Source organism: Hyla sarda, chromosome 8 (assembly GCF_029499605.1).
Source record: "Hyla sarda isolate aHylSar1 chromosome 8, aHylSar1.hap1, whole genome shotgun sequence".
Lineage (NCBI taxonomy): Eukaryota > Metazoa > Chordata > Amphibia > Anura > Hylidae > Hyla > Hyla sarda.
Window position 1 is genome coordinate 102856412 of NC_079196.1, and position 72089 is coordinate 102928500.

The following is a 72089-nucleotide window of genomic DNA, read 5'->3' on the forward strand; positions in this document are numbered from 1 at the left end:
AACCACATGCTTACAGTCAGCAAATAAGTTCACATGAACCTAGAAGGAAAAATATTACAAATATATTTATCATAAATAAAGGCAAAGAAACTATACTTTAATTTCAAAAATAACATTTTAATCAGTATAGTTGAGGGAAGCGTATTTTTCTACTGAGGCACACACTATTGTTGAATCATTCAAAAATGTTACTGTGAAACATGTAAAAATGGCAAATTAATAGAAATTCTAATGAAGACACTATTAAAGAGAACCTGTCACGGTAAAATGCAGTCGAAAATGCAGGCATCATGCTACAGAAAAGGAGAAACATTTCAGGTTTTTGTTTTGTCTAATGTGTATACAGCTGGAGTTTATTGTGCATGATAAATACCTCAGTAGAAGGCTGAAATGTCGCTATCACTTAATGGGTGAATGAATTCACAAACATTTATTAACCCCTTAAGGACGCAGCCCTTTTTCACCTTAAGGACTGAGCCCTTTTTCGCAATTCTGACCACCGTCACTTTAAAAATTAATAACGCGAAAACGCTTTTACCGAATATTCTGATTCTGAGATTGTTTTTTCGTGACATATTCTACTTTATTTTGGTGGTAAATTTTTGGCGTTACTTGCATCCTTTTTTGGTGAAAAATCCCAAAATTTCATGGAAATTTTGAAAATTTTGCATTTTTCTAACTTTGAAGCTCTCTGCTTGTAAGGAAAATGGATATTCCAAATAAATGTTATTTTTCTTCACAAACACAATATGTCCACTTTATGTTGGCATCATAAAATGGACATATTTTTGCTTTTTGAAAAAATTAGAGGGCTTCAAAGTAGAGCAGCAATTTTCAAAAATGTCATGAAAATTGCTAAATCTGAAGGGACAGATGTTACAGAACTACAACTCCCAGCATGCCTGGGCAGTCGAGGCATGCTGAGAGTTGTAGTTTGGCAACATCTGGAGGGCTACTGTTTGGGCACCACTGTAACAGTGGTCTCCAAACTGTGACCCTCCAGATGTTGCAAAACTACAACGCCCAGCATGCCCAGACAGCCTTTGGCTCTCTGGGCATGCTGGGAGTTGCAGTTTAGCCCCCCTAGTGGTTGCCACAGTAAAGATCGATTTACTTTCACTTTCAATTCCACCCCCCCCCCCCCCCCCCCACTGTCGATTCTCTACCTGATCAGGATCCTGCAGGCTCCAGCGAAGATCCCAGGTCCCCGGGCATCTTCTCCTGCAGGTACGGCCTCCATCTTCTTCCCAGAGCCCCTTGACATCCAGGGGCTGGCAGAACGGGGGGTTGCCATGGCAACCCCCTGTCCTGCGCTGCCATTGGTCAGAACTCCGTTCTGAGTAATGGCAGGGGATAGGAGTAGATCGCAGCTTTGCGATCTCACTCCAATCCTTTAGGCTGATCGGGGGTGTTGCTGACAACTCCGATCAGCCCTATTTTCCGGGTGATTGGGTCACCAGAGACCCGATCAGCCCGGAATTGGAGAAAATCGCATGTCTGAATTGACATGCGATTTTCTCCGATCGCCGACATGGGGGGGTCTCAGGACCCCCCTGGGCGATGTGCCAGGGTGCCTGCTGAATGATTTCAGCATGCATCCGGCTCCGGTCCCCAACCGGCTAGCGGCGGGGACCGGAATTCCCACGGGCGTATGGATACGCCCTGCGTCCTTAAGGACTCGGAATGCAGGGCGTATCCATACGCCCTGCGTCCTTAAGAGGTTAAATTCTATAATCAATTTGGAGCAATTTGTTTAATTGTAGTATTCAAGAACATTATCTGGTCTTGAAAAGCTGAGTACCCTCAGATTCAACTATTAATTCTAATGCAGTGCCTTTTCTGATTCTTGTTTGTGAACTTAATGGGGGGGGGGGGGATTACATACCTACTGGGTGCATCTACTTAATGGGAGGGGGAATTACCTACCCACCTACTGGGTCAGAGGGATTACCTTCCTATCAGAGGCTTTTACTTAATTGTTACCTACTGGGATAATCTCCTTTATTTGAGCAATGATCTTCCAACTCAATTACAACACTCATTTGGTGGATGCCTCCAATATATAGGTTATTTCCCTTAAAGGGGTACTTCCTTTTTTTTTTTTTATCATTTGGTGCCAGAAAGTTAATCAGATTTGTAAATTACTTCTATTAAAAAATCTTAATCCTTTCAATAAACTTTATGGGCTGTATATTAGAGAGGAAATGCTTTTCTTTTTGGTTTTCTCTGATGTCATGACCACAGTGCTCTCTGCTGACCTCTGCTGTCCATTTTAGGAACTGTACAGAGCAGCATATGTTTGCTATGGGTATTTTCTCCTGCTCTGGACAGTTCCAAAAAAGGACAGAAGAGGTCAGCAGAGAGCGCTGTGGTCGTGACATCAGAGAAATCCAAAAATAAAAGCATTTCTTCTGTAGTATTTAGCCCCTAAAAAGTACTGGAAGGATTAAGATTTTTTAATAGAAGTAATGTACAAATGTGCTTAACTTTCTGGCACCAGTTGATTAAAAAAAAAAAAAAAAAAAAAGTTTTCCACAGGAGTACCCCCTTTAACCCCTTCATGACCCAGCCCATTTTCACCTTCATGACCTGGGCATTTTTTGAAAATCTGACCACTGTCACTTTAAACATTAATAACTTTGGAATGCTTTTACTTATCATTCTGATTCCGAGATTGTTTTTTCGTGACATATTCTACTTTATTTTATCGGTAAAATTTCACTGATATTTGTATCCTTTCTTGGTAAAAAATCTAAAAATTTCATGAAAATTTTGAAAATTTTGCATTTTTCTAACTTTGAAAGTCTCTGCTTGAAAGGAAAATGGATATTCCAAATAAATTACATATTGATTCACATATAAAATATGTCTACTTTGTGTTTGCATTAAAAAATTGACAAGTTTTTACTTTTGGAAGACATCAGAGGGCTTCAAAGTTCCGCAGCAATTTTCCAATTTTTCTCAAGATTTTCAAAATCTTAATTTTTCAGGGCCCAGTTCAGGTTGGAAGTGGATTTTAAGGATCTTCATATTAGAAATACCCCATAAATGACCCCATTATAAAAACTGCACCCCCCAAAGTATTCAAAATGACATTCAGTAAGTGTTTTAACCCTTTAGGTGTTTCACAGGAATAGCAGCAAAGTGAAGGAGAAAATTCTAAATCTTCATTTTTTACACTCGCATTTTCTTGTAGACCCAATTTTTTTATTTTTACAAGGGGTAAAAGGAGAGAAATCACCCTAAAATTTGTAACCCAATTTCTCTCGAGTAAGGAAATACCTCATATGCGTATGTAAAGTGTTCGGCGGGCGCAGTAGAGGGCTCAGAAGGGAAGGAGCGACAATGGGATTTTGGAGAGTGAGTTTTTCTGAAAGGGTTTTTGGGGGGCATGTCCCATTTAGGAAGCCCCTATGGTGCCAGAACAGTGGACCCCCCCACATGTGACCCCATTTTGGAAACTATACCCCTCATGGAATGTAATAAGGGGTGCAGTGAGCATTTACACCCCACTGGCGTTTGACAGATATTTGAAACGGTGGACTGTGCAAATCAAAAATTTTATTTTTCATTTTCACAGACCACTGTTCCAAAAATCTGTCATACGCCAGTGGGGTGTAAATGCTCACTGCACCCCTTATTACATTCCGTGAGGGGTGTAGTTTCCAAAATGGGGTCACATATGGATATTTATTGTTTTGCGTTTGTCAGAACTGCTGTAACAATCAGCCACCCCTGTGCAAATCGCCTCAAATGTACATGGTGCACTCTCCCTTCTGGGCCTTGTTGTGCGCCCCCAGAGCACTTTGCGCCCACATATGGGGTATCTCCGTAGTCGGGAGAAATTGCGTTACAAATTTAGAGGGTCTTTTTTCCCTTTTACCTCTTGTGAAAATGAAAAGTATAGGGCAACACCAGCATGTCAGTGTAAAAAATTTATTTTTTTACACTAACATGCTGGTGTAGACCCCAACTTCACCTTTTCATAAGGGGTTAAAGAAGAAAATACCCCCCAAAATTTGTAAGGCAATTTCTCCCGAGTACGGCGATACCCCATTTGTGTCCCAAAACTGTTGCCCTGAAATACGACAGGGCTCCAAAGTGAGAGAGCGCCATGCGCATTTGAGGCCTGAATTAGGGATTTGCATAGGGGTGGACATAGGGGTATTCTACGCCAGTGATTCCCAAACAGGGTGCCTCCAGCTGTTGCAAAACTCCCAGCATGCCTGGACAGTCAATGGCTGTCCGGCAATACTGGGAGTTATTATTTTGCAACAGCTGGAGGCTCCGTTTTGGAAACAGTAGCGTACCAGACGTTTTTCATTTTTTGGGGGGAGGGGGGCTGTGTAGGGGTATGTGTATATGTAGTGTTTTTTACTTTTTATTTTAGGTTAGTGTCAGTGTAGTGTAGTGTTTTTAGGGTACAGTCACATGGGCAGAGGTTCACAGCAAGTTTGCCGCTGGAAGTTTGAGCTGCAGCGCAAAATTTGCGCCATCTCAAACTTGCAGCACTCACTGTAAACCTCCGCCCATGTGAGTGTACCCTGTACATTCACATTGGGGGGAGGGGGCAAACATCCAGCTGTTGCAAACTCCGAGCATGCCCTTTGGCTGTCCGTGCATGCTGGGAGTTGTAGTTTTGCAACAGCTGGAGGAACACTGGTTTGGAAACACTAAGTTAAGTAATAAACTTTCAAGTGTTTTGCAACCAAACTTAGTGTTTCCAAACCAGTGTGCCTCCAGCTGTTGCAAAACTACAACTCCCAGCATGCATGGTCTGTCAGTGCATGCTGGGAGTTATAGTTTTGCAACAATTGCAACAGCTGGAGGCACTGAGGTAGGAAACGGACAATGTTTCCCAACTAGTGTGCCTCCAGTTGTTGCAAAACTACAACTCCCAGCATGCCCAGACTGCCAAGGCATGCTGGAAGTTGTAGTTCGGCAATATCTGAAGGATCAGATGTTGCCGAACTACAACTTCCAGCATGCCTGGGCAGTCTGGGCATGCTGGGAGTTGTAGTTTTGCAACATCTGGAGGTCCACAGTTTGGAGACCACTGTATAATGGTCTCCAATCTGTGCTCTTCCAGATGTTAGAGAACTACAACTCCCAGCATGCCTGGACAGACTGAGCATGCTGAGATTTGTAGTTTTGCAACATCTGGAAGAGCACAGATTGGAGACCATTATACAGTGGTCTCCAAACTGTGGACCTCCAGATGTTGCAAAACTATAACTCCCAGCATGCCCAGAAAGCCAAAGGCTGTCTGGGCATGCTGGGAGTTGCAGTTTTGAAACTCTCAGAGGCAGCAGTGAGATCGCTTTACGGCGATCTCACTGCTGCCAATGAAGATGCTGCACTGCTGCCGGAAACTCACCTCCGGGACGCAGCGCAGCCGGGACCGCACGGAGGACGTCGGGACCGCACGGAGGACGCCGGGACCGCTCGGGACACCGCTCCGACGGGTAAGTGACGCCGGGGGACGGGACAGGGACACTTAGCAGAGCGGTGTGTGTCCCGATCCCCGTGATCGGGACTCACACACCGCGCTGCTAAGTATTCTGATAGCGGAACGCTGCTATCAGCTAGTCAGATTTGACCAGCTGATAGCAGCGATCGCTGGGGGGGGGTGGGGGACGAAACCCCCCGTGGTCGCACGGTAAGATGGCTGGCTATCAGTGATAGCCACCATCTTTCCGGGCGCTGCGGGATGCCGCGAGTAGCGGCAGTAATGTCCATGACGTACCTGTATGTCATGGGTCGGGAACACCTTGCCACCCATGACGTACAGGTATGTCATAGGTCGGGAAGGGGTTAAATTAGGTAGATTCACCCAGTAGGTAGATAACAACTAAACAAATGCCCTCAGGCACATGGAAAGGTCAACAGAATTACAACTCAGAACTCCAGGGGGTTCACCAATTCCTTCTCATCATGTGTCTAGATTAAAATACACTGCTCAAAAAAACAATAAGGGGAACACTTAAACAACACAATGTACCTCCAAGTCAATCACACTTCTGTGAAATCACACTGTCCACTCAGGAAGCAACACTGATTGAAAATCAATTTCACATGCTGTTGTGCAAATGGAACAGACAACAGATGGAAATTATGGGCAACTAGCAAGACACCCCAATAAAGGAGTGGTTCTTCAGGTGGTGACCACAGACCACTTCTCAGTTTCTATGCTTCCTGGCTGATGTTTTGGTCACTTTTGAATGCTGGCGGTGCTTTCACTCTAGTGGTAGCATGAGACGGAGTCTACAACCCACACAAGTGGCTCAGGTAGTGCAGCTCATCCAGGATGACACATCAATGCGAGCTGTAGCAAGAAGGTTTGCTGTGTCTGTCAATGTAGTGTCCAGAGAATAGAGGCGCTACCAGGAGACAGGCCAGTACATCAGGAGATGTGGAGGAGGCTGTAGGAGGACAACAACCCAGCAGCAGGATCGCTACCTCCACCTATGTGCAAGAAGCAGGAGGAGCACTGCCAGTGCCCTGCAACATGACCTCCAGCAGGCCACAAATGTGCATGTGTCCACTCAAACGGTCAGAAATAGACTCTATGAGGGTGGTATGAGGGCCTGATGTCCACAGGTGGGGGTTGTGCTTACAGCCCAACACTGTGCAGGACGTTTGCCATTTGCCAGAGAACACCAAGATTGGCAAATTCACCACTGTCGCCCTGTGCTCTTCACAGATGAAAGCAGGTTCACACTGAGCACATGTGAATGAGGTGACAGAGCCTGGAGACGTCGAGGAGAACATTCTGCTGCCTGCAACATTCTCCAGCATGGCCGGTTTGGTGGTGGGTCAGTAATGGTGTGGAGTGGCATTTCTTTGCGGGGCCACACAGCCCTCCATGTGCTTGCCAGTGGTAGCCTGATTGCCATTATATACGAGATGAGATCCTCAGACCATATGCTGGGGCGGTTGGCCCTTGGTTCCTCCTACGGCAATGCAATGCTAGGGCTCAAGTGTCTGCAATGTGTCAGCAGGTCCTGCAAGAGGAAGGCATTTATGCTTATGGAGTGGCCCGCCCGTTCCCCAGACCTGAATCCGATTGAGCACATCTGGGACATCATGTCTCGCTCCATCCACCAACGCCATGTTGCACCACAGACTGTCCAGGTTGGCGGATGCTTTAGTCCAGGTCTGGGAGGACATCCCTAAGGAGATCATCCGCCACCTCATCAGGAGCATGCCCAGGCATTGTAGGGAGTAGTGTTGCTCGCGAATATTCGCAATTCGAATATTATTCGCGAATATCGCATATTCGCGAATTCGCGAATTTCGCGAATATAGCGCTATATATTCGTAATTACGAATATTCGTTTTTTTTTTTTTTTTTTTCTTCACAGTACACATCACAGTGATCATCCCTCTCTGCTTCCAGCTTGTGTGGTGTAAAGAAGGCTCTAATACTACTGTGTGAGACTGGCGTGCGAAAATTCGCATATGCGAATTTTCATATATGCGAATTTTACCTTATGCTAATTTTGTATATGCTAATTTTCACAGCTGTAAATTTTCGCATGCGCGAATTTTCGCATATGCAAAAATAAAACGAGGATATAACGAATATGCGAATATTCGCGAATATATGACGAATATTCGTCCATATATTCGCGAATATTCGCGAATTCGAATATGGCCTATGCCGCTCAACACTAGTAGGGAGGTCATACGGGCATGTGGAGGCCACACACCACTGAGCCTCATTTTGACTTGTTTTAAGGACATTTCATCAAAGTTGGATCAGCCTGTAGTGTGGTTTTCCATTTTGATTTTGAGTGTGACTCCATATCCAGACCTCCATGGGTTGATAAATTTGATTTCCATTGATAATTTTGTGTGATTTTGTTGTCAGCACATTTAACTATGTAAAGAAGAAAGTATTTCATACGATTAGTTCATTCATTCAGATCTAGGATGTGTTACCTTAGTGTTCCCTTTATTTTTTTGAGCAGTGTACCTTATTAAATTCAATTAAATTGTATGAAGTGATTGCAAAAGGATTAAAACTACAATCTCTGTTGTCTTGTTTCATTATTATCAGCGTATAAGACTAGAAATATCTCCTTTATTTATAGGGTGATATGATTGGCATACAATGTTAAGAGTTTAGCATTCTTCAATCACTCAGACAGTATATCCCACCAGCCTGTTGTGCACCACAGGCTGTGGGCCTAGCGTGGCCTTAGCCACCAAACATTAAAGTTATTTGCACTCACTTCATACATTTTAATTGAATTTAATAAAGTAAATAATTAAAAATTAAAAATAATTTAATATAGACACAAGATAAGATGGAATTGGTGAACCCCCTAAGGTTCTGTGTTGTAATTCTGTTGACCTTCCCATGTGCCTAAGAGCATTTGTTGTGTTGTTACCTACCGACTGGGCGCATCTACCTAATTTGGGGGAATTGCCTATGTATTGAGGGCATCTACCTAATGAGGAGATTTATCTACTTACTGGGACATCTAGCTAAAGGTGGGGAATTATCTACTTTTAATCATGGTTGGAAAAAGTTTTCATGGTGATCTGAGCCAGATAGAGAAGAAAAATAAATAGAAAGAGAGCTAAGAAGATATTCTGCACTGTACTCTGCTGGGATCACCACTATACTGTCACTGTCTAAGGGATATTGGTCTGTGTATAGTGATTTTTATCTTGTTTCATTATGGTAATCTTACTCAGTCATGTGGGAGTAATGCACAGTCATGGTGTAGAACCATTATTTGGTCTTCGTATACTTGCATTATTAGTAATATTGGGCTGAGTACCATTTCTGAGAAAACACTGCATCTGCCCTCGTGGGCAGCGATGTATGCACTATATGCATCACTACTATTTTACATTCATAGGCCTGGTTAGGGGCACAATACTTTGCCTTGCCCATGGTGCTGGCAACCAGCACTGCCTCACTGGGTTGGTAGGCACCCCATTAAGTAGGTATATCCATCACGGTAGGCAGGTAGTTCTTCCATTGGGTAGGTATGTCCCTAAGTGAGCAGATAATTCACCCACTAAGTAGGTATGTCCCAGAGTAGGCATGTAGTTCCGTTCCTTATTATTTAGGTATGTTGTATGTTTCCCATAGTAGTTAGATAGCTTCCCCCCACATGTCCCCAGGTATGCAAGTGGGCCGGTATGCCTCACCGACTGTAGTTAGGTATTTCTCTTATTAGGTAGTCCTCCCCCAGTAGGCACGTATGTCAATAGGTATGTAGTTTCCACCCAGTAGGCAGTTATGTCCTCAGGTAAGTAGTTCCCCCAATAGGTATATACATACTTAGGTAAGAAGTCCCCCAGTAGGCTGTAGGTTCAACAATGCCTGCCGCCTGCACAAAAGCAGAATAAAAGGGGGGCTGTAGTCAAGACTGCCCACATTGTAATCCGCCCCTGCTCATAATGTCCACATTCCAATGCTAGGTCACTAAACTCGTTTCATGGCAGAAATGCCCCTACCTGCTGTCATTAACCCCTTCCCGACCCATGGCATACATGTATGTCATGGGTCGGCTCCCATTCTGTAACGTGGGGCCACGGCGTGGCCCCTCGTCATAGCGGGTGGGGCCCGGCACCTAGCAACGGTCGGGACCCGTGGCTAATAGTGCGCGGCAGTGATCACGGTGCCAAGCGCAAATTTGTCTCCGCCGGCGGTCAAATAGCTTGGACCGTCCCACCGCGATAAGGTGGCCTCAATGGGACGTAAGATATAAGGTGTCTTGGATGTTCCAGACCCTGCCATGCTTACTGAACTGTTCACACAGAGGCATATTCACAGTGTAGGGTCCGTCCCAATGAGGCCACATTATCGCGGTGGGACGGTCCAAGCTATTTGACCGCCGGCAGAGACAAATTTGCGAGCTAAGTGCCTCACTATCTCATAGTTTCACATTTGCATCTATTACACCATAGCTGTATAGCTCTCCATGTTTTAACTGCATTTTCATGTTTCACCTATATCCTTGTGCTGGCAGTGTGCTGCTGCACTCTTCTGTTGCTGTATATCTAGCCTAGTAGCGTGCATCTGTAGGCCAGGTCCATATAATAGTTTGGTATCAACTAAAGTGCTGGCTGACTTATTCTTTGTCTGTATTGCACATACGGGGGAGTGGCTACCTCCATGTTTGCCTTGCACCCCACCCACCTCTATCAGGTGTGTATATAAGGTGTCTTGGATGTTCCAGACCCTGCCATGCTTACTGAACTGTTCACACAGAGGCATATTCACAGTGTAGGGTCTGTCCCAATGAGGCCACCTTATCGCGGTGGGACGGTCCAAGCTAAGTGCCTCACTATCTCATAGTTTCACATTTGCATCTATTACACCATAGCTGTATAGCTCTCCATGTTTTAACTGCATTTTCATGTTTCACCTATATCCTTGTGCTGGCAGTGTGCTGCTGCATTCTTCTGTTGCTGTATATCTAGCCTAGTAGTGTGCACCTGTAGGCCAGGTGCTGGCTGACTTATTCTTTGTCTGTATATATATACATATATATATATATATATATATATATATATGTATATATATGTATTAAGGCTAATTCATTAGCCTGTATTTGTGGGAGGGGCGGGGATTCCCTATAAGAACCCGCGGCCTTACCTGTTCCTGACGCCGCCGGTTCGTCACATGATCGTAGGTCAGCTGACGCTACGGGTCAGCTGTCCGCAAGCAGCTTCGGGCAGCGTCGCGTGGGTAAGTGGTCGGGGCTGGCCGGGGTTGCGGCGCTCATCGCCACTCTCACTCCAGAGGTAAGCTGGAGTTCGGAGGGTACCCTGGCCAGCCCGGCCCCGGTTGCATGTAGTGTAGGGACATGCGTCCCATGTTGTGCTTTTTCAGGCGCTCCCGTTTTCGGTGTGCGCTCCCATGCTCTGCGAACTAGCTCCGGCAGGGCATAGTGAGTCAGCTCTGGCAGTCAGACCCATGACAGGGACACGCCGGCAGTCACATGGGGATGTCTGCTGTGAGACTTCTCTCCCCCACGAGCCGGTGGTGTCTGGGGGCGCGGGGGTTAATTTCCACGTCAGCACTCACTTGCTTGCCCCCCCCACCCCAGTGTCACGCTTTCTGACTGCTAGGTCACCCTTACTGGCCTGTCTGCAGCCCACCACAATATTTGGGCATATGGCAGTGTTATACTGGGCGAGCATTAACCCCAGGCGATATGATATGTAAACTGCGTGGGGCCAGTATTAAACTGTATTTAACTATATGTGGCCATCAGTATTTCACAGGCTTGCCGTGCCTCATGCTAGGTAAATAAAATAAATAAAATTTTAAAAAGTCAGTATAATCCAAAACATGTGGATTCAGATGATCTTGCTATGTTCATGTTATTTTCAGTTATCTATGCCGTAGCATCAATACTGTTCACACGCTCGCAGCGTGTGCCCGCGCTTGTAGCGTCTGTGCTGTGCACACGGTCGCAGCGTGTGTGCGTGCTCGTAGTGTGTGTGGTACACGCGCTTGTAGCGTTTATACTGTACACGCTCACAGCATGTACACACACTCACTGTGGCATTTATACTGTATGCACGCAGTATGTACATACACTTGTAGCATTTACACTGTACACGCTCGCAGCATGTACACATACTTATAGTATCCGTATTGTACACATGTTTGTAGCATTTATACTGTGCACACGAAGTATGTGCACACGCTTGTGGCGTTTATACTGTACATACACCAGTGGTGTTAGTTCCGTGCATGCGCCCGTGGCTATTGTACCGCGCATACGCTCGTAGCATTATTTCTGTTCATGTGCCCATAGCATTGATACTGTTTATACGCCCATAAAAAAAAATTATATGCCAGCTCGCTCTCTGACTGCTCCGCTCTGCATATTACTGTAAGGGGTTAATTATATGCCAGCTCGCTCTCTGACTGCTCCCCTCTGCACATTACTAAAGGGGTTAATTATATGCCAGCTCGCTCTCTGACTGCTCCGACTGCACATTACTGTAAGGGGTTAATTATATGCCAGCTCACTCTCTGACTGCTCCGCTCTGCACATTAATGTAAGGGGTCAATTAGATGCCAGCACGCTCTCTGACTGCTTCGCTCTGCACATTACAGTAGGGGTTAATTATATGCTAACACGCTCTCTGACTGCTCCGCTCTGCACATTACTGTAAGGGATTAATTAGATGCCAGCACGCTCTCTGACTGCTTCACTCTGCACTTCACAGTAGGGGTTAATTATATGCCATGCTCTCTGATTGCTCCGCTCTGTACATCACAGTAACGGGTCAATTATATGCTAGCACGCTCTGACTGCTCCGCTCTGTACATTACAGTAAGGGGTTCATTATATGCCAGCACGCTCTCTGACTGCTCCGCTATGTACATTACAGTTAGGGGTTATTTATATGCCAGCACGCTCTCTGACTGCTCCGCTCTGTACATTGCTGTAAGGGGTTATTTATATGCCAGCACGCTGTCTGACTGCTACGCTCTGTACATTACAGTAGGGGTTAATTATATGCCAACACGCTTTGACTGCTCTGCCCTGCGTATCACTGTAAGGGGTTAATTATATGTCAGCACGTTCTCAGACCGCTCCACTCCGCATATTACAGTGGGAGTTAATTATGCCAGCACGCTCTGACTGCTCCACTCTGCATATTCAGTAGGGGTTAATCATGTGCCAGCACGCTCTCTGACTGCTCCACTCTGCTTTTACAGTAGGGGCTATTTATATGCCAGCACGCTCTCTGACTTCTCCGCTCTGCATATTACAGTAGGGGTTAATTATATGCCAGCACGCTCTCTGACTGCTCCGCACATTGCTGTAAGGGGTTAATTATATGCCAGCACGCTGTCTGACTGCTCCGCTCTGTACATGACAGTAGGGGTTAATTATATGCCAGCCCGCTTTGACTGCTCCGCCCTGCGTATTACTGTAAGGGGTTAATTATATGTCAGCACGTTCTCAGACCGCTCCACTCCGCATATTACAGTGTGAGTTATTTATGCCAGCACACTCTGACTGCTCCACTCTGCATATTCAGTAGGGGTTAATCATATGCCAGCACGCTCTCTGACTGCTCCACTCTGCTTTTACAGTAGGGGTTATTTATATGCCAGCATGCTCTCTGACTGCTCCGCTATGCATATTACAGAAGGGGTTAATTATATGCCAGCACGCTCTCTGACTGCTGGACTCTGCTTTTTACAGTAGGAGTGAATTATATGCATGCTCTCTGGCCGTTCCGCTCTGCACGTTACACTAAGGGGTTAATTATATACTGGCACGCTCTCTGGCTGTTCCGCCCTGCACTTTACACTGAGGGTTAATCATATGCCAGCGCGTTTTTCTGGCTGCTCCGTTCTGCATATTACAAGTAAGGGTTTATTATATGCCAGCGCGCTTTCTGGTTGCTCCGCTCTGCACATTACTGTAAGAGGTTAATTATATGCTGGCACACTTCCTGGCTGCTCCGCACTGCTCATACTTATTGCAGGGGCATTGTTACATACATGCAGCGCATGCATGGCTACGTTATGAAAGTTTTGTTATATGTGTTTATATAAATATAAATAAGAATTAAAGATAAAGAGGAGGGTTTTCTTCTAGGTATCAGATAATCAAGCTTATATATATATAAAAAAATGGTGTCATGTAGATAAGTGTATTGTAGATAAATTATTTTCTTTAGGTGTTACAGTCCCCATTTTGGCTTTTAACTGATCCTCCGTGACAAACACTTCGTCAGCGAGGTTGGTACATGGTAGTTGAAGGATCACTCAAGGGTATGTATATATTGTCCGCACGCTCGCAGGATATATACTGTACACACGCTCGCAGGGTTTATACTGTACTCACGCTCGTGGGATTTGTACTGTTCTCTCGCTCGCAAGATTTATACGGCACATACGTTCATAGGTTTACAGCATACATGCTCGTAGGATTTATATTGTACATATGCTCAGAGGGTTTATACTGTACACTCGCTAGTAGTATTTATACTGTACACATGCTCGTAGGGTTTATACAGTATACACACTCATAGGAGTCATACAGTATACTCGCTCGTAAGGATTATGCGCTACACACGCTCGCAGGTTTATACTGTACATACGCTCAGAGGGTTTATACTGTACACTCGCTGGTAGTATTTATACTGCACACTCGCTTGTAGGTTTCATATCGTACATACGCCCGAAGGAATTATACTGTACATAACACACACATACATACGCTCATAGATTCATGTTGTACTTATGCTTGTAATTATTCATGCTGGTATTAATTACAGTATACCGTTCTTACGCTTGTGTTATACGTTACATCGGCTTGTTACTTTGATACTGTGGATAAGTGTTTATTGCCATGGTAGTATTTTCAGTGGGCGTTCATTCATATAGTTCGTTTGTATATACGCACACATAGTTCATTTGGTCTATACACTCATGGTTTTTTATGCTAATGTCAGTTTATTTAGTTCTCACACTTTATAGTGTTTACAGTGCACTTTTGTAAATTCATTGTAGCGTCCACAGTGCATATAGTTGCATAGCATTTGGGCTCATGCGTTCCTCACTTTAGTATTTAAACAGCTGTTGCGGTCGGGGCATCATACCTACCATGTCAGCAGGGGGTGGTACTCAGTAGTTTTCTGACACGTATTCAGAGTTACAGCCTTACGACCCATAGGTGGTTTATACCTTTATACCTGTCACGCCTGCAGGGAGATACATGGTGTAGTTGCTGTTATTGATGCGTTTTCAGAACAATATCACAACACATAGGCGGTGTATACCTATTATGCCTGCCACATCTGCAGGGGGGTACATTGAATAATTGTTGTTACTGACACACATTCAGAACAACAATATCACGAAACATAGGCGGTGTATACCCATTATTCCTGCCATATCCACAAAAAAAAAAATAGGAAAAATTTGCTTCAGATCAGTGCTTTCTAGTTATTGTACAGTAGGACAGACATCGTATGTATAAATTCATGTGTTGTATCATACATCAGTGCTTTATGCAATTATATAGTTGTGCTGGGCTTATGTGTGGAAAAGTTGCTCTGTGCATCTGCTCATATAGTTTGTTCAGTGCATATGCTCGCTCATACAGTTTACTCTAGCCATACGTCCAGTTTGTTTGATTCACGCGTTTAATGTTTTGTACATATGCCTATATAGTTTGTCTGTATATACGGTCGTGGGTTGTTTGTGCATGCGGTCGTGGTGTTAGTGAGATACGTATGGCCTTGATGGTCGTGCCGGGCACTCGTTCTTACTGTCATGGTCTGCATATGGGTCAAGGAGTCATGCTAGATATACATTTAGATTGTTCATTTTTGGTACACATTCATAGGTTCATTAGGCAAACACGCTTCATGATTTCTTACTGTGCTATTTTATGGTGTTTAGACCATACACCCATGTCTTTGACACTGCGCAGGTTTTTATGGCATTGGGCAAATTTGTGCACGGATAATCCAGTGGGTCACCATTTTTTGTAAATATTGAGTTGTGCATACGTGAATAGCTGGGGTTCGGTCTATTACGTGCCAAGTTGCCAGGTCTAGCATGGTTATGACTTGTTTCAGCTTTAAGTTCGGCTAGACCAGTCACGTTTACAGGTCAGCCCGGATACAACCTGACACGACTTCAGGTTGGCGACAATGTCATCATATACGTTGTGTTATTCAGCTGTTGGGCTATGCACAGGGATTAAGCTTTACTTTTCCATTGTGAATTGACACGTCTATAGGCCAATCTTGGTTGCAACCTGTCTCGACTTAGGTTTACGTCAATACTAGTAGTCATACATGTTGGTCGAAGCTTTTAATTTGGCTAGACCAGTCATGTCTACAGGTCAGTCTGGATGCAAGCTGACACGACTTCAGGTTGGCAATAACGTCTTTGTATACGTTGTGTTCAGCAGTTGGGTTAGGCCTCAGGGATAGTTTATATATTCATTGTTAATAGGTCTGTCATGGTTACAACCTGTTTTGGTTCAAGTTGACGGTCATACTATTAGTTACAGATTTGGTCGAACCTTTCATCTATTTCGGCCTGTACAGTTTACAGGTTGGTTCAGTTACAACCTGACACGACTTCAGGTTGGCGTCATGTTCTGGGTGGTTGGGTTTGTTCGTCTCGGCTTAGATTGACGATGATAGTAATCACATGTTGGTTGAGTTTCATTGTCACGTTTGCTGCATAAATGGTTTCTTTGCCGGACACATCCACCTGTTGGTTATAGTGATAACCTCACACAGGTTTAGGTTGGCGATTAGGTAGTCATTTATATACACATTGTTGGCACTTTAAGGTGTGCATACAGGCATAGGGTTGTTCACCGAGTCTTTCCACGTCTACAACTCACAGTGAGCTTCCGACACGCAGCCTGGAATGCTTACACAATATTTTGCATTAGAGACCCAGGGGATGTCTCACACGCCATTTTATTCCTATTTGCATTCATCGGGTTTTGCCACTCTTCTTTACATCTGGCATAATACTGTCAAAGTGTATCTGTCAGGTATCCAGCTTAATATCACATTGTCTTGCTTTGACAAGGCGTCATTGTTTGCGTCCCATGCCATCAAATCTGCTCTGAAGTGTGCGCAAAAAAGGGGGTTCGCAAGCCCTCTAGCCATCAGCCCTGGCAGCTGGCTTAGTAAGTCGGTCAGCTGGCACTTTAGATGATTCCCCATTAGGACATCAGGACAGCTTAACATTAGTAGCCACGCTGTTCTTGAGTTGTCAAGGTTTCCTAAGGTTCAGGGGAATTACATGTAGGTGCATGGCCGTAGTTACATTAATTTCGTTAGGATGCAGGTTTTATGCATGGAAATTGTATAGCAGAAGAATGTCATTGTCCGGTCAGGTTGTCATCATACGGCATTTCCCAAGTCCCATGAGAAATACTCAGCTCGAGTTGGCTATCTTTGCTTCCGCATGTTTAGGATCCATAGGGATCAGCCGCTGCTATTCTTTAGGGGGCGGTACTCACTACTACGTTGTTTGTCAAACACGTACGTATTCTTGTCAAATCCTTTTGTAGTGATTTGTCCATTATATCCAGTCATTCTCTAAGCATTAGGGCTGCTGCACCGACGCCACATCATGGTGGCCAGCATGCGTGGTTAAGAAATCGGGGTGCTGGGAGTTCAGTGCTACGTGCACTATACCCCTATTCCATAGTCAGTGTTGCGCGAAGCATTTTAGTCTTTGGTCACGTGGTCATTTTGCATATTGATAGCGCTTTGTTCTCATTATGAGTTTTGCCCTCTATTTTTCAGGTGTACTCCTAGGTGGCAGTATATGGCATAACTCTAACTGCCTAGATAGGTTACAGAATTTAGTAGGGAATAGGAGTTTAGTAAGAGGTTCAGTTAGGTAGGCTCGCTATACGATTGAGCACCGACCACAAATATATATATATATATATATATATATATATGCAAATCAAAAAATGTTGCAGTATCTTGTAATACCTTCTTTATTGGACAAACAGAATTTTGTAGAGACAAGCTTTCGGGATTCCTCCCTTTATCAAGTCTAAAGTTTTAGACTTGATAAAGGGAGGAATCCCGAAAGCTTGTCTCTACAAAATTCTGTTAGTCCAATAAAAAACGTATTACAAGATACTGCAACATTTTTTGATTTGCATCTGCATCACTGGACTAATACGGCTACTCAAATTTACTATATATATATATATATATATCAGGAACCTTTAAAACATTACTTTTATAATTTACTTATAAAAAATTATTGCACACGTGGTATTCAATTTTTGACATCGGCCGCCACCAGTGGTTATGACCACAGTTAATTGGATAGTGCCAAGCTGTACCATTCCACAATCCATTTCACAATATAAAGATGCAGTTTATCACTCAGCATATAGGAAGAGTGCCTCTAGGTCCACCGTTTTTGATGTATACCTGCTGTCGGCACTCTGTGTAAACTAAAGTGCTGTGAAGGTGCTATAATGTTACGGAGATTATGTTCCATAAGTGATGTATCACATAAGTGATGGTGCACTTGTTATTATAAATTGCACTCTATCCCATACATAGCACTATATAATCTGTGGACCTGAATACACGTAGTCCCAGTCTTGCATATAGAATGAAAGGTATACAGTCCCAAAATTGCACTTAAACCTCACTGCACAATGTCCTGATATTGCACATTGACCTTAACATACACAGACCCAGTATTGCACATTTGTTTGCAGGTATATTGGCACTTATTCCCATTCAATATTTATCTGTTCCATAGCATATCCATATTTTGGCATATTGCACTTAGCTGCATCTTGGAGTTAGCTGCCTTTTGACGTCAGTGCAGGTGGCCCTGTAAGTCCTTAGTGTCGCAGAACCATACTTACCTGTGCCCATTCCGTGGTCCTGTTTTTTCCATCTATCTTCCTCCATATCTTCCGTTGACATCACTGATGACAACCATACTTACCTGTCCCCATTTCATGGTCCCGTTGTCCTGCTATCTTCCTCCATATCTTCCTTTCCAGAGCTGGCTTGGGGCATGGGCAAAGCTTCCTGATGTCACCGCTGCTGTTTCCCTAGGCCTGCTTGTAGTGGGGACCAGCAGAGAAGCAGTAGTGGTGATGTCAGGTAACTCCGCCCATATTCCAAGCCAGATCTGGAAAGGAAGATATGGAGGAAGATAGCAGGACAATGGGACCATGAAATGGGGACAGGTAAGTATGGTTGTCATCAGTGTCACCCGCACTACACACCTGTTCCAACAGGTTAGTGTGGGCAACACTGATGACAGTTTTTCTTTAACTTCTTTTCAGTGCACTATTTGGTGCGACTGATCTTGGTTAAAGTGTAAGTTCAGCATTTGACTCCAGCCTGATTTGCAAAGATCGGTGCAGAGAAACAGAGCCATGCTGGGTGGTCCTTTTTTTGATATACGGGACTTGTCCACAGAACTTGCCAGGCATCATACAGTTCCCTTGGACCTGTCCATAATGTTGATACCCCCTAATTTGTGATTTTCACAAATTATGTTATACTGGAAATATTTGATAGTTCTTTGGGGTTTCTTGACTATGCAAATGTTTGTATCACTCTCATTTATGATCCAATTTCTTAGTTATATAAGCACTAATTGCAGTCTGTTAAAATTAGAAGTATTACATTAGGAAAAAGAATGAAACATTTATAATTAATTAAGAACTATTCTGTTGCATGGACATTTTATGAAATGTAGAAATGTATGAATTGAATTATTCTATATGCTAAATATAAGAACCAAATGTGAGATTCTTATCTACAGTGTGCCCTTTATTATTCATGGGACTTTCCTTTACCATATATATATATATATATATATATATATATATATATATATATATATATATATATATATAGTAAATTTGTGTAGCCGTATTAGTCCAGTAATGCAGATGCAAATCAAAAAATGTTGCAGTATCTTGTAATACCTTTTTTATTGGACTAACAGAATTTTGTTGAGACAAGCTTTCGGGATTCCTCCCTTTATCAAGTCTAAAGCAAATCTAAGCTCACAAGCAGAAGACACAGGTTACATCTTACAAATATGCAGGTGTTAAGACAATAGATGTGGAGAATTCTGACTAAGATGGGTCATAAATTGTCCTGCTATAGGAACAAGACTAAATAGATAAGGATGAGAAAAAGGGGGAGGGAGGGGGGAGCAGGGGAGAGACTGATAATTAAAGCGTACCTGTCATCAACTAAACTTTCCCTGATCCCCCTCCCCATCTGTCCCTTACTCTAACTATGCCTATCCCTGTGTTTATTGAGGTTTAAAACGCTGTGGAAATACCTTTTTTTTATCCCTCTTCATTAGCTCAGGAGCACTGTCTTTCTGAGGGGTGGAAGGAGGCGGGTCCCGGCAGGTATGATGTCACATGAAGCCTGGCCAGGACTCTGTTTCTGCCAGTCTTCCTGTATGCTGCTCTCCCTCTGCAGCAGTGTTTCCCAACCAGGGTACCTCCAGCTGTTGCAAAACTACAACTCCCAGCATGCCCAGACAGCCAACAGCTGTCCGAGCATGCTGGGAGTTGTAGTTTTGCAACAGCTGGAGTGTGCATACAGAATAAGTACAGGGGAGGGATGGCAGCCTCTGTCTCTCTCCTGTGTCTCTCTGCACTAAAAAGTCAATGCTGAGAACCAGGGGCGGTGGGAGCAATTACAGAGGCAGTAATTAAGATGAATGTCGGGGGGGGGGGGGGGGGGGGCACAGAGCAGGGAGTGCAGTGAGATAATAAAATGTATAAGATAATGTGTGAAGAGGGGCAGGGAGAACACAGAGCAGGGGGAGGGGGATGACTGGCCTCTGTTATATGAGAGGCATGTGCAGGCTTGTAGCTCACAGTGCTGCTCCAGGCTGAGAGCGAGTCCTGAGCTGAGAGTACTGAACTTTCTGTGGAAGGACCAGTGCCCTTTCAGCATTAGTCCTAAAAGCTGTACACTTACTATGAAAAGCATAGGAAGCTGCCTGCAGACCAGGCATAGAAGAGAGACCCCTAGTGGCCAAAAGTATAAAATGAAAAAACTGGTACAAATATTAATATTTTTTAATGAAGATATATTACAATACGTCTTCATTAATGATTATGAACAACATATTAAAAGTTTTTGTTGATGACAGGTACTCTTTGAGCAGGACAAAGTGAGATGCAAAAGAGAATCAAGTACAGGTTATAAGAGAATACAGTACAGTACAGGTTATAAGAAATTTTGTTAATGAGATAAGAAGCTCAAATCCACATTGAATCCCCTGTTTTTCGAGTCAAAAAACAGTATCATTTTGGCTTCAAATGTCTTTCTCTCTTGTGTGTTTTTGAAATTCCCTCTCAGTATCCTGATTGTAAGGTCATGTATGGAGTGGCCTGTCTGTGTAGATTCATCCTTTCGTTGAGTTTCCGGTTGGCTTCACCAATGTAGCATCCCATGTCACACTTGGTGCATTGTATCATGTAGACCACATTTGGGGATGTGCCAGAGTGTAGTCCCCTAATGTTATATGTCTTGTTGTGGGTGGCTTCCATCTTGGTGCAGATATGTTGGCAGAGTTTACAGCGAGGATTGGTGCAGGGTTTGGTCCCATTGTCTGTGTCTGTTCCTTCTGTAGGTAATTTTTGGCTGACCAGCTTTTTATGTAAATTGTGTGGTTGTCTGAAGGCCAAGATGGGAGGTTCTGGGAAGATTTCTTTTAGCATCTCATCTTCCGCCAATATTGGCTGCAGGTCCTTGATAATTTTGCTTATTTCTTCAAGGGCCGGATTGTATGTGGCTACCAGTGGTATGCGTCGTGATGGTTGTATCTCTCTGTATTGTAGCAGGTCTTCCCGTGGTGTTTGAAGGGTGGAGTGTATTTTCCTATTGATGGTCCTTGGTTTGTATCCTTTTTGTTTGAATTTCTCGGACAGTGTTTGTAGGTGCTTCTCTCTGTCATCAGGGTTGGAGCAGATGCGATGGTACCTGGTAGCTTGGCTGTATATGATGCCTTTCTTTGTGTGTGAAGGATGAAAACTGGATTTATGTAGATAGCTGGAACGGTCTGTGGGTTTTCTGTACACAGACATTTGTAGTGTGTTCCTGTTTATTGTGACAGTAGTGTCCAGGAAATTCACACTTTCTGTAGAGAAGTCCATTTTGAGTTTGATAGATGGATTAAATGTGTTAAAGGCATCATGAAACTTTCTGAGTTTTTCTTTTCCTTCTCTCCAAATGATGAAAATATAATCAAAGTAACGGTAGTATCTGTAGGGTTTGTGAAGTTGTGTGTCTAGAAATTGTTGTTCAAGGTCAGCCATGAATAGGTTGGCATATTGTGGTGTCATCCTTGTCCCCATTGCAGTGCCTATCATTTGTAGATATAGGTCACTGTTGAAATTGAAGTAGTTGTGTGTTAGGATGAATTCTATTAGTTTAGTGATGACTCCAGGGCTGTATTTCTGGTTGTGGGTTTGGGATGAGAGGAACAGGGAGCAGGCATCAATTACATCTTTGTGTGGGATGTTGCTTTACAAGGATTCTACATCCATTGTTACTAATATGGAGTTGGCAGGCAAGTTTGTAATCTGATTGAGTTTGTTAAGTGGTGTCCTGTATGAAGCTGCTGGTGTTTTTGACAAAGGGCTTTAATAGGTTTTCTACTAGGCCAGAGATCTGTTCCGTTAGTGTGTCCATACCTGTTATTATTGGTCTGCCTGGGTTCCCAGTTTTGTGGATTTTTGGAAGCATGTAGAATGTCCCTGTTATGGGATTAGTGGGTATGAGTGTCTCTAATCCTTTCTGTGACTCTTTTGGGAAGGATTCAATCAATTTCTTCAATCCAGAGTGTATTCTTTGGTGGGGTCTTCTGTCAGTTTCTTGTAGTATGTAGTGTCTGACAATTGTCTGTTTCCCTCTTTGATATAATCCTCAGTGTTCATTATCACCACTGCTCCTTCCTTGTCTGCTGGTTTTATTGTTATGGTTTGAATATTCCTTACGTTTTTGATGGCGTCTGTTTCTAGTTTTGAGAGATTGTAGTTGGTTTTATAATGGTGTTTTTTGACCAAGGATGCTGTTCTTAATCTGAATTTGTCCTGCTTAATTATCAGTCTCTCCCCTGCTCCCCCTCTCTCCCCCTTTTTCTTATCCTTATCTATTTAGTCTTGTTCCTATAGCAGGACAATTTATGGCCCATCTTAGTGTGAATTCTCCATATATATATATATATATATATATATATATATATTTTTTTTTTATTGTTGGAAGTTTCTGTTGGTTCTTCTTTATCTTAAATAGATCATGTAGCCAACATGAAAAAAAGAAATGTTACTATTATTAAATAGCTTATTAAAAAACTTTTTAACATTTCTAGATATTCTCTTCTGTTCATCATATGTGGATTTATAGTTTTCCCAGGCAATTCAGAGAATTGTCAGATGGGTGTGAAATTAATAGGAACCTGTCACCAGATTTTACCTTATATACCCTATGGGGTAAAATAAGATTTATTTTTTACTAGGTCCTAATGTTCTCCAGCCCATCCTCTATAGTGTAGAAAAATTGATTTAAAATGGTCTTGCACCATGTGTTTATACCCCATAAGTAGTCATTGGGGTGTGCAGCATCCTGAGGTAGTCAAAGCGCTCCAGGCTCTGTGACTACTTCAGGATGTCACACACTGTGATGACTATTTACGGAGGAGCAGTAGCATATGACACAGGACAGTTTTAAAACGTATTTTCTACACTATAGAGAAAGGGCTGAAGGACATTCAGACCTGTTAGGAAACCTACTTTTAACCTATATAACATGTTGCAGGTTCCAGGGGAACAGATTCCTGTTAATGTTAGTAATAGGAGAGAATATAAGGTGATTATACAATCAGATGATCCATATAAAATCCATTTAAAACATTCATACCCCATGACTGTAGAATTCAGCCCATAGTCCAATTTTAACTTCTAATTTTTTAATTATAGGGTTACTGTGGCCCTATGACATCTGATCCCTTATCCAAAGGATAGGGGATAAGATGTCTGATCGTGGGGGTCCAGCTGCTGGGGATCCCCACAATCTGTCATGCAGACACCCACCTGTGTCAGCTGCACAGAGCGATGATCGCTCCACGTCTGAAGGGTCACGACTACGGGGCCGGAGTATCATGACATCATGACTCCGTCCCCTTGTGACATCAAGCCCCGCCCCCTCAATGCAAGTCTATGGGAGGGGGTGTGGTGGCCATCACGCCCCCTCCCATAGGCTTGAATTGAGGGGGCGGGGCATGATGTCACAAGGGGCGGAATAGTGACAACACGATACTCCAGCCCCGTAGTCGTGACTCTTCAGACACGGAGTGATCATCGCTCTATGCAGCTGAAACAGGTGGGTGTCTGCATGAGAGATTGCAGGGTCCCCAGCGGCTAGGGCCAGAGTACCCCTTTAAGTTCATGCCCATCTGACCATTCTCTGAATTGTCAGACAAACTATAAACCTACATATTTCGGGAACAGGAGGACATATCAAGAAACTGTAAAATGGTGTGAAAGCAAAGCATACTAAGCTATTCAGCGATAGTAAAACCTTACATCTTTGGGTTGGCTACAGGTCATCTTTAATTAAGTGTGAATATTATTTCTGAGAGGTGTCAAATAAAATGCTATTCTTTTGTTCACCTTATCTTTCTGCAGAAAAAGCAGAAGAGAGGTGAAAGCAGGTGAATGCCATAGAAACGGCAATCAACTAGAGGCTTGGGATGACTTGTTAATTGTAAACTTGAGGCTTGAAGACATGCTGTGACTGAGGAAGGTGTTAAAGAAAAGACGGTGCTAAAAGAGTTACCCTTAGTAAAATGGGTCTGGGAGAGTTTAGCTATGGAAGAGAAGCAGTATAGTTTGAGTATATTGCCAGACTTGAAGTGGTTATAATTGGGAAGTCTGCTGGGGCTGTTGAGATAAAGTCAGCCTTGTAAGGGAAACCCATGAAGTGTGGGTAGTTTGTTTGGGGGCTAAGAAATATCTGTGTCCTAGTAAGCTTGCAGTTAGCTGCAGTGGGGTTTGGTTGCCCTGGCTTATTAGGCACAAAGGGTGACCTAGTTGGGTCAGTTCTGACTGCACTGTGCTGAACCCAAGGACAGTAGGAGGGATTTTGTAGGGGGGGGGGGGGTTGAGAATGGGGCCTGAGAATTTGGGATAATCACTATCCCTATGGTACCATCTACTTCTTTCATACAGGACTGGTGCTACCATAAGGCAGCCAAGGCAGCTGCCTTAGGGTGCAGGTGGGGTGTGTGTGTTGGGGGGGCTTTGCTGTCAGAAAAATCTAAATCCCCAGCCACTGACAGGGGATTTGGATCAGAAACAGCACCCCTCCCCCCAGAGAAGGTGAAATGACTGGTTATGCATACTATGGGCATATCGCCATTGCTGCCATAGACGGTGTCTATTTTTTCTGTACTGACAGTACTGTACCTGGGAGGAGCTATGCTTACACTACACACAGAGTTTGATGAGATGTCATCATGGCGTGCAGAGTAAGCAGAGTGCTATGTAGCGGGGATGAGAAGTCCTGTACTGCTCGAGAAGCCCTGTGCCATTCAGACAACAGGAGGAAGAGGAGGCCTGAAAAGTGAGTGGAGCTTTTAAAGCATATCTGTCATCACAGAAAACAGCATGCTTGACAAAGGGGGCGTTGGCTACAGAAATTTTGCAGAACACTTAGTCTGCAGTCATTTGACGGCTGAATCTATGAGGCTTTATGATTGGAATTTATTGTTCATGATGAAAATTGGATAAACTTTAAGTCATCATAAGCCTATGTATTTTGTGTTCAGCTCACACAACGTTATCCTACACCCATGGTGAGAGACTTCCTTCTCCCGTCTTACAAATTGTTTTGGTTCTGGGCTTCCTTGCCCCTGCCAACAGAAATTCATGTAATAGAATTTGCATCCGAAGGACTTAATTGAATTGACTGGAACTGGGTCGGGATCCCACTTCTCCCTGGTTTTAATAATTTCTTCTGGAAAAAAAACTCAGATCTCACCCCAGACTATAACATTGCATGTCCTCATATATGGTACTAAAAACCTTTCACATTTTAGACACTGTTGAATCATAGTTTAAAACTATGGTTAGTAATAGTGAGCATAAAATGTATAAAACACACATACATGGTTTCTTTCATATAGCAGTATCTTCGTCAGTGTTTTGTATCTAGGAATGAGTCTAAAACAAGTAACAGATGCAAATATTTCCATTACTTTTTTTCTGGTCTTATTCTCTGTTTTGGCTTCAGATAATGACGCACCATACTGCCTAAAATACTCCTGAGCCAAAGTGGCCTTTATGATATCCTCTGTTTTTTTTAAAACACAAATAATCTTTAACTATTCAAAGAGTGTGGACCCGCTTGTATACTTACCAGTTTAGCTTTGGGACAAACTTGGGAACAGAGTTTAAAGCGTACCTGTCAGATCCCACAAAATACAAAAACAAACAAAAAAAAAACTATTATATGTTACTCAGTACCTTATCCTGATCACGTACATATGATTTTAGAAAAGGCCTCTGAAAAATAAAAGAAGCAATCTGGTTGCTATGGGCAACTCAGCAACTTTTCCTCTAGGCAGGTACTGATAAATCTCACCCACTGTCTTTTCTGTTCTTTCGGTGGGAGGGGTGTGTCCCTCTCATTCCCTTACTGTGATGACTTCTCCCCCTCCCTCAGTCTACTCTGACTCACTGATCTCTGGAGTGAGAGCCAACTGAAAGCTACAACTCCAAGCATGCCCAAAATCTTTTGGTTGACCAGGCATGCTTGGAGTTATGGTCTTGCAACAGCTGTAGGCAGTTTGGAAAACACTGGAGAGAACATCTAGATAAATGTAAGTAGAGTGGTTGAACCATTACCTCCCCCCCTCCCCTCCCCATTTGGTTGTTTTTTTTAGCAGACCTGAGAAGCCCGGAAGCAGCCAGGTGGCGTTAGCTAGCTCAGAATACAAAGGCATGGTTGACAGTCCAGATCATATACAGTAGGGCAGCAAGTTACAGGATGGGATCAGGAAACACTCTTAGGTCAGGAACATTGGAACACAGGAGCAATGCAGACAAACAACTTTGCTGTATTATACTCCAATCAGCTTATGAAACAGGGAATAGTTGGTGCAGTGTTATATAAGCAGTGCCTGGCAGGGATTGGAAAAAGACTGGAATCAGAGATTTGCATGAACATTAAAAAAAAAAAAAAAAGGCAGGGCCCTTATTGGGTGCACCAGAAGCTGTCATCACCAGTGTCAGTACAGCAGTGGAAGTCCAGAGCCTGCAGCAAGGAGGGAAAGCAGAGAAAGCAACTAGGCAAAGGTAAGCAGCTGGACACATTGCACACCAGTGTCTGCCAACCGCCAGCATTACAGAATCATTGACTAACATTTAATTAAACAGTTTTATAATCTAATTCTGTTATTTAAAATGAATGTTCTTTCTGGATGTCAATGCATACAGCACACCCTAAACCATTATGAGGACTACATTTTAAAAGCATTACACCTTGACATTTTGTCATAACTGGAAACTGTAACCTCACAAAGTATAAAACAAAACATTAATTGTTTTGAAGGGTTATTATCAAGAATATGACAGTCATACAGAAAAAGAGGGAGTGGAAGGGTGGAATAGGAAGTGAAATGCTATATACCATCAGTACACTTTGATGACTGTACCCCAACATTTTTGTAAGTCCTAACCACAAAACTTCAATCAATATTAAGCAGAAAGGGGGTGTCCCACATCCTTATCTATGTAAATGCATGATATTTTAAAAATTTCCCATTACGTTTAATGCTTTAAAATGAAAGAAAAAATAATCTTTAGACTATAATGTTCACATACAATACTAATCTAGAAACCAAGGTTTTATTTGGAAGTTTGCAATCTGATGTGTGGGCTAAAGGGAAGAACATGCATTTGATAGAAAAGTAGACTACTATCCTTCGAAAGTAGAATGAAACAAAAGTATGTACAAATGTTACATTTGAAATGTTTTTCACTGTTCTTCAAAGGATTTGTATTTGCTCAAGGAATAATTAACCTTTTGCCAACCACCACCATAATAGTTAGGGCTGTAGTGGAGCAAGGAAACATCAGTTCACCATCCTAGCACTTTCTTTTGGCTGCTTGGGCATGAAAGAATGCTCTGTAAGGCTGGGTTCACATATATCAGTTGTCCGGCATAGTTTCCCTCCAGCGTACACCGGAGGGAAACTGATGCTAGAACTGATCCCATTCATTTGAATGGGACAATTCTAAAGCATCCAGTGTCCCAATTTTGACACCGGATGGTTGGACACGCCGGACAGCACCAGACAGGGGAACACAGCTTGCTTACCCTGTCTGGTGCCAGAAACAATGGATGCCGGATGCCATACAACTGATGCACATTGTCATCAGTTTTGGCATCAGTTGCGTTGAGATTGAGTTCACTGGACATATGTGAAAACAGCCTAAAGAGGTTTTTTTGCATAACCATGGTCTTCTGCTGAAAGTTGGTGCAAAATCTCGGCAAAGTCAAAACTAGAAGAGGTGCGGTCATAAAAAACATGGGGACATTATATATACCCAGAATTAAAAACAGAAAGGTCATCCAGCTCTCCACCGCCGCCCCAGTGCACGGACTCGTGCGGACACCACGAAGACGAACAATGGAAAAGTAGAGGAATGTCCAGCACAAAGCATGATGCAAGATGGAAATTTATTGAAGATACACACAGCAAACAGCAACATGGATCATAGAGTAAAGTGACGCGTTTCAGCAACCTTGGTCGCCTTAGTCATATCTTCAATAAATTTCCATCTTGCATCGTGCTTTGTGCTGGACATTCCTCTACTTTTCCAGAATTAAAAACAGTTGCAAACATGTAATGTGATGAAAAATAAGCAACTAAAATAAATGTTAGTATACATATATTATAAGGGATTAAGTGTCAGATTCTAAGATAGACAGTCCTTTGCACCAGGCATACAACAAAGCTACAGTCCAGATTTTATTTTTGTAACTGATTTAAAAAACATTTTAATTCACAGGTTACAAAGACAGAAATAAAAATAAAGCAAGAAAATTAGCTTTCTACCTGATCCTTATAAAATGTAACCTTAGATCAAGCTATCTGGACAGTAAGGGATTCTTTTTTTTTTGTTCTAGACAAAAATGAATGGCCCAGATTTATTATTCTGCTAGAAACTAAAACACGTAAACACACACAAGTTAACACACATTTTATTAGATTTTTTCCTGCGCTTTTGTGCAATTTCTGTAAAATAGTGCCAAAATCAAGGAAAAAGGCAACACAAATAGGGAAAACTGCACCATGAACACAAAGACATGCCAAAAGTTATGATCAGTTGATGTCTGTGTGTTCAGACCCCCATTGTTTGCTTGGCTTATTTATTTAGTTTTAAACATATTGGACCAAACTTTTGTTGTGCTTTCAGGTAAGCACCTCTTACCCCTTGTCGTTCAGGCATAAAGGGCTTTAGCGTTTAGTATGCACTGCCTTACTGTGCAAGTGGAAAACTCCTACTGCCACCAAGTATGTCAGTTTTCCTTTAACTTCAAACTTACAAGTTATGCTTCCAACAAGCTTGGTTCCTACTTTACTAATGTAACATCTGCACTCCGGTCAGACACGCTGGCCGTGAATGCTCTCTTGTCATGTCCCTGCTGCTGGCGGGGCTGGGATTCACATCGCAGGATGCGCCCGCATGCGAATCTCAGCCCATCACTCACCTCCCTGATCTTCCTGTTCTCGCAGCCCCAGCGCTTCCTAGGGCGGAGCTCTTACATTTAAAGAGCCAGTACTCATTTAATTAAGTGTCTACACCTGTACCGTCTTTAAGTACTTGCTCCTGATATGCGTGTTCCTGATTCTTATTCCATTACCTGACCCTGCACCTGTGCCACCTGCCCTGACCTACTGCTACCTTGACCTCGTCTTGCCAGTTTCCTTTTGTTCCACGCCACATCCCAGAAACCTGTGACGAAGAGTCGTACCAGGGGTAGCGACCTGGGTGCCCATTGCCACAGCAAGACCATCACGCTTTGTGGCGGGCTCTGGTGAAAACCAACGGCACCTTAGACTCTGCTCCCTGGCATGGCTCACATCATCATCCACACAGGCCGAGAGGATCCACCACCTGCCGTGACCCTTACAAAAAAAAAAACCCTTGCAAACAGGAGTTTATTTGTTGATTAAAAAGTCACCAAATACAGTGACAGTACCTGTCACCAAATAAACTGTTCTAAACTAACTCAGGCTATGTTCCCTAACTACTCCTAACACTCCTCCAACCCTTAAATTTTTTTGAGCTTTAAAAAGCTCTGTATCATACCTTTCTTCTGGCTCACAATTCCCCAGCAGGAGAAAGTTGGCATTGCTGGGAAACCACTTCTGCCCTCACATGGTTTCAGAGCTGTGATGAATAGAAGACCTCAGGCTCTGTGCATGTTTCAGTCTGTGCAGTATTCAGTGAGGCTCTCCTGCAGGTTTCAGTATGTGCAGCTTTCTGTGAGAATCTGTGGAACTTTCATTTTCTGTGCAGCTGTCAATGAAGCACAGTGCAGAAAAACACTTCCTGAGTTTGGTCTCCTGCCAGGCTAGGAGGAGACCAAACTCTTTGTATTAATTGTGTCAGAGAACAGAACAGAGCCACCTAGTGGCTGTTTTTTATATTAAATTTTGAACATATTTTTGATGATAATTTTAAAAGCAAGTGAATGTGAAATTGTCCACTAATCACACAAGGAACACTATAATAAAAGTTTTATTTGGTGACAGGTACTCTTTAACCCCTTAAGAACACTTAAGGACTCACCAATTTTATTTTTGCATTTTAGTTTCTTCCTCCTCGCCTTCTAAAAATCATAACTCTTTTATATTTTTATCCACAGACTAGTATGAGGGCTTGTTTTTTGCTCGACCAGTTGTCCTTTGTAATGACATCCCTCATTTTACCATAAAATGTATGGCGCAACCAAAAAATACTATTTGTGTGGGGAAATTGAACAGAAAACCACAATTTTGGAAGGTTTTGTTTTCACACTGTACAATTTATGGTGAAATTACATGTTTGCTTTATTTTGTGGGTCAATACAATTAAAATGATACCCATGAATACTTTTCTATTACTGTAAACAAGAATTTCCAGCATGGCAGCTTCTCTTATGAACTTCCAGCTTTACTGCAATATAAATAATCCAATACACAGGACAGGAGAATGGTGACGTGTTTTGGTCTGATCACAAGACCTTAGTACTTTTCTATTATTGTACCGCTTTAAAAAAAATCTCAAACTTTTTAACCAAATTAGTTTAAAATTCCTCTATTTTGACGACCTATAACTTTTTCATGTTTCCATATAAGCGGCGGTATGTGGGATCATTTTTTGTGTTGTGATCTGTACTTTTTATTGATATCACATTTGCATATATAAAAAATGTTATAAATTTTTTATAATTTTTTTTTAATATGATGTGACAGAAAAGCAGCAATTTTTTTCTTCTCTATGTTTAAGCCGTTCACCATACGGGATCATTAACATTATATTTTGATAGTTCGGACATTTATGCACACGGCGATACCAAAGATGTTTATTAATGTATTTCGTTTTATACACTTTTTGGGGGTAAAATGGTAAAAGATACAATTGACATTTTTATTGGGGGAGGGGATTTTTCACATATTTTTCCTTTTAATTTTTCCTTTTTTTCATATGCTCTTTATGTCCCCATAGGGGACTATTTATAGCAATCACTTGATTGCTAATACTGTTCAGTGCTATGTATAGGGCATAGCACTGATTAGTGTTATCGGCAATCTTCTGCTCTGGTCTGCAGAAGACCCCTGGAGATGGACAGAGGCAGGTGAGGGGACCTCTGTCCGCCATTATGGATGATTGGATCCCCACGGCAGCACTGCGATCATCCATTTTTTTGACCGCATTGCCGCAGATGCTGTCATCTGTATTGATCGTTCATGTCCGCTAATACCAGTGGGTCCCTGGCTGCTGATAACAGCCGGGACCTGCTCACGGTCATGTACAGGATGTAAATGTACGTACTGGTGCGTTAAGTACCACTGCACCAGGACGTACATTTACGTCCTGCATCGTTAAGGGGTTAAACTTGGAAGTTTTTTTTGTTTTTTTTAATCAATTGTTTCTTATTCTTTTTCAAACAACACAACATAGAAAGATAATTACAGTTTGTAACAATACACAATTCAAGTAGTGCATTGACAAGGTCATATGTCAAGAGCATTTAGCTGCTGACTGCGGGCCATAGAGAAACCATGTTCCTGTGGCATAAGCAAACATCTTTAACCCCTTAAGGACGCAGGACGTAAATGTACGTCCTGGTGCGGTGGTACTTAACGCACCAGGACGTACATTTACGTCCTAAGCATAACCGCGGTCATCGGAGCGATGCCCGTGTCATGCGCGGCTGATCCCGGCTGCTGATCGCAGCCAGGGACCCGCCGGCAATGGCCGACGCTCGCAATCTCGCGGGCGTCCGCCATTAACCCCTCAGGTGCCGGGATCAATACAGATCCCGGCATCTGCGGCAGTTCGCGATTTAAATGAACGATCGGATCGCCCGCAGCGCTGCTGCAGGGATCCGATCATTCATAACGCCGCACGGAGGTCCCCTCTCCTTCCTCGTCTGACTCGAGCAGACCAGAGCAGAAGATGACCGAAAACACTGATCTGTTCTATGTCCTATACATAGAACAGATCAGTATTAGCAATCATGGTATTGCTATGAATAGTCCCCTATGGGGACTATTCAAGTGTAAAAAAAAATGTAAAAAAAATGTAAAAGTAAAAGTAAAAAAAAAGGGAAAAATCCCCTCCCCCAATAAAAAAGTAAAACGTCCGTTTTTTCCAATTTTACCCCCAAAAAGCGTAAAAAATTTTTTATAGACATATTTGGTATTGCCGCGTGCGTAAATGTCCGAACTATTAAAATAAAATGTTAATGATCCCGTACGAATAACGGCGTGAACGAAAAAAAAAAGTCCAAAATTCCTACTTTTTTAATACATTTTATTTTTTTAAAAATTATAAAAAATGTATTAAAAGTTTTTTATATGCAAATGTGGTATCAAAAAAAAGTACAGATCATGGTGCAAAAAATGAGCCCCCATATAGCCACTTATACGGAAAAATAAAAAAGTTAGAGGTCATCAAAATAAAGGGATTATAAACGTACTTATTTGGTGAAAAAGTTTGTGATTTTTTTTAAGCACAACAATAATATATAAGTATGTAATAATGGATATCATTTTAATCGTATTGACCCTCAGAATAAAGAACACACGTCATTTTACCATAAATTGTACGGCGTGAAAACGAAACCTTCCAAAATTAGCAAAATTGCGTTTTCGTTTTAATTTCCCCACAAAAATAGTGTTTTTTGGTTGCGCCATACATTTTATGATATAATGAGTGATGTCATTACAAAGGACAACTGGTCGCGCAAAAAACAAGCCCTTATACTAGTCTGTGGATGAAAATATAAAAGAGTTATGATTTTTAGAAGGCAAGGAGGAAAAAATGAAAACGTAAAAATTAAATTGTCTGAGTCCTTAAGGCCAAAATGGGCTGAGTCCTTAAGGGGTTAATCAGATTGGCATTAGGGGAAGAAACGGTTGGTGAGGTGAAAGATGGTCTTCCATTGTTGGTTAATGTTGACTATAGAACTTTAACAAAACAGAACTCCACATCTAAATAGCAGTAAAACACAAAGAGGGAGAGTAGAAAAATACAAGGGAGGAGGGAAGAAAAGAGGGGTGGGGGGATTGAATAAAGGGGGTAGAGTGTTTTGTGTTACTTTTGCATACTTCTAGGATGCTGTTGTTCCTTGCCAAAAATTTGGATATTTTTTGATGCCTTACAAAATGCAACCACTTCTTTACTTTCCAGGACAAAATCTTTCCAGGGCTTTTTTGACTGCTTACAAAATGCCAATACTTCTTTCAGTATCTCCATGTTTATAAAACACCTGGTAGCAGCTGGCACCACAAGAAATCATTTTTGGACCTTTTTAATCTTACAAAGCATAAAAAAAATCAGCTAGTGCATTGTGTTTTTTCTGTTTACCCATAGCCATACATGTTATTGTAACTTTGACATAAAAGGGGTATTCCAGGCAAAACCTTTTTTTATATATATCAACTGGCTCCGGAAAGTTAAACAGATTTGTAAATGACTTCTATTAAAAAATCTTAATCCTTCCAATAGTTATTAGCTTCTGAAGTTTTCTGTCAAACTGCTCAATGATGATGTCACGTCCCGAGAGCTGTGCATGATGGGAGAATATCCCCATATGAACTGCACAGCTCCCGGGACGTGAGTCATCAGAGAGCAGTTAGACAGAAAACAACAACTCAACTTCAGAAGCTAATAACTATTGGAAGGATTAAGATTTTTTAATATAAGTCATTTACAAATCTGTTTAACTTTCCGGAGCCAATTGATATATATAAAAAAAGTTTTGGCCTGGAATACCCCTTTAACCCCTTAAGGACTCAGCCCATTTTGGCCTTAAGGACTCAGACAATTTAATTTTTACGTTTTCATTTTTTCCTCCTCGCCTTCTAAAAATCATAACTCTTTTATATTTTCATTCACAGACTAGTACATCATAAAATGTATGGCGCAACCAAAAAACACTATTTTTGTGGGGAAATTAAAACGAAAAACGCAATTTTGCTAATTTTGGAAGGTTTTGTTTTCACGCCGTACAATTTATGGTAAAAATGACATGTGTTCTTTATTCTGAGGGTCAATACGATTAAAATGATACCCATTATTATATACTTTTCTATTATTGTTGCGCTTAAAAAAAATCACAAACTTTTTAACCAAATTAGTATGTTTATAATCCCTTTATTTTGATGACCTCTAACTTTTTTATTTTTCCGTATAAGTGGCGGTATGGGGGCTCATTTTTTGCGCCATGATCTGTACTTTTTTTTGATACCACATTTGCATATAAAAAACTTTTAATACATTTTTTATAATTTTTTTTTAATAAAATGTATTAAAAAAGTAGGAATTTTGGACTTTTTTAATTTTTTTTCGTTCACGCCGTTCACCGTACGGGATCATTAACATTTTATTTTAATAGTTCGGACACTTACGCACGCGGCGATACCAAATATGTCTCTAAAAAAATTTTTTACGCTTTTTGGGGGTAAAATAGGAAAAAACGGACGTTTTACTTTTTTATTGGGGGAGGGGATTTTTCACTTTTTTTTTACTTTTACTTTTACATTTTTTTACACTTTTTTTACACTTGAATAGTCCCCATAGGGGACTATTCATAGCAATACCATGATTGCTAATACTGATCTGTTCTATGTATAGGACATAGAACAGATCAGTATTATCGGTCATCTCCTGCTCTGGTCTGCTCGATCTCAGACCAGAGCAGGAGACGCCGGGAGCCGCACGGAGGAAGGAGAGGGGACCTCCGTGCGGCGTTATGAATGATCGGATCCCCGCAGCAGCGCTGCGGGCGATCCGATCGTTCATTTAAATCGCGAACTGCCGCAGATGCCGGGATCTGTATTGATCCCGGCACCTGAGGGGTTAATGGCGAGATCGCGGGCTAATCGCAGCCAGGATCAGCCGCGCATGACACGGGCATCGCTCCGATGCCCGCGGTTATGCTTAGGACGTAAATGTACGTCCTGGTGCGTTAAGTACCACCTCACCAGGACGTACATTTACGTCCTGCGTCCTTAAGGGGTTAAGGCTCGGTTCCCATATGTCTCTCATCTGGCATAGGTGAACTCAGCCTAGATCTTGAAGCAGCTGATGCCACAACTGATGACAAGTGGTCACCAGTTTTATGGCATCTAGCATCCATTGTTTCTGGATGGCGGACAGGGGAACGCAGCAAGCTGTGTTCCCCTGTCTGATGCCCTCAGGCATGTCCAACCATACGGCGTCAACATTGAGATGCTGGATGAATGTGAACTGTCCCATCTAAATGAATGGGATCAGTTCTAGCATCAGTTTCCCTCTGGTACACGCCAGAAACTAAGTCGGACGCCTGATATATGTCAAACCAGCCTAACTCTTACATGACCAGTGGTGTTTTGGGCCTTTATGAGAGCAAAATTCCAGCTCTTAGAATTCTTCATTCTATATTTTCTTTGTTAGTGTACACCATATTCTTTTTTTGCAGGACACATTAAGCTTTTCAAATTATCTAAATTTGGAACAGATAATATTTGATTCACATCAAAGCTTAAAGGGGTACTCCAGTGGAAATTATTTTTTTTTTTAAATCAACTGGTGCCAGAAAGTTAAACAGATTTGTAAATCTATAAAAAAAAATCTTAATCCTTCCAGTACTTTTTAGGGGCTGTATATTAAAGAGAAATCCAAAAAAGAAATGCATTTCCTCTAATGTCATGAACACAGTGCTCTCTGCTGACCTCTGCTGTCCATTTTAGGAACTGTCCAAAGTAGCATATGTTTGCAATGGGGTTTTTTCTCAGTTCCTCAAATGGACAGCAGAGGTCAGCAGAGAGCACTGTGGTCATGACATCAGAGGAAATGCATTTCTTTTTTTGATTTCTCTTTAGTATACAGCCCCTAAAAAGTACTGGAAGGATTAAGATTTTTTTAATAGAAGTGATTTACAAATCTGTTTAACTTTCTGGCACAAGTTGATTTAAAAAAAAATAAGTTTTCCACGGGAGTACCCCTTTAAGTAAAAAATATAAAAAAAATCGGAAGAAAAAAATGTTTTCCTTATTTTTTCATGTTTTGTTTTAATGCTGTTTATTAATTTATTATAACATTTACTCCAAAATTAACCCTATAGTTCTCCTATCCGTATCTATGCAAAATATGTATACAGTGTACAATGTTTGATCTTACCATAGAGCCAGTAACAAAGTCCCTATTTTAGTCCCTTCTTAGCCTTAGGCACAGTCTTTGTACTAATGACTAGGTATAGAATTTTTTTTAGCAAAAGTGGATAGGGCTCTCCAAGAAGAAACTAAAACTAGCACCCAGGGCTAAGTTTCTAGGGTAATGTACATCCTGCATGAAAGGCAAGGGTCAATGCCTTTTCTTATTATTTATTTCATTATTTTTTTTTTGTCTTTTTTATGGGGCATAGAATAGCAGGGAACACATTTTCATATACAGATCAGTTGTAACGGTGACGTAATGGTAAATACCCATTAGACCACTGTTACCATTGATCTGTATAGTCAGGCATGTACACAAGTTTTTTTGTTCTGGCATTTTCTTTGAAAAACTGCCACGCCAGTTTTTGAGCCTAAGCCAGAAGTGGATCCAGCAAGAAGAAGAAGTACAGTGGGGCAAAAAAAAGTATTCAGTCAGCCACCAATTGTGCAAGTTCTCACACTTAAAAAGATGAGAGAGGCCTGTCATTTTCATCAAGGTATACCTCAATGATGAGAGACATAATGAGAAAAAAAAATCCATAAAATCACATTGTCTGACTTTTAAAGAATTTATTTGCTAATTATGGTGGAAAATAAGGATTTGGTCAATAACAAAAGTTCATCTCAATACTTTGTTATATACCTTTTGTTGGCAAAGACAGGGGTCAAACATTTTCTGTAAGTCTTCACAAGGTTTTCATATACTGTTGCTGGTATTTTGGCCCATTCCTCCATGCAGATCTCCTCTAGAGCAGTGATGTTTTGGGTCTGTTGCTGGGCAACACAGACTTTCAACTCCCTCCAAAGGTTTTCTATGAGGTTGAGATTTGAAGACTCTCTAGGCCACTCCAGGACCTTGAAATGCTTCTAACGAAGCCACTCCTTTGTTGCCCAGGTGGTGTGTTTGGGATCATTGTCATGCTGAAAGACCCAGCCATGTTTCAACTTCAATGCCCTTGCTGATGGATTGAGGTTTTCACTCAAAATCTCAGCATACATGGCCCCATTGATTCTTTCCTTTACACGGATCAGACATCCTGGTCCCTTAGCAGAAAAACAGCCCCAAAGCATGATGTTTGCACCCCCATGCTTCACAGTAGGTATGGTGTTCTTTGAATGCAACTCAGCATTCTTTCTCCTCCAAACACGACGAGTTGAGTTTTTACCAAAAAGTTCTACTTTGGTTTCATCTGACCATATGACATGCTCCCAATCCTCTTCTGGATCATCCAAATACTTTCTAGCAAACTTCAGATGGGCCATGGGACATGTACTAGCTTAAGCAGGGTGACACATCTGGCACTGCATGATTTGAGTCCCTGGCGGCGTAATGTGTTACTGATTGTAGCCTTTGTTACTTTGGTCCCAGCTCTCTGCAAGTCATTCACTAGGTCCCCCTGTGTGGTTCTGGGATTTTTGCTCACCATTCTTGTTATCATTGTGACACCACGGGGTGAGGTCTTGCATGGAGCTTCAGATCAAGGGAGATTATCAATGGTCTTGGATGTCTTCCATTTTCTAATAATTGCTCCCACAGTTGATTTCTTCACACCAACGTGCTTGCCTATTGCAGAATCAGTCTTCCCAGCCTGTGTGAAAACTAGCCTAACTGATGTCACAGGTTTCCCCAGCAAATGCCAAAATACAGAAGCAGAGCTAAAAATGAGCACTGTTCTCTCGGTTTTTTAAGGAAAATCCTGCCACAGTACAGGATCGAGCTGTCAGTGTAATAGCCTGATCGTGCTGGAAGCTCAAACCTAAGCTAATCTTTATTAACCTATTGGGGACCAAGGACGTACAGGTATGCCCTTGCTCCCTGCGTTCCCAGGGACCGGAGCAGGATGCATGCTGAAATCATTCAGCAGGCATCCCGTGACAATGCCTGGGGGGTCCTGTGTCAATTCAGATCAGCGATTTGCAGGGATTCTGGGCTGATCGGGTCTCTGGTGACCTGATGGCCCAAGAAATAGGAATGATCACAGCTGTCCTAGACAGCTATGACCATCCTGTAGGATAGGAGCGTGGTGGCAGGGGTGCCAACTCCTCCTATCCCCTGCGATTGGCCGATAAGGACTGACTGGCGAATCGCAAGGCAGGGGCGGGGTGACAGTTCAGATCCCCTGCTCTGCCCGCCACTGGGAGCCGGGACAGAGCGGGGGAAGATGACGGCAGGTACCTTCGTCACTTGGGGACCGGCAGCAGGTACCTTCGGCACACGGGGACCGAGGACCTGGGATCGGCGAGTGGAGCAGGGGAGGACTAGCAGCCAAGTGGAGGCAGCATCAGAGGCAGCAGTGAAGATGGCTGTAAAGTGATCTTCACTGCTGCTTCTAGGAGTTTCAAAACTACTACTCCCAGCATGCCCAGACATGGAGGGCCACAGTTTGGAGACCACTGTGCAGTGGTCTCCAAACTGTGTCCTTCCAGATGTTGCAAAACTATAACTCTCAGCATGCCCAGACAGTCCAGGCATTCTGAGATTTGTAGTTATATAACATGTGGTCCTTCAGATGTTGCAGAACTGCAACTCCCAGCAGACCTGGGCAGTCTCAGCATGCTGGGAGTTGTAGTTTTGCAACATCTGGAAGTGCACTGTTTGGAGACCACTATACAATGGTGTCCAAACTGTAACGCTCCATATGTCAATTCAAAGCATGCCGAGACTGTCCAGTCATGCTGGGAGTTGTAGTTCGGAAGCATCTGGCCCTTCAGATGTTGACAAACTACATCTCCCAGCATGCCTGGGCGGTCTGGGCATGCTTGGAGTTGAAGTTTTGCAACATCTGGAGGGCTACAATTTGGAGACCACTACACAGTGGTCTCCAAACTGTTCTCCTCCAGTTGTTGCATAACAACAACTCTCAACATGACCTTCGGCTGTCTGGGCATGCTGGGTGTTGTAGTTTTGCAACAACTGGAGGCACACTGGTTGGGAAACATTGACGACTTTGTATTTGGTATTTGACGACTTTGTAACAGACTACATAGTGTTTCTGCACCACTGTCTGTTTCCTAACTCAGTGTTTCCCAACCCGTGTGCCTCCTGCTGTTGCAAACCTATAACTCCCAGCATGCACTGACAGACCATACATGTAGTTGTAGTTTTGCAACAGCTGGAGGCACATGGGTTAGGAAACACTGAGTTAGGACACAGACAGTGGGGCGGAAACACTATGTAGTCTGTTATAAAGCCGTCAAATACCTCTGGGGGATGTTAAAGCTCACCTTACCCCTTGTTACATTCCTTGAGGGGTGAAGTTTCATAAATAATGTGCCATATGCAGTGTTTTTCGCTGTTCTGGCACCATGGGAACTTCCTAAATGAGACATGCCCCTCAAAAACCATTTCAGCTAAATTCGCTTTCCAAAAGCCCAATGTTCCTCCTTCCCTTCTGAGCACGCTAGTGCACCCACAGAGCACTTTACATCCACATATGAGGTATTTCCTTACTCGAGAGAAATGGGGTTTAAAATTTTAGGGGACATTTTCACCTATTACCCCTTGTGAAAATGAAAATTTGGGGTAACATCAGCATTTTAGTTAAAAAAATTTTTTTTTTTCATTTTCACGTCCAACTTCAACGCAAAGTCGTCAAACACCTGTGAGGTGTTAATGCTCACTGTACCCCTTGTAAGGTATTTGCTTACTCGAGAAAAATTGGGTTACACATTTTGGGGGCTTATTTTCCTTTTACTCCTTGTAAAAATAAAAAATATGGGTCTACAAGAACATGTTAGTGTAAAAAAAATTAAGATTTTTAATTTTCTCCTCCACTTTGCTGCTATTCCTGTGAAACACCTAAAGGTTTAACAAACTTTCTGAATATCATTTTGAATATGATGGGGGGTGCAGTTTTCATAATGGGGTCCATTATGGGGTATTTCTAACATAAAGACCCTCAAGTTTACTTCAAAAATTTTGAAATTTACTTGAAAAATTGAAAAATTTCTGCTGAACTTTGAAGCCCTCTAATGTCTTCAAAAGGTAAAAACATAAACTTTATGATGTCAACATAAAGTAGACATATTGCATATGTGAATCGATATATAATTTATTTGGTATGTCTATTTTCCTTACAAGAAGAGAGCTTCAAATTTACAAAAATGCCAAATTTTTCATGACATTTTTGAATTTTTCACCAAGAAAGGATGCAAGTATCGATGAAAATTTACTACTAACATAAAGTAGAATATGTCACAAAAAAGCAATCTCTAAATCAAATTCAAAAGTACAAGCATCCCGGAGTTATTAATGCTTAACCTGTTCAGGACGTAGGGCGTATGCATACGCCCTGCATCCCGAGTCCTTAAGGACGTAGGGAGTATGAATATGCCTGTGGGAATTCTGGTCCCTGCCGTTAGCCAGTTGGGGACCGGACCGGGATCTCTGCTGAAATCATTCTTTTAACCACTATTACAGTTACTGCCCAAATGGTAGCCCTCCAGATGTTGCCAAACTACAACTCTCAGCATGCCTAGACTGCCCAGGCATGCTGGGAGTTGTAGTTCTGTAACATCTGTCCCTTCAGATTTTGCAATTTTCATGAAAATTTTGAAAATTGCTGTTATACTTTGAAGCCCTGTAATTTTTTCAAAAAGTACAAATATGTCCATTTTATGATGCCAACATAAAGTAAACATATTGTATTTGTGAATCAATATAAAATGTATTTGGAATATCAATTTTCCTTACAAGCAGAGAGCTTCAAAGTTAGAAAAATTTAACATTTTCTAAATTTTCATGAAATTTAGGGATTTTTCACCAAGAAAGAATGCAAGTAACAACGAAAATTTACCACTAACATAAAGTGGAATATGTCAAGAAAAAACAATCTCAGAATCAGAATAATCGGTAAAAGCATCTTAGAGTTATTAATGCTTAAAGTGACAGTGGTCAGAATTGCAAAAAATGCTCTGGTTCTTAAGGTCAAAATGAGCTCGGTCCCCAAGGGGTTAATGGGCTGCAGGCACAAGGGCCAGCTCTATAGCTTGATAAGTAACAGTGGAGGAGAAAAGTGCAGTTGCCATGCAGTTAACTTTGTCTTAAAAATAGCTCAAAAGTATTGTGATACACTCCTAGGTTACCTAGTGTTATACAGGGCTTTAAATGGGCACTGGCAGATTCAAAAACTTTTGGAAACTTGTACAACTTGTCAAAACATTAACCCTTCTAATATACTTCATAATTTTTTTCCTTTTTTATAGAAATCATGGCTTATAAAATCATGGCTTTGTCCAAGCCGAAACACAGACATAGACAAAGTCCAGTAAGTGAGGGTGGGCTAGCACTCCTCTGTGGCCTCTCCTGTCTGATAGGAATCCTTTATGCTCTCTCCTGTCTGATAGGACTCCTCTGTGCTCTCTCCTGTCTGATAGTACTCCTCTGTGCTCTCTCCTGTCTGACAGGACTCCTCTGTGCTCTCTCCTGTCTGATACTACTCCTCTGTGCTCTCTCCTGTCTGATAGTACTCCTCTGTGCTCTCTCCTGTCTGATAGGACTCCTCTGTGCTCTCTCCTGTCTGATAGTACTCCTCTGTGCTCTCTCCTCTCTGATAAAACTCCTCTGTGCTCTCTCCTGTCTGATAGCACTCCTCTGTGGCCTCTCCTGTCTGATAGGAATCCTTTATGCTCTCTCCTGTCTGATAGGACTCCTCTGTGCTCTCTCCTGCCTGATAGCACTCCTCTGTACTCTCTCCTGTCTGATTGGACTCCTTTGTGCTCTCTCCTTTCTGATACTACTCCTCTGTGCTCTCTCCTGTCTGATAGGACTCCTCTGTGCTCTCTCCTGTCTGATAGCACTCTTCTGTGCTCTCTCCTGTCTGATAGGACTCCTCTGTGCTCTCTCCTGTCTGATAGTACTCATCTGTACTCTCTCCTGTTTGATTGGACTCCTTTGTGCTCTCTCCTGTCTGATACTACTCCTCTGTGCTCTCTCCTGCCTGATAGGACTCTTCTGTGCTCACTCCTGTCTGATAGGACTCCTCTGTGCTCTCTCCTGTCTGATAGTACTCCTCTTTGCTCTCTCCTGTCTGATAGGACTCCTCTGTGCTCTCTCCTGTCTGATAGTACTCCTCCGTGGTCTCTCATGTCAGATAGTACTCCTTGGTGATCTCTCCTGTCCAGACATAGGAGTGCTAGCCCACCCTCACTTACTGGACTTTGTCCATGCCTGTGCTTCAGCTTGGACAAAGCCATGATTTCTATAAAAAGGAAAAATGTGTGCCATGATGTACAACATATAAAAAGTTTTTGAATCTGACAGTGCTTTTTTATGGTATCTTAGACAGCGTCATACATTAATTCTAGGTCTATTGGTTAGGTTTAAAGAAAAACAGTCACCCGATCACCCACACTATAACCTGATACACCGGGTTATAGTGCAGGAGAACAGGAGACCGATGCAGGGTCTCAGACTGCTATACCTACCTGCAATCCAGAGCACTGATCCTCAGAAGGTCCCACTCTTCCAGCGCTGACTTGAGCCCGTCTACAGAGCGCAAGTCAATGCTGGAAGAAGGGGATCTTCGTAAGAGTGGGGCTCCGGACTGCAGGTAGGTATAGCAGTCCAAGACCCGGCATCGGTCTCCTGATCACCCGCACAATAACCTGGTGTATTGGTTTATAGTGTGGGTGAACGGGTGACCATTTTCCTTTAAGTTCAGACCCAACTAGATCTGTACGAACTGAATTTTGGCTGAAGTTTAGAGAACCTGTCGAAGTTTGCTCATCTCTACTCCCAACTATATCTCTAGAAATATTCAGGAATGCCATTATCTTTTTGTATCCTTGTTATTGTTTGTGCACGGCAATGTTCTTGTGTCTTTCAACCGCTTTGTAACAACAACCTTTAGGGGTCGCCCCTCAAGGGGTTAACCCTAAACTAGAAACCCCCCTTAAAACTAAACTCATTAGCCTCTGTACCTTGATAAAGTTGGTTTATCCAATGAAACTTCAGGAAGCGGAGGGCTATTCACATTTTAGCTAGCAGCTATCAGTGCTTCTCTGTCAATACAGCGGCATCTGCAGATTAGTGCCATCAAAGCACAATATCACTACCAAAGAAGTTATAGGATGCAAGCATACTATTCAAGCAACTACTAGCTGTGTTTTTAATCACAACACCGGAGCTCATATATTTTAAATGATTTAATAATATTTAGTTTTAAGGGGGGTTTCTAGTTTAGGGTCAACCCCTTGGGGGGCGACCCCTAAAGGTTGTTGTTACATATAATTTGCCCTGGAATCCCTGGGGAATTTTTGTTGTTGTGTTTCAACCGCTTCAACCCCTTAATGCACAATAACATATTGATACTTTAGAAAGCATTAAAGAGGACTTATCAATTTTGAAAAAATAAAATAAAAGACAGTAGAGGAAATTAAAGTATTTTCTCAAATACATATCATTAGCAAATTAGCACAATTTCCTGTAGTATTACATGGAAACAGGTCTTACTTTCATATTAGCACAGAGATAGATTAAAATCTGGTGATTGTCTTTTTCTCTAGAAGATACCAACTGTGAGGGGGCAGCTGATTCTGCATGGCATTTGAATAGTAGAGTGGAGCCTTTTGCTCAGATTTGGCCAGGATTCTGGGTGAACAAATCAATTTGCCTGTTTCATGTTTTATTCAGTAGCTGGTCCATAGAAGTGGGAGAACAGAGTCACCTATTTTTCACATTGTCCAAAAGTATATCACAAACCTGGTGAATTAATTTACCAATGTATCTAAACGAATAGGCGAAATGCAAATCATGTGACAGTTTTCCTTGGCTTCTGTCTTAAATGGGTACCCTAGACATCTTATCCCCTATCCAAAGGATAGGGGATAAGATGTCAGAGCGCCAGTGTCCCGCTGCTGGGGACCCCCGGGATCTCGGCTGCTGCACCCACCTGTACAGCTTCCACCTCACATCGGCAAAGCTGGAAGCTTCGGATCCTGACCACAATGGCGGACGAGCGTGACGTCACGACTCCGCCCCGTGTCACATCACGCCCCGCCCCCTCAATGCAAGTCTATGGGAGGGGGCATGACGGACCTCCCATAGACTTGCATTGAGGGGGCGGGGCGTGATGTCACACGGGACGGAGTCCTGATGTCACGCTCGTCTGCCATTGTGGTCGGGATCCGAAGCCTCCAGCGTTGCCGGTGTGAGGTGGCAGCCGTACAGGTGGTTGCAGCAGCTGAAATCTCGGGAGTTCCCCTGCAGCGGGACCCTGGTGATCTGACATCTTATCCCCTATCCTTTGGATATGGGATACGATGTCTAGGGGTGCGGAGTACCCCTTTAAGCCTGAAATTTACTTCATACTTAAAATGTATCAATCTTGTAATATAGTCTCCCTGTGTTTTACACAGCTGCTTGTTAAGTGTTAATCTGCAAGATTAGTACATAGCTGCTTGTAAAGAGTTAATCTGATAAAGAAGGACACATCAGCTGGTAAAAGGTTGATCTAAGTCTCTCTCTCACACACGGCCAGCCTGCATTAGCCACACTACACTACACTATATGAGTTTACCTATGTTTCCGATACTTCAAGTCTCTCCCTCATGCTACCCTATACACGGGATTCATACATCTTACATTTCTGCTTATTAAATAACATCTAACATTAAGTAAATAGCAGCCCAGATCTCCTCTATGTTTACAGTCTCCCCCACACGAGCAGATTTACTGCGTATTTTACGCTGCGGATCAGCAGTTGAAGGACCTCTGTATGCTGCATTTACATGTGCCTGCTCAGAACGGCAATACACCGCTACGTGCAGACACACTGAAGCGATGTGCGAGTTGCCGTGCATGCGCGAGGTACTCGCACACATTGCGGCCGCTCCCCCTGCTCTATGAGCTAGGCCGAGAGCTGCCGCGATGTGCGAGTATACTGCGCATGCGCGCAACGAATCGCACATCACAGTGTGTCTGCTTGTAGCGGCGTATTGCCGCTACAACTAGGCACATGTAAAGGCGCATACAGAGGTCCTTCAGCAGTGGATCCGCAGCGAAATACGCGCTGTTAATCTGCTCATCTGAACGTACCCTAAGGATGTATGAAGAGGGTTCGATGCTATTTCAATTGAAAACCACAAGCAACAGAGACCGGCATCATAACATGCACCTACAAACTAGATGAGTGACAGAGGCATATATGTAGTTAGCCAAAGCACATCAGGTAGTTCTGAGACTGGTCAGTCACCATGGCAGCTAATAGCTTTCTAAAGGCCTCTGTGGCTGCCAAGGTTGATTTGCTATTTCAGCCATACCCTACTAGATCACAACCCTGAGAGAAAACAGCAATACTACAGTATTGTAATATTGCAGTGTATTGTATAAGATTCTCACTTTTTTTTTCAAAAATACGTTTTTTTTAAAAAGCTGTTTTAAAAAAAAATGTTAATAATCTTAATCTTCCCTAATTTATCAAAAGGGAAAAACTGCTATATGTCGGTGACATAGGAATTCAGGCCCTTTACTCAGTACTTAGTTGACACTTTCAGTAGTGGTTACAACATCCAGTCTTCTTGGATAAGATGCCACGTGTTCATACACCTGATTTGGGGGATATTCTGACATTATTCTTTGGAGATCTGTTGAAGCTCTGTCAGGTTAGATGGGGGCTGTCAGTGGACAGCCATTTTTAAGTCTCTCCAATTATTTTCAAAGACAATCACAGAGTTGTCTCTGTTGTCTTGGCTATGTGCTTAGTGTCTTGTCTTGTAGGAAGATGAACCTTTGGCCCAGTCTGAGGTCCAAAACACTCTTGTTTAGGATTTCATTAATAATTTCTCTGAACTTTGCTCCATTCAGCTTTCCCTTGACCATTACCAGTCTCCCTGTCCCAACTCCATGCCACACCTGACCACACATATCTCTAGCTGTGCAATGTTTACTTTAAAGTTAACAACCCTGTTAACAGAATTCTGCACTCCATGTCAGAGGCAGAGCACCTGGTTCACAGAGTGCAAGTAGATAAGTAGTGATGTCTTAATAATTATCTCCACTGACTGTACAGTATGCAGTGGTGCATAGCGCACTGCTGTTTAATGTATAGGGTACTGAGCTCCTGTCACTTTAATGATAAAAAAGCCACTGCTCTAAGCTGGGCCTGTAGCTATACAGTCATGGGTGCAGCTTGGGTTGAGCAGGAGACAAACCTTGCTAAGTGGGAAAGAAGTTAAGCAGTAATGCTATGCATTGCTATTTAAAGTAGAACTGTGGCACAACACTTTTTACTTCCCCTGTGCCCGGGGACTAACAAACAAACTAACAAAAAAAACTATCTCACTTTCCTACGTTCCCCTATTGCGCCAATATCATTGTCCATTCCTCCGGTGCTGCTCTGCTTCCTGCTTCTTCGCCTCGGATCATCACACTGCAGTCAGCATATCGCCGGCCGCAGCGATGTCCTGGCCAGTGATAGGCCCAGCGCACTGTCATGTAAGGAGCTTGTGCCCCACCGTCTCCCTGCTGCCGGGCTCCTTACATGACAGTGCGCTCAGCCTATCACTGGCCGAGGTGGGACATCGCTGCGGCCGGCCATACCCTTATTGCAGTGTTACAATACGAGCCCAAGAAGCAGGAAGAGGAGCAGCACCAGAGGAACGGGAAGCCGATGTCGGCGCAACGGAGGAACGTTGGCAGGTGAGTTAAAGTTAGTTTTTTAATTTCTACAGCCGGGGCACATGGGAAGTTAAATGTGTTGCACCGCAGTTCTCCTTTAACTCTTTTGGGGCCAGAGAGTAAGCAGCCCCCCCCCCCACCCCCCACGCTAGGCTGAAAAACTCTGCAAGAATGGGATTAAGTAGTAATGCACAGCATCCATGGATCTGTGCGATAAATTAAGCAGCCATCTATACAGACTCCTGCTTACTGTACACTCTAGGAACCAAAGTCTTACCCATCCCCGGTCCTAGCTGTATCTTCATCTGAACCAAAGCCTCTAGGGATCACATGATGGTCCCCTAAGGCTGCAGTGTAGCAGAAGATGCAGCCAGGAGTAAGGAGGGGTGGGAGTTAGACTGTGTTCCCAGAGAGCTTTTTTAACATGCCTTTGTTTATAAAAAAAAAAAAACATGTTAAAAATGTAATGTGTGAACACAGCTATCCATCACTTTCTACTGTTGCAGGATAGAGCACCAGAAATGTACTAAAAAATGTTGTTCTCTTTTTTTTTCTTTCTCCCAAATGCAGAGAACTACTTTGGATTTGGTAGAGTATGTTGATAACCTGGCCAACGAGGGGTGTGGGGGTATTTTTTTTTTATTGTAATAACGTTTTTAGTTACTTTTTTTAAATCACTTAGCAGGCTACTGTAAGGCCCCCAAGGGTTTAAGTAGCAATGCTATGCTATGGTGTAAAGCCATGAGCCCAGTGAGTGTAGGGGGTGGGTGGTAAGCAGTGATCTATATTGATCACTGCATACTGTCAGGCCCTAATAATTTTTAATTTTGCTATCTATATTTTATAATTATCCTAAAAATCTTGCTGTATCCATTCTGGCCACTAGGCTAAAACTAAGCTGAGACTTCCTGTTCTGTACAGGTCATTTCCCGGTAATACCTTTCTTCTTAAGAACACAGTGAAAGGGGACACCAGCAGAGAGTAAACACGGCATGCACCACCAAACACAACAGATATCAGCCTCCTTGTCTCTGTATACTGACCTATGAAAAGGTCTCCCTTTCTTCTGAATGGGACAGGTACTATCTATTGATGTCAATAGTCCATGGGTCCTGCAGTAAATCATATAACTTAATGTTGTTAAAAAAAGCTGAGGCAAGATGGCAGCCCCCATAAAACAGTACAAAACTAGAAGAAAAAAAAACTACAGTCAGACAATAGAAACCGATTAGGAATGAATAATTGGTTTCAGTGTATAAAATATGTGTAGCTCACTTAGGATAAAAGAAATAATGTGCTTGAGGTTAAAGGTGTTGTCTTCACCCAAAAGGCCTAATGTAATATGTAGAAATTATAAATAAAAAATATTTATGTGAACCAGTCCTCAAAAGCACAGGGGAGAGAAAAAGGAAAAGACTAGTGGAGATGGGATCCAAGAAATGGTCTTTATTATATAAAAAGGATATATATAGCCAATCGCCTAGCAGGGCCCTTGCTAAAGGCGAATGGAATATACTGGGTAAAAAATTGATATAATAAAAAATACAGAATATAGTAGGATTAAAATGAAATAAATATGATGGGTAAGTAGCACCAAATAAAATTCATTAATTAAATATCTGCTGCATATATCAGGAGAAAACGTTCTCAGTCCATATAATTCATAGGGATATTTCAATGAAAAATCCACAAGAAATGTCCAGAATGAAAAGTCACAATTAGTTTGGGTGTGTCCGGAGTAACGATATATGGTAGTGAGTGTAGCGACAATAGCTACAATAAAAAATTCATGGACAGGTAATGCAGACAATGTGGCAAACACTGTCAGCGATGAAGATGTCAAGTCTCGGTGCACAGCACCACTCACCCTCCTTTGGAGTCCTCAGGTCCGGGCTGGCACGGCTGAGTCCGGCACTCTGGATATCAATGCCCGCCTGGGTGGTATGCTGGGTGAATGGCTGAATCTCCGGGGGTCCGAGTGTCCTGGGCTGGTACGGGAGGCGTCCGGCCTTGAGGAGGATGATGTCCAGGAGTAACTCTGCCGACCGGGGCTGTGAGAGGATGCAGGTAACAGGTGGTGCGGATTGCACGTATGAATAAGGTGCTAACAGTGCGCATGCAGCAATGGTCCCGGAATCGCGGGCATCCAGCTGTTGCAATTGGAATATGGCAGATACAGTCTATTTGAAGTGATATACACTTATGGATAAGGTGCAGATAATGGGCTAGACGCGTTTCAAGGCCGCGGGCCTTTTCTTCAGAAGCTATAGGTGTGGATAAAGGGTGGAAATGCTGGTTTTATATAGTCTCCATACAGTGATGATGTAATACTAATTGGAAAAGAGGAAAAAGTGGAGACTGGAAGTTTCAGGTATGTTGTAAAATGGGTAATGGATCCAGATAGAAAATGGGAATAGGGAAGAGAAGAAAGAAAAGAAAACATAGGGATAAAGATGGTGGATTAGATATGAGTGTGAGTCAGGAGGAAAAAAAAATAAATAAATAAATAAATAAAGATTAAAAAAAAAAAATAAAATAAAATAAAAAAAATAATGGTCATTGGGTATGTGTAGAGATGCACTATGGATCAAGATTATAGTGGAAATCATGAGAAAAAATATGGATAGTAAAATTCTTAAAAGGTGTGTGAAAAAAAATAAATAAATAAATAAATAAATATTTTGATAAAAAAGTGAACAACTGCAATGCAAGATATGATAATGTATTGATAATGATGTAAATGGTACATATGTAGTTTATGGTGTGTATAGAAATTAAAATTATATAAAGTTAAGCCACAGTGGGAATGGATTAATTGATGAAATTTAGTAAAAAGGTATATAAAAATTAATTGATAAAAGATAGAAATTAATTAATAAAAAATATGAAAATGGATGAATATGATATAAAAAAATATAAAAATGTAAAAAAGCAGGAGGAGGGCACTTCAAAGGAGAGGTCCATAGACATGTTCTGTGGATAGTCTTGGGGAGGCTCACCCCCAAGGGCCGTCACTGGGTCGATAAACGGCCAGCCAGTGACGGGTCGTGAGGGAGAGCCACGCCACAAGATAAGATCAAAGGAACCCAAAGACTTCAAGCTCTGCGTTCAATCCTCTTGGAATTATGGTGTCAAAATCAAAAATCTTTCTTGATTCTGCTTTGGACATCTTCATAATGTAGTCACCACCTCGCCAACATCTTCTTACATTTTGGATGGCTAGAAAAAAGAGATCTGATGGATTTTGATTATGATGTTCAATGAAGTGGAGGGATATCCATTATCCAAATCCATTATCCCTCCACTTCATTGAACATCATAATCAAAATCCATCAGATTTCTTTTTTCTAGCCATCCAAAATGTAAGATGTTGGCGAGGTGGTGACTACATTATGAAGATGTCCAAAGCAGAATCAAGAAAGATTTTTGATTTTGACACCATAATTCCAAGAGGATTGAACGCAGAGCTTGAAGTCTTTGGGTTCCTTTGATCTTATCTTGTGGCGTGGCTCTCCCTCACGACCCGTCACTGGCTGGCCGTTTATCGACCCAGTGACGGCCCTTGGGGGTGAGCCTCCCCAAGACTATCCACAGAACATGTCTATGGACCTCTCCTTTGAAGTGCCCTCCTCCTGCTTTTTTATATTTTTATATTTTTTTATATCATATTCATCCATTTTCATATTTTTTATTAATTAATTTCTATCTTTTATCAATACATTTTTATATACATTTTTACTAAATTTCATCAATTAATCCATTCCCACTGTGGCTTAACTTTATATAATTTTAATTTCTATACACACCATAAACTACATATGTACCATTTACATCATTATCAATACATTATCATATCTTGCATTGCAGTTGTTCACTTTTTTATCAAAATATTTATTTATTTATTTTTTCACACACCTTATAAGAATTTTACTATCCATATTTTTTCTCATGATTTCCACTATAATCTTGATCCATAGTGCATCTCTACACATACCCAATGACCATTATTTTTTTTTATTTTTTATTTTTTATATATTTTTTTTTTAATCTTTATTAATTTTTATTTTTTTTTCTCCTGACTCACACTCATATCTAATCCACCATCTTTATCCCTGTGTTTTCTTTTCTTTCTTCTCTTCCCTATTCCCATTTTCTATCTGGATCCATTACCCATTTTACAACATACCTGAAACTTCCAGTCTCCACTTTTTCCTCTTTTCCAATTAGTATTACATCATCACTGTATGGAGACTATATAAAACCAGCATTTCCACCCTTTATCCACACCTATACTACTGAAGAAAAGGCCCGCGGCCTTGAAACGCATCTAGCCCATTATCTGCACCTTATCCATAAGTGTATATCACTTCAAATAGACTGTATCTGCCATATTCCAATTGCAACAGCTGGATGCCCGCGATTCCGGGACCATTGCTGCATGCGCACTGTTAGCACCTTATTCATACGTGCAATCCGCACCACCTGTTACCTGCATCCTCTCACAGCCCCGGTCGGCAGAGTTACTCCTGGACATCATCCTCCTCAAGGCCGGACGCCTCCCGTGCCAGCCCAGGACACTCGGACCCCCGGAGATTCAGCCATTCACCCAGCATACCACCCAGGCGGGCATTGATATCCAGAGTGCCGGACTCAGCCGTGCCAGCCCGGACCTGAGGACTCCAAAGGAGGGTGAGTGGTGCTGTGCACCGAGACTTGGCATCTTCATCGCTGACAGTGTTTGCCACATTGTCTGCATTACCTGTCCATGAATTTCCTATTGTAGCTATTGTCGCTACACTCACTACCATATATCGTTACTCCGGACACACCCAAACTAATTGTGACTTTTCATTCTGGACATTTCTTGTGGATTTTTCATTGAAATATCCCTATGAATTATATGGACTGAGAACGTTTTCTCCTGATATATGCAGCAGATATTTAATTAATGAATTTTATTTGGTGCTACTTACCCATCATATTTATTTCATTTTAATCCTACTATATTCTGTATTTTTTATTATATCTATTTTTTACCCAGTATATTCCATTCGCCTTTAGCAAGGGCCCTGCTAGGCGATTGGCTATATATATCCTTTTAATATAATAAAGACCATTTCTTGGATCCCATCTCCACTAGTCTTTTCCTTTTTCTCTCCCCTGTGCTTTTGAGGACTGGTTCACATAAATATTTTTTATTTATAATTTCTACATGGTTTCAGTGTATGTCTTTAATCAGGAAGAAAAAAATAAAGGCAACACATTCCTTTTAACCCCTTTCCTGCTGGGCAAGAGGCATAACATGCCTCTCGCTCAGCTCAAAATGCGTCTGTATTGCCACAGGCCCAGCTCAGAGCAGCGACTCCTCTCATAGAAGTGAGTCTGGGCTCCTAAACAGTACATGCGCTATGCTATGTACCACTACTAATCACATTAAAATCCATGAGCCAGGTGCCCTGGAACCCATGATGTGTAGAACTCGATATTGGTTCCCCAAATGCCAACTTCAATTACAATATGAATACTGGTTTATATGTTCATTCCTCCTTGGCTCACTTTGTATAGCCAACTCCCCCATGGTGCTCCACCATCGTCTTGATATCAATAATTTTATCATTTATGTAGAACATACAGCAATCAATAATAATTCAAGTATAACTTTTTCCATTAATCTTTACATATAGTAGGAGTTTGGAGTCTGATGTTTCACGTCCATTGCTGTGTCTGACACTACATTTTGGGGCGTACCGCTTAATCATGTGCCATAATGTTGCACATTACAATTGGCTTGAATCTAGAATTAGTAAATTCTAGCCAGCTGTTACATGCACAGAAAGCACCCGGCATGTTGCACCAAAATTCTGCGGATGGTAAATAACCCCCTAAATGTGCAGTGCCATGGGTGACATTGATAATCATGGAGCTTACTGTAACTAAAGGAGATTTACAACCCAAATATTAAATGCACTGGGCAATATTAGATTTAAGGAAATATTTTTAAAATCCTCACTAGATAAATTTGTTTTATTCCCTGACAACCTATTTTCTTTAGTAACCAGAAACTTTTTGCAGTTATTAGCACAAAAAGTTAGCTTTATACATAGTGTTCTTTTGTATATTAAATATTAAGCAAAATATGAGTTATGTGAAATTATCATTATTTTCCATTCCAATAGGCATATTTTGGTCACACAGAATTTTACTGCTTTTAATGTGGTTCTTGGTATACGTAACGGTCCCAACCTACAACTTCCTTTCTTGTAAACCCAAAACATTAGATAATGAGCAGGTTTCTGATTTTGAGGTTATATATGCAGATGTGTGTAACCTTAACCTTCATTTCGAAGTCAAAATACTCTCATATATTTCCTGACAGCACCTTATTTGATGTAACATTTAGATATCCAGGCATTGTTTGAAAGATTAATGGATGAAATGAGACAATAGATTTCATAGGGTGCTAAAATATAGATATACTTTTTTTTCCCAGTTTAAAGACTCTGAAATTTACATTTGGGACACAATGTTTTTCCGAGTGTTCATTGCGTTTATCTGTTTCTATACCAGGATGTCAGAAGGTAGGTGGAATTAGGAAGTGAAGTTTGAAATGTTTAGGAGGTATTTGTTATCCAATGTAAAATGTATAGCTTTATGTGATTTACTGGCTTTCAAACAACACTTTATTAATAAATAAAAAAAAGTCTATCTTTACATAATTAGATAATTTATTATTTCTTTAAATTTTGGAGTATAGTTATGATTGCGTTGTGATCACTTCTAAAAACTAGATTGAGCTATAATATGTAATATAAGAAATGCACATTCATGAATACTAATTTTTGAGCAAGCCATTTATAACAATATTGATTTCCCTTGCAGTCACTTTTGTTATTTATATTTAGTAATTAATCATGATACTGTGCACTGTGTTATAGTTATATAAAGTTGTTCTATTTTTTGTATCACAGGTACACAGGTGACTCAGCCACCTGTGATAGTTGCAAACAGGCATGGAGAGGTCACACTCATATGTAACTATACTGTTTTTGGAAAGATGGAAGAGATTCGCTTCAGTCTCCTGAAGAAAACAAATGCCCATATTTCAGAGATTTGTGTTTTCTCATTCAACACTAAATATGAAACTGTTGCTACTGGAGACAAGATCACTTGTTTAGGCATTCCCAGCCCACACCACGTTACCTATAACATCTCAGGGCTTCAAGTAGAAGACACAGGCCTGTATACTTGTAAAATGGAAGTCATGTATCCTCCTCCTTATCGGACTGCTGAGGGGAATGCAACTCTTGTTTATATCAGTGGTAGGTACTTTTCTTTTGCTTGCCCCACACTTGAAACAATAAATGCAAATACATTATTTTATCAATCTATATCTATATTAAACACAAGGGATCATATGTCATCTCATTTGGCCAATGGGTGTAACACAATTACTGTTATTTTATTTTACAGATTTAACAAGTCAGTGTGCACAATCCATGGAGCCAGAAGAAGCCAACTTGTACAAATGGGCGTTATTCACAATCTTTGTGGTTTTGTTCTTGTATAGTTTCATTGTCACAGGTTTCCTACTTTGTAAGGTAAGAGGGCCTTTCACATAGAATAATATTGGAATATAATATTTGTATCTACTTAATAGTATAATTAGACATTATTATATTCACGGATATGATATGCCATTAAGAAAATATCCTACTTTTATAATATGCAAATTAGCTCCCAGTTGGAAAAAACTCATATAAGCCAATATGTAGCTGTTTCATACTGTATGTAGCTGTTTCAGGGTTCTTGCTTCTTATCAGTACATAGCAAGGTACATGTAACTCAGGAGGGGGACTTAATCTCAAGAGAGATCAGTGGTATGGAAAGTTATATTTCAGATAATGCTCCATGGGAAAAAGTATGCAGATTAGCTCTTCTCCAGAAGGAAGAAAACAATTTCATACTAGCCAAACCATAGTCTCTTCCAAAAAATGGTCCCCATCTGTAGACAGCGTTCAATACCTTAGCTAAATAAACAACATGCTAAGTAGATATGGTGCTGGCTAATCAGCTGACACATATCTATTTTTTTACGCCAGCAAAAGCCATTAGATAAGGGCCATGTAGCCCCCATTAACATATAACATAAAACATGTCTAGCAACTGTGGGCACCTTAGGCCCAGTCAGTCAGCAAACTCCAAGCAAGATATGTGATCCATTTACTCGACTAGAAAATGCATATGTAGCATCTGGCACTGAAAACTACTTAAGTGGCATGACGTGTCCTACATCACCTTTTGCAAGTTGTGTGTGCTATGATACCTACTTTTTGGCAAATGATCTCTTTTACTAATTATACTTAATTATGTTGTATCTTTTCTCTATCTTTTACAGAAAAGAAAAAGAAAATATGATACTGGATATTATGAGCAAATACTACAGTCACACTACAAGAATCATCACCCATATTATGTTCAATTCTGAATTTTTAAACAGGTTGGAAACCTCAACTTTACTGTACGAAACATTATCAATTTTTGCAGTATCTAGCTGAATAAAGTACTTTTTAAGAACGATTATATTATATACTTTGGGCATCTTATTGTAGCATATATTTAGTCTAAAGTCTACTATAAACCATGTTGGGTAATTCTTTTAGGTATTGGCCTTTAAAAAAAACTCAGTCTCACCAAAGGATTCCTTATGAATCATCCTCAAAGCTGTGGGTGTCTGGGTAAACATTACACATGGATGTATAAGTATTATGGCCTATAACAAGCAAGATGTTTTTGAAGTTATTTTGTGTTGTATCATGAGGCTATAAAACACACCAAGTGGTTTCAGCAGGGTTTACATTTGTCCGGTGATCCAACATCATCATCCAAGTGCCAACTCAAAAAACATTGCATGTAGTGTTTTTTTTTTTTATCTGATTATACTACCCTGGAGGACTGTTATGCTGGAGGGTCTATAGGTGTGGGGTTGTGCTACATTTTGGCCTATGTGGCAATGGATGGGACATAGCATACATGGGTTTTAGTGTGTTCCATCTGGTGTTCCTATCTGGAATAGCACTGGATCGCTAGATATATGTGAGCACGGCCTAAGCCACTGCCTTATGTCTTAAATATACTCCAAAAAACTATATGTAAACATAGCAACATAAAGTTAGTAGTTATTTTACTAGTTATACATTATAGCTTTTTACTTACTCATTTTCAACAAAATCCATATATTAACCTTATATTTTTTTAATCTTTTTCTTCTCATTGGAAAACATAGAACATTGCTCATCTTAAAGGGAATGTGACATCAGAAAATGACTTATTGTTAAAATTTCAAGTTTTAATGTTAAACTGATTTTTCTTGTACAAAATGTTAGTGTAGGAAAAAGAAGAAATGTCCAGCGCAGCTTTCTCAGACCTTAAAAGCTTCCAATTTCTTTCAATCCATAAGACAAAACAAGATGTGCAGAAACAAATTTGTGATGCGTTTTATTCAATGTCCTTGACCTTTGTCATAGCTAAGGATGAGAACATTGACTGAAAGGTGTCACAATTAGAAGCTTTTAAGGTCTGTGAAAGCTACGCTGGTCATTTCTTCTTTTTCCTGGGGATGATGGTTTACATCAGGACGTGTAACAGTTTGTCATAGGGGCTTGTGGACTTTTGTCTTTATAATGTCAGCGTGTTTTCTTTATCACAAAAAAAAGAAATCTTGCAATTAGAATTTTGCCCTCTTACCCTCATATTAGGCTGAAATACTGAAAACAGATTAGAAAAAAAAAGAATGTTATATTATGAAATTGGTGGAAAAAATATAGGTGATACATTCGCTTTAGCATAAAGAGAACGTCCACAAAACTTTCTTGTCTTCTTGTCTTGCATTCTTGTCTTTGTTATGAAATCCGTTAGGCTAGGTTTTCACACAGGTTGTTTTCTGGCATTTTTTGAAAAACAACTGCAATTTTTGGGCCAAAGCCAGAAGTGGATCCAATAGGAAGGAGAAGCGTAAGTCCTTGATATTTCCCATTCTTTTTCAATACACTTGTGGCTTTGGCTCAAAAACTGCAGAGGCAGTTTTCGACTAGTGTTTTCCCCCGAATATCGGCACTTCATGATTTCTCAAATATTTAGAATATAGTTATATATTCGTAATGATGAATATTTTTTTTTGTTTAGTTTTTTTTTTTTTTGCGAATATGCAAAAATGCTAATATTTGCGAATATGCAAATTAGCATATTCGAGAATTTCGGCAATTCATGAGGACACTCCCTTCTTTTAGGTGAAAGATATAATTGCATATGCGCACTATGTAAATTTCATTATGAATTTTTGCATGAAAAAAAAGAGAATAAACATAGCGAATATGCGAATTTTGCGAATATAGGACAAATATCCATCCATATATTCACAAAATATCGCAAATTTGAATATGGCCTATGCCGCTCATCGCCCCAAAAAAATTTTAAGATTTTTTTTTTAATGCGTGGAAACCTAGCCTTGCTCTTCTACTTTTTCAGTAAATATGGGCCAGTATGTTTTTTTGAAGTGTCTGGTGATCATTTGCTTGATAAAGAGTCCCAAATTCCCTTAATATGGAGTTAAATGATAAAATGCTGCCTTACTGCATTCCCCACTAGAGGGTGGAACATGAAGCATACTGCTTTAAATTACATTCATTAATAAAGCAGTATGCTTTGTTCTTTTAAGCTCACTTAAAAATATATCATTTATCCCTATGTCAGATTTGGGGCTCTGCATCAGAAAAAATTAGCTTTGACCACTTTAAATATACATAGATATGCATAATATACATAAATATGCATATTATGCATATAATGTTAGACATGAAAGTATTGCTGCTCATTTGATGCAACAGTGGACATTTACTTTATGCTTACAAAAAAATTAATACATTATTTGGTAGCAATGAACATTGCAAGAACACCTTTTAAGCTGGTTGGTCAATATTGTTCTTAGTTATCAGTTATATCCTTTACTTATCATCAAGAACATATTTATCAGATAGAATTCATAAAATGTGTCTTATATTTTGTATAATTATTCAAATTGAATCTGCATATATTTTTTTTTTCCTTCCAAAGGGCTTTACTTTCAAAGGTGATACATCTTTAAACGTAATAATTTCAAATATGTTTAGTATTTACTAATGCTGATCTACATTATGTCCTGGGACAGCTTGGAATTATTTTGTCTGTCATGAGCTTTGATGATTCGGGTCCAGATGCTGTCTGTCCACGTCAGGTACCATCCCCAACTGCTATACCTTCCCCTTTTTTGACAAGAGAAATGTAAAACAGAAAAAACTAGCAAATTATGGCGCAACTTTTTTTTTTTACAGAAAGCTGGTGCAAAGCCATTATTAAATTTCCCCCCATAAATCTGCTTAGAAGCTGTATCATGTGCACCTTATACATATGTAAACTGGTGGATCATGCAAGATTGGTAGCAAAATCAGCTGCAGTAAATATGCAGCAGATCCTATACATGTGAATGTACCCTTAAAAGAATTCCCCATACAAACCCTTCAATGTTTTATTTTATTTTTTGCTGGACTTCACTGTGAGCATGTCATGGGCGCATTGGAATAAGAGAAAACTTAGAGACAACACTGAATAAACAAACTAAAGTATCCCGGTTGCAATTAGAGAACAATACAGAGGTCAACGTTTGTCAACTGTCAACATGTTTGTTAGTCTTTGAAACAAATCTCATGGCATTATTTCTATGTTGTAAACTATATAGAGTGTATTTTTATATTTTCTAATGAAAATTGTTGGTAAGAATGTAGTCTATCATTCATTATTCAATTCAAATATGGGGGGGGGGAGATTTATCAAAACCTGAATATAGGAAGAGTAGTGCAGTTGCCCATAGCAACCAATCAGATCGCTTCTTTCATTTTTTTTATAAGACCTCTGAAAAATGAATGATTGGTTGCTATGGTCAATTGCACCACTCATCCTATACACGGGCTTTGATAAATCTCCCCCATAGTGCATTAATAAAACATTCTACAGTGGATTCTTCTGGGCTTACAATATATACCAAAGATATCAATACTATGTGTTGCACATATTTCTGGTAAATATAAAGGGATGCAATAGTGTAGAGATTTATCAAACCTTGTGTGCAAAAGAACAGGAGTAGTTGCCCATAGCAATCAATCAATCAGATTTCTTCTTTAATTTTTAAAAGGCCCCTGAAAATAAATGAAAGCTTCAATCTGATTGGTTGCTAAAGGCAACTGCACTACTTTTCAATGTTTGATAAATCTCCCCCATCCCTTAAACATGTTTTTTTTTATTGCATTGTGTCAATGTTATGCTCACATACCTCCCAACATTCCTAGTTGGAATCATTTATTTAGACCAAGAAGCTCTTGCTGTTCAGTGACGCACAACACCTTGAAACTGCAGCTCTTTGGAATGGAAAACTACACCTTAAATGGGACTGCTGAGAGGTATATGTGCAGAACTTATAGATATCATGTTATGTAAATATTCTTGCATGCTAATTGTTTCTGATGTGTAACATTATGAAATATGTAGGCTCGTTTAAGATGAGAGCATTATGGGCACATTTTTGTGTACGTATTACAGCCGAAAGGCCTGGCCTGACTGCGGGTCTAGTAACCCCAAATGAGAGAATCATAAGAATCTGTGAGTTTAGTTTGGGTGATCAGACTAGCAGCCATAATACAGTATGAAATCGGCTTCAGTTTACATCTATACAGTAAATTGCACCATATATTTTCTATGAAAATACAAGTGCAATACAAGTAACAATATATGATGTATGCATCTTTTGCTTGTGTAGAAATTGCTATTAAACAACATTGTCACATCTTATTTTAACAATAAAAATGCTTATGTAAAAAATGTATGCTCTCCTGTTTTCTTAAAAAAATAATAAAATTATGGTCTCTGTCTTCAGTGAGTAAATGGAGTCTTCTAGGTTTAGATTGATTTTGCCAGAAAATGTCTTCCCAAACTAAGGTCTTGGCTGCAGCCATGGCTCCTACACTTATTAAACCTAAATTAAAGGGGTATTCCAGGAATTTTATTTTATTTTTATTTAACTATGCTACAGGGGCTGTAAAGTTAGTGTAGTTCGTAACATAGTAAGGGAGATTTATCAAACTGTGTGAGAGAAAAAGTGAAGTGATTTCCCTACAGCAACCAATCACAGCTCAGCTTTCACTTTACCAGAGCTTGTTAGCTGAGCTGTGATTGGTTGCTGTGGGGAAATCACTTCACTTTTTCTCTCACACAGTTTGATAAATCTCCCCCAGTGTCTGTAACTGTGTGTGACGGCTTTCTCACAATTCTTCAGTGATTTTCACTCCAATATTTATTTTTATCAGCATACAAAATGACAGTTGTCTCAGCTTTTTTTCCAGCTTGCAATGCGGCCGAGACCTGACTCACTAGTCAGCTGATGACAGGAAGCCTGTCTTCTTCAGTGGGTGGAGGGATCACTTGGTGGGATAGAGAGAGATCAACTGCAACTAATGCACAAGCTGTAGGTACCCTGATTGAAAACCACTGGTCTTTTGAATGGATGCAGCTCATTTATGTTTCAATGGGTGGGGTGGCTGATGTGTGAGAGGGAGGAAAATGGATTTATGGGATTGGTAGTCAAAAAAAGAAAAGTTAAACAGGAAATACCAGTTCACAAAAAGCTAGCCACAGTGTTATGGCGATCTCATGGCATAGCCATTTAGCCCCAAGACAAGCGCAGATCATTCCTAAGGATGTCCATTACTGTCTGACAAGTACGTACTAAAATCACCTTATGGTGGATAACTCCTTTAAACTCCCTGAGTGTTTTTATGGGGACATTTTTTTTTGTCTCTTTAGATGAGTTGTAAACTATCATTGTAGCTCAGACCACGCTCTTCTGGTGCAGAACCTAAAAAACTTGGTATAAAAATTATTCAGATGTTATTATTATATTATATATTATATTAGCCTCGAGAATAGTCTTTTTCTCTCCCACCTGATGTTCTGTTGATACATTTTTTACAGAACTTGAATCATTATATAATGAATCTGACCGTTCTGCTTCAGCTGAATCTAAATTACTGGTGCAACCCTAAGGCTGTCGACCTGTTGAGGAGTATTGTAGAGTAATCCACAAATGGTTAGTTATATCCCAATGGAATGACCAAGTTTCAATTCTGTCTTGGCTTTTCTGATTAGTTTTAATAATGTTTTAGATAATTACCCTCTCCCTAAGACATTAGAGGCTGCAGAGACTTTCGTTGTCAGATCCGGTTTCATGCTCCATTCTAAAGGGGTCATCATCTTGCTTGGAAGAACCAATGCAACTGAGAATTTGAAGAAATTGATGTTATTTGCAAGACTGTGTGTCTTCAATTTCCAATATAACCATTTCTTGAGTTAAGTACCATTTACCTTCTCAGGACAGTTTTGTTGGAACAGTTCAAGATATGTGCCTCTACTATGTGAAATATATTTATGTTATGCTGCGATACCTATTGAGTCCAAGTGTTATGGTTTTTATTGCATGTGGAAAATCATGGATAGAGATGTCGCGAATTGTTCGCCGGTGAACAGTTCCCAGCGAACTTAGCATGTTCGCGTTCGCATCGCCAGGCGAACATATGTGAAGTTTGATCCGCCCCCTATACTTTAACATTGCGGTAAACTTTGACCCTGTGAGTCAGAGTCAGCAGACACATTACAGCCAATCAGCAGCAGTCCCTCCCTAACAGACCCTCCTACCTCCTGCACGGACGCCATTTTACCTTCATTCGGCATGCTGCAGGCTTAGAAAGTGGAGGGACAGAGAAGCTGCTCCTGCTGTAATAGGGAAAACGATAGCTAGGTTGCTGCAAGGTGGTGTATTCAGGGTCCACTTTAGTCCTAAAGCACTAGTTTAACATCTGCTTTAAGGACAGCACCCAAAAAAGCCCTTTTTAGGGCTCAAATATCAGTCCGTGTGTCTTGCAACAGCTGGAGGCACCCTGGTTGGGAGGGGACCGCTGGTTAAAAGGGGTACTTCAGTGTAAAACTTAAGTTCCTTCAAACAACTAACTACAGTATTAAAAGGGCTATAAGTTCAGTCCGTGTGTCTTGCAACAGCTGGAGGCACCCTGGTTGGGAGGGAACCGCTGGTTAAAAGGGGTACTCAAGTGTAAAACTTAAGTTCGTTCAAGCAAATAACTACAGTATTTAAAAGGGCTATAAGTTCAGTCCGTGTGTCTTGCAACAGCTGGAGGTTCCCTGGTTGGGAGGGAACCGCTGGTTAAAAGGGGTACTCCGGTGTAATACTTAATTTCCTTCAAGCAACTAACTAAAGTATTAAAAGGGCTATAAGTTCAGTCCGTGTGTCTTGCAACTGCTGGAGGCACCCTGGTTGGGGACCTCTGCTTAAAAGGGGAACTCCGCTGGCAACCTTTTTTGCTCATTGTCACACTAGTGCAAATCACACTCTGTGTGACAGTTGTTAAAAAAAAAAAAAAAACTTTTTTGCCTGTGCAATAAAACCAGTCAGTTCACGTCACACTTTGGAGTTTTTGGGCCTGCTGGGCTCTTTGTCACACTAGTGCAAATCATATGTGGTGTGACCGTAGTGTAAATTTGAAAAAAAGAATCCTTTTTTTGGCTGTGAAATAAAATCAGTCAGTTCACTTCACACTTGGGAGTTTTTGGGCCTGCTGGGCTCATTGTCACACTAGTGCAAATCATATGTGGTGTGACAGTTGTATAAATTTAACAAAAAAAATAAAATTTTTACTGTAATAGATTGATTAGCAGTTAGTTGTCTGCAAGCGTGTGTGTCAGGCCTACAGCGTCTACTCTGCGTCTTTCAAGGACAGGTTTGAGCGTAAGATGCCAATGTCACAAGGTCACCCCCTAGCCCGGCATCTTAAAGCTGGCTTGTCTGAGCCCGCCAGCTTTTAAAAAATGTATTTAAAATTTATTTTTTTTATTTAAAAAAAGAAAAAAAAATAGCTAAAATTTTTTTTTTTAGCTATTGGGACACCGCAGTGGAAGGTACCCAGCCAAAATTTATTTGCACAAAAGGCAATCCCCAACCGGTACTCGATGGTGCAACAGGAAGTAATGACATGTCTGGCACACAGTGTTGGGGCAAGGGTCCCTCTGACCACTGATACCTGGTCTGCAAAGCATGGTTAGGGCAGGTATATCACCTACACTGCGCATTGGGTAAACCTGGTGATGCTGTGCAGGGTTGCCGCAGTTGATTTTGAATGAAGACGGGCCTCTTGAAGCTGACTGGTCGCTCGCTGCTGGATGGTATGGGGGCGACCAATCAGGAACGTGCCGTACATGGCTGTGTACAGTTACGCTGTCATAGGAAAAAGTCGGTGAGGGGATGTTATCCAAACATGGGCATGGGGATGGTAGGCTTAACTCCGATTGGCTGTTCGGGATGTTGAGTGAGCCAATCAGAGAGGGGACGTATGAGTTCAGGTTGCAAGTCTTTGCCGCTGGTTGCGGCAGGATGTCTTTAAAATCTTTCAGCCAATCACTGCTGGGCAGGTCCGGGGGGCGACCAATCAGGTTAAAGACGTATAATTGCTCTTTGGGGGATTCCTAGAGGCATCTGCGGCAAATCTTTTTTGAAGAATTCGACCAATCACTGCTGGGCAGGTCCGGGCGGTGACCAATCAGGGATGAGACGTGTATTTCCTCTTTGGAGAATTCCAAGAAGCATCAGCGGCAACTCTTTTTTGAAGAATCCGACCAATCACGTTCCGTCTGGGTAAGGTGGCGACCAAGGATGACTTGCATGACTTATCCGCCACCAACTATGGTTCAAGCCACAATGTTTTAGGGCACTTTCTGGCTGGGAAACAAACAGAATTTTTTCTGGCTGCTGCTACAGCAGCGGCTGCAACAATACCAAATTTTTCAGCTATGTGTACATGCCTAATTTTTCTGGCCTCTGGTGCTGCACTTTTTCTGCTGCTGGAATTTTTCTGGCTGCTGTTACAGAAGCGGCTGCAACAATACCAATTTTTTCAGCCATGTGTACATGCCTAATTTTTCTGGTACTCTCTGCTGACATCTCTGTCCATCATGCCAGTGAGGCGCTTGATTTGCGACAGCCCAACACGTTGGAATTCAACACTCCTAATGTTCGACCGCCTGCTCCAACAAGAAAAAGCCGTTAACAAATATCTGTATGACCGGGTGCTAGGACATCATCTGCGGAGCTGGGAATATTTTTGCCTCGTTACTGGAGGCTCATGCGCAATGCCTGTAGGCTCATGCGTCCTTTTGAGGAGGTGACAAACCTAGTCAGACGCACCGAAAGCACCATCAGCGACATCATACCATTTGTTTTCCTCCTGGAGCGTGCCCTGCGAAGAGTGCTGGATCAGGCAGTAGATGAGCGTGAAGAGGAAGAGTTGTGGTCACCATCACCACCAGAAACAGCCTTATCAGCGTCGCTTGCTGGACCTGCGGCAATGCTGGAAGAGGATTGTGAGGAAGAGTAGTCAGAGGAGGAATGTGGCTTTGAAGAGGAGGAGGAAGACCAACCACAACAGGCATCCCAGGGTGCTCATTGTCACCTATCTGGTTCCCGTGGTGTTGTACATGGCTGGGGGGAAGAAGATGATACCTTCCCTGACAACACTGAGGACAAGGAACGGGACATGAGTAGCTCAGCATCCAACCTTGAGCAAATGGGGTCTTTCATGCTATCGTGCCTGTTGAGGGACCCTTTTATTTTTAAAAGGATTTCATTGTGTTTTTCACCATCCTGCATTATAGAGTCTTCTGGACTTTATGATAATTTAAACTTACATTTTCAAGAGTACTAACCATTACACAAAGGAACGCTTGAAGAACGGTGAGTCCCTGTGGTTTTTAAAATTCGCCTGCCCATTGAAGTCAATGGCGGTTCGCCCGGTTAGCCGGCATCACTAATCATGGACCTTCCACACAATATTAGCCAGGACATCATTACTATTAAGTTCCCCAGGGAGAAAGATATTGGAGAGTGAGCCATGGGATATATTTAGCATTGAAACATGCATATACATACAGTAAATGGCTTGAAGTTACTTACTTCTAAAAGGGGAGGTAAATGCCCTTTCCCCTCTATTTCATGTCTGCTTTTTAACTATAGTAATCCTTTGGTTGCTTCAGTGCTCATTAGGTTTTTCCGGATCACAGGGAAGCACATTTCTTTATGAGGATCATAAACAAACATTTAATTAAAAAATGCAAAATAAAGCAAAGATTGGCTAATAATATATAAAATGCATATACTCTAATGTGTTGTTGTTTTAAACACATTTTTCAAAGACAAAGAGAAAAAAAATGATTGCTACATCCTGTACCCCTTTACATAAACAAACCGCAAATGGCTAAAACGCTCCTGGAACTGCAAACTGGAAGTGACTTCTTGCCACTTGCTAAGCCATCCTTTGGCAAATAGCTTCCTATTTTCACTAGAAATTTTTTGTGCACAGTCTGTCTGTGTTGGCTGATCATTCATTTCAGACCCATGGTTTTCTGGTCAAACAGATTGCAAAGAGCTTTATTTAACCCCTTAAGGACCCAGCCCATTTTCACCATAAGGACCCGGCCATTTTTTGAACATCTGACCACTGTCACTTTAAGCATTAAAGGGGTTCTCCGGTGCTTGCACATCTTTTCCCCTATCCAAAGGATAGGGGATAAGATGCCTGATTGCGGGAGTCCCGCTGCTGGGGACCCCCGGGATCATGCAAGCGGCACCCCATTTGGCACAGCTGTCATGCCCCCTCCTGTAGGCTTGCATTGAGGGGCTGAGCGTGACATCACACGGGGGCGGAGGAGTGACGTCACACGCCGCCGGCCCGGTGGTCGCCTGTAATCAGACCTGGAGCGAACACACTCCGAGGACTGATTACAAACGGGGTGCCACGTGCATGATCCCTGGGGTCCCCAGCGGCGGGACTCCCGCGATCAGGCATCTTATCCCCTATCTTTTGGATAGGGGAAAAGATGTGCAAGCACCGGAGAACCCCTTTAATAACTCTGGCATGCTTTTACTTTTTATTCTGATTCCGAGAATGTTTTTTCGTGACATATCCTACTTTATGTTAGTGGTAAAATGTTGTCAATACTTGCATAATTTCTTGGTGAAAAATTTCAAAATTTTATGAAAAAATTGAAAATGTAGCATTTTTTTTATTACTTTGAAGCTCTCTGCTTATAAGGAAAATTGATATTCCAAATAAATGATATATTGATTCATATATATACAATATGTCTACTTTATGTTTGCATCATAAAGTTGACATGCTTTTACTTTTGGAAGATACAGAGATGGGAGCTCCATGTAAAATACTTAAAAGAGGACCCAAGCCGAGGATACTGCGTTGCACACACCCGATGTGCCTATAGATACTAATAATTAACAATAAACGGAGCAATCCTACTAGGCTATGACCAGACGTGTTTTGGGGAGCCACGTCCCCTTTGTCAATGGTGAGGGTAAGAAGACTGAGTCTTCTTACCCTCACCATTGAAAAAGGGGACGTGGCTCCCTGAAACGCGTCTGGTCATAGACTGTTTCGCTGCACAGAGATTGGGACTTAACAGGGACACTCCGCTACCCCAGCAGAGCCTGACACTCGGCTACCCCAGCAGAGTCCAAGACTTGCATTACTGACTAGCCGCAGCTAGCACTGGCATTCAGCCTTGGACCTCTGTCCTTCTTGCTTATCCTCCCCGTGCCGCTGTGGTATAGAAGGCAGAGCCCGGAGGACTTCCAATGCAGATACGCGCAGAACACTGAGCATTTGAAGGACGGGTAAGAGGCACATAGTGCCTATCCTTTATCACCTTCTTTAACTTGTCCCTGTGCCGTCGGGGTATAGAAGGAGTAACTTTGAGATACTGTGTGAAACTTGGTGAAGCTTCAGTGCTACCACGCGCATCTGCCTATTCTACAGACAGGGAGAGTGGGCTCAGTACTGGGAGTCTCCAGCGCTGTCGAGCGCTGCAACTACGCCATCACTGTGTATTTAATCTTTCAGCGCTATTTACCCTCACTGAGACTACAATTCACACCACTCATCAATTATAACAAATAGTACATTTGCAATTTCCAGACTGTCCCACTGTGCTTACTATAGCACAGACCCTGTGTCCCAGCCACCTCATTAGTGCAATTTTAGCTAGCAATTGTGTTTTTATGTATTTTACATTTTATATATTATTTGTATTATATTGTGTGTTGTCCAAAGAAAGGGCCCTGCCAAGGACATCACCATTAAGTCATCAAGAGTATCATTGCTATTTTAAATAAATGTCCAGCATTTGAATAAATGTCCAACATTTGACGCAAACCTTTTTCTCTCCTATTATTTCATGTTTTTACTTTTGGAAGACATCAGAGGGCTTCAAAGTCCAGCAGCAATTTTCCAATTTTTCTCAAAATTTTCTAAATCAAGATTTTTCAGGGACCAGTTCACTTTTGAAGTGGATTTGAAGGGCCTTCATATTAGAAAGGACCCCATAAATGATCCCATTATAAAAACTGCACCCCTCAAAGTATTCAAAATGACATTCAGTAAGTGTGTTAATCCTTTAGGTGTTTCACAGGAATAGCAGCAAATTGAAAGAGAAAATTCAGAATCTTCATTTTTTACACTCGCATGTTCTTGTAGACCCAGTTTTTGAATTTTTACAAGGGGTAAAAGGAGATAAATATTTGTAAAATTTGTAACCCAATTTCTCTTGAGTAAGGAAATACCTCATATGTGTATGTAAAGTGTTCGGCAGGCGCAGTAGAGGGCTCGGAAGGGAAGGAGCGACAAGGTTAAAATTTACTTACCGAAATGTTTTCTTTCCATGAGTCCCGAGGCGGCACACAAAGGGTTAACATCTTTCTTTCCTCCTACTAGACAGAAGATATGGTCAAAGGATTAATTAAAAACAATCAAGTAAATTAATTAATCCAGGGCACCTGGCCCCCTACACCTCCTATCTGATAAATGTAGCACAGAAACCAAGACACATGTGTAGTATGCAGCAAAAAAAATTATCTTTAATAAGGAGGGAATCTGTGCCACCTCGGGACTCATGGAAAGAAAAAATTTCGGTAAGTAAATTTTAACCTTCCATTTCGTCCCTCGGCGGCACACAAAGGGATATGCAAAGCAGTTAATTAAAGGGGGGGGGGGTAAAGAGGAAGCCATTTCCAGCACGTTTCTGCCAAAGGACGCCTCCCTGCCAGACGTGAGGTCCAATCTGTAATGGTTGATGAAGGTGTCCGGAGAAGACCAAGTCGCTGCACGGCATATTTCATCAAGGGAGATTTGCGCTAGATTAGCCCAGGATGTGGACATGGCTCTGGTGGAATGGGCACGGACACCTAAAGGAGAATCTTCCCCACGGAGGGAATAACAGAAACAAATCACTGACTTAATCCAGCGTGCCAGAGAAGCTTTGGATGCTGGTTTCCCCTTATTCGGGCCCTGGAACTGCACAAAGAGAGACTCTGACTGTCTGGACTGCTTGGTTCTATCAATATAGGAGAGAACAGCTCTTTTCACATCCAGAGAATGTAGAGAGATCTGTATTTCACTTTGAGGATTAGGATAAAAATCCGGCAAAAAAATTTCTTGACTAAGATTAGCATCCGAACATACTTTCGGTCTGAAAGATGGATTCAGACGAAGAACTAAACAGTCCTGTTGAGCTCTAATATAGGGAGGAACACTGGACAAAGCTTGGAGCTCCGAGACTCTTTTAGCCGAGTAGATGGCCACCAAAAACAGTGTTTTCCAGGAGAGGATTGACATCAGACTCGTCAATAGGCTCAAAAGGATCACTTGTTAGAGCTTGAAGAACTGACGGTAAGTCCCATGACGGTATTGGAGGTGAAACTGAAGGTCTGAGGTTAGATACTCCTTTGAAGAATCTGGAGACTAGGGCATTGCTGGAAAAGATTCCTTGGAAAAAATGATTAATGGCAGCGAAATTCACCCTAAGGGTGTTAGGCTTCAAACCTTTGTCAAAACCATCTTTCAAAAATTCCAAGACTTGAGACAGAGATGGAGAATCAATGTGATGATCCAAACACCATGAATTAAAGATTTTAAAAACTCTGGAGTAGATTTTAAGAGTGGATGGCTTTCTTGAAGCAGCAAGGAGCTTGATTACATCCTCAGAGAACCCCTGAGAGCTCAGAGTTAACCTTTCAGCAGCCATGCTGTCAGTCTCAACTTGTGAAGGCCCGGATGGCATAAGCCTTCTTGGAGAAGTAAGTCCGGTAGAAGTGGAAGCTCCCAGAGACAGCCTCTCGAAAGCTTCCACGCGAGCTGGTACCAGGCCCTCCTGGGCCAGAACGGAAGTATCGCTAGGACTTTGGCATGGTCCTCCTTGATTTTCAACAACATGCAAGGAATTAGAGGAAAGGGAGGGAATGCATACAGAAATCTGTTGTTCCACGGAAAGGACAGACCATCTAGGTGGTCGGGGAGGTCTTTCCGATAAATGGAGCAGAATGCAGGAATTTTCCTGTTCTCCCTCGTAGCCATGACATCCATTTCTGGAAGACCGAACCTCTGGACTAGCTGTTGGAAAATTATCGGATTGAGGCTCCACTCTGATGGATTGAGAATCTTCCGGCTCAGAAAATCCGCACGAGAATTCAGGGATCCTCTTATATGAACAGCATGAAGATCAATCAGGTGTTCTTCCGCCCAGGCCATGAGAGGGCGACATTCCTTAATCAACTGGGATGATCTTGTACCTCCCTGTTTGTTTAGGTAGAATACGGAAGGGAGATTGTCCGATTGTATCAGGACCCGATGGCCCTGTAACAAAGAAGAAAAATGGATTAAGGCAAGACGTACCGCTCTGAGCTCTCTAAGGTTGGAAGACAGAGACGCCTCCGTCTTATCCCAAGTGCCCTGAACCCATTCAAACCCAAGATGTGATCCCCAACCGCTGGCAGAGGCATCTGTGTAAGGAGAACCTGAGAGACGGCTCGCAAGGATCTGCCCAAATCGACCTTGTCTGGACGTAACCACTAAGCTAGATCCTGCAACGTAGAAACTGAGAGGGACATAGGCCTGTCTAAACCCCTGGTTCTCCTGTTCCACTGGTTCAAAATATCCAGTTGAAGCGGTCTCATGTGAGCTCTTCCCCATGGCACCGCATCTAGAGCAGACGTCATTAAGCCTAATACGCTCATGGCAGAGCTTATGGATAATTGCGAACAATTCAAGAGACAGGTTACCTCGGACTTCAGCCTGAAGAGTCTGACCTCCGACAGGGAAAGCCTCATGTTGACCGAGTCGATCACAAAGCCCAGAAAACTCCCCTGTGTAGTTGGAGATAGGCTGGACTTCTGGAAGTTGATGAGAAACCCATGGTCTTGCAGTACTGAGATGGTTAGAAGAAAATGATGCAGCAACAGATCCTTGGAGTGAGCTAGTATCAGCCAATTGTCCAAGTATGGAATTAGATTCATTCCCTACAGACGAAGATGAGCGGCCAGAATAACAGCTACTTTCGTAAAGACTCCAGGTGATGACGACAGGCCGAAAGGGAGGCACGTAAATTGGTAGTGACAGATTTCTTTGTCTACTACAACCGCCAACCTCAGGAATCTTCTGTGAGATTTTAGAACTGGCACATGAAGATAGGCATCTTTCATGTCGATGGTCGCCATGAAGTCCCCCTCCTCGATAAGAGCCAGCACGGACCTTATGGTGTCCATCTTGAAATGTTTCTTTACAACATACTTGTTCAAAAAGGTAAGATCTATCACAAGTCTCCATGAACCTTTCTTCTTGGGGACCGCGAAGACCCTTGAGTAGACGCCAAAACCCTTTTGATGGACTGGTATGGGTTCGAGGGTGCCTTTCTGCAGGAATTCTGAAATGAGAGGAATGACATGAGGATCGTTTATGTTTATGAAAAATTTGTTTGGGGGAATTGAAATGAGTTCTATGGCGTAGCCTCTTGAAATGATGGAGTTTACCCACGAATCTGAGGATGTTTGACACCAGAGAGAGGCAAAAAGGGAGAGCCTGGCGCCTACTCGGGGCAAACAGGAGATGGCGTCAAAAGCCCTTGCTCTTCTCACCTCCTTGAGGAGACTTCTTTTTGTAAGAAGAGGATTGCTGGCGAGGTTGGCGTCTTTGTCTACCCCTTTGAGCTCCAAAACGCCTATGCGGAGGGGAAGAGCAATATTGTCTTCTTCTATTGCGATAGTTAGGATTCTTAGCAGGAGAGGAGAAAAATACCCCCTTCTTGTTACTCATCCCTTCCAATATTGGATTTAACTGAGATCCAAAAAGTTCTCAACCCTCAAAAGGTAGGGAGCAAAAACTATTTTTTGCTGGGACATCCCCAGACCACTCTTTTAGCCAGAGAGCTCTTCTGGCGGAGCTGGAACTAGCAAGAATTTTGGAGTTTAGGCGTAGGATGTCTAATGGAAAGTCCGCAAAAAAATCAGCAGCCAGCTTCATTTTAGGGAGATCCTGTAAGATTTAATCTCTGGACACACCTTCCTGCAGATCCCTGGTAAGTTGAGAGAGCCAGAGTCGCAGAGCGCGACCAACAGAGATGGAAGCCAATGCTGCCTTACAGGCTGAAGAGGCTGAGGTGTAAATTCTCTTGAGACAGCCTTCAGCTCGTCTGTCCATATGGTCCCTCAACAAGGAGGATTCATCGGAGGGGAACATAGACTTTTTAGATAGTCTGGCTACCGCTAAATCAACTTTAGGTAAGGCCTCCCATTCCTCCGTGCTTTTAAGATCTAACTTATAAAGCATCTTAAACCTAGATCCTAGATCAGGCTTTTTCTCCGTTTTTTGCCATTCCACTTTCATAAGGGGATCCAGCAGAGGCTGACCTGGAAATGAAAGTGCACTAGAATGTGGAAAATAAAAAAGCGCCTCCTTTTTAGGAAGATTATCTTCCCCCGGTTCTCCCTCTACGTTT

At 41.8% G+C, this 72089-nt stretch overlaps 1 protein-coding gene across 1 annotated transcript; it reads left to right on the top strand.

Moving 5' to 3' along the window:
- Positions 1-1176: 1176 nt before the first annotated feature.
- Positions 1177-56531, top strand: CTLA4 (cytotoxic T-lymphocyte associated protein 4). Its single transcript, XM_056535010.1, has 5 exons — positions 1177-1227; positions 53599-53686; positions 54077-54427; positions 54579-54706; positions 55504-56531. The coding sequence occupies exons 2-5, from the start codon at positions 53632-53634 to the stop codon at positions 55591-55593; spliced, it is 624 nt and encodes a 207-aa protein (XP_056390985.1). The 5' UTR covers positions 1177-1227; positions 53599-53631; the 3' UTR covers positions 55594-56531.
- Positions 56532-72089: the final 15558 nt, after the last annotated feature.

Coding starts and splice junctions, on each gene's coding strand:
- CTLA4 (XM_056535010.1), top strand. CDS start 53,632: ATGTTTTTCCGAGTGTTCATTGCGTTTATCTGTTTCTATACCAGGATG. Junction 54,428..54,578: donor AACTCTTGTTTATATCAGTG/GTAGGTACTTTT, acceptor TTTATTTTACAG/ATTTAACAAGTCAGTGTGCA. Junction 54,707..55,503: donor CAGGTTTCCTACTTTGTAAG/GTAAGAGGGCCT, acceptor TATCTTTTACAG/AAAAGAAAAAGAAAATATGA.